The following is a 72089-nucleotide window of genomic DNA, read 5'->3' on the forward strand; positions in this document are numbered from 1 at the left end:
CTTACATATTTTAAAAGTTTAAAGAGGATAAGCTTGTTATTAAACATCCCCAGCAACCCCTAAACAAAAGACACCTTCACTTAATTTTGCTACCTGTTAGGCCAGGGGTTCTCAATGCTGACTGCGTGTTAGAATTAACTGAGGGAGTTTTAAAATACTAATACCTGGAAAGCATCCTCAGAGATTCTTGTTCAGTTGTCTAGGATATGACTTGTAAATTGGTGTTCTAAAAAGTTTCTCAGGTGATTTTTAATGTGCAAATACCAAAGGCCATTCAAATGATCAGAAGAAAATAGAATTAGGGAAACACTGACATGGTGGTCCTCAACCCTGGCTGCATATTAGGATCACCTGGAGAGGGGGAGCATCTTATAAAAAGATTGCTTCCCAAGCTGTCTTCTCATAGATCCTCATTCAGTTGGTCTGGGGTGGATATTGGGTGCTGTTAATTCTAGCTTGCAGACGGGCTAAAGAACCACTGCTCTATACAATTCATTTTCCTGTGGTTTCTCTCTAGGCTGTTCACTTGAACACAATACCATCTGATTAACAGACAGAGAATATGTTACAATGTTTGGGAATCTCAGGGAGCAAACAATGCCAACATTTGGTACACATGATGTCTCAGTAGGTGACAAGAGGCCAGTTATGGGAAGACCTAGGAGAAGAGCACACAACAAAGAAGCTGTGAGAAAGATGGTTGTATTTGATGAAGAGAAAGGACAGTGTGATTGAAGTGTGGTGAATGAGGGCAAGAAATGTTGCAATCTGGAGTTGGAAAGGAAATCAGGATCTATATTATGTGGGGCCCTGTAGGCCATTTTAAGAAGTTTGGAATACACTGCAAGGTTAATGGGAAGTAATTGAAGGATTTTAGGGGTTGCAGTGACATGATTGGTAGTTTTAAAAGATCTTTTTGTCTGCAATGTAAATAGTAGATAGACTGTAGGGGGCAAGGGCAGAAGCAGGAAGACAAGTTAGAGAGTCTTTGTAGTGGTCTGAGCAGAAATGAGAGTGGCTTGGACCAGGATGGTGGCAATGGAGATGGAGAGAAGTGAATTAATTCAAGACAGATTTTGAAAATAAAAATGACAGAACTTGAAGACATGATTGTCATGGACGCTATCAAAAGGGAAGAATTTAGGATGCTTAAGCAGTTTAGGGATTGTGGTACCATTTGATGAACTGGAGAAAACTGGCGGAAGAAAGAGTTTGGAGAAATCATGAATTTCTTTTTTTAACATGTTAAAAATTAAGACACCTACTAGATATTCATGTAGAATGTGAGGCTGGCAGTTGAACATTAATGAATCTGGAGAAAATATGTTTGGACTGAAGATATAATTTGGGCATTATCAGCATATTGGTGATATTTAAGATACTGGACTGAATGAGACTTTCTGCAGGGACAGTATAGCCAAGGAAGGTTTAGTATGATGAAGGTGCAGAAGTTCATTAAATTTTGCAGCTAGAGCAGTTATAGTGGCAGGTTAGGCACGGGGTCATTGGAGTCTGGATGAGTGAGAAACAGCAAGCATAGAAATGCCTCTAAAATTTGGCTATGAAGTGAAATAAAGAAATGCAGCAGTTGCAGAGGGGTAGCTAGAGTCAAGGGAGAAGTTTTAAAAAGGGGCGACACAAGAGCATGTTTGTGGGTTGATGGAGATGATCCTGGGTAGTATGTGAGAGATTAACAATATAGGAGAGAAAGGGGGTAATCTGAAGGAGAAAATCCTTAAGAAAGTGAAAGGGGATGGGACCTACAGCACAAGTGGAGGGACTCGATTTTTTTTTTTTAATTTTATTAGAGAAGTTGTGGGTTTACAGGACAATCCTACATAAAATGCAATGTTCCTATACCATACCCCAGCACCAACACCTTGCACCAGTATGGAACATTTGTTACAAATGCTGATAGCACATTTTGAATAGTTGTACTTTTTTAAAAAAAAATAGTAGTTACCTTTGTTACAATTGAGGAAAGATTATTAAAATAGTATTGTTAACTATTATGCATAGTTTATATTAGGTTTATATATATTTCCCATATTCTTCCCTTTTATTAACACCTTGCATTAATGTCGTACATTTGTTATAATTCATGAAAGAACGTTGTTGTACTTGTACTATTAACTATAGTCCTTTGTCTATACTATGGTTCACTGTGTTGTACAGTCCTATGTTTCATCCTTCAATTTTTTATTCTTGTAACATACACATCCTGAAGTTTTCCCTCTAGATCACATTCATTTATACAGTTCAGTGCTGTTAACTACATACAACAATGCACTTTCATCACCACCATCCATTTCCAAACCTTTACCATCAGTACAAGTTAAGCATCAACTCCCCATCCTCTAACACCAGTCTATCTCCTGGTAACCTAATATTCTAGACTCTAACTCCATGGGTTTGCCAAATATAATTAATTCATAGCAGTGAAATCATACAATATTTGTCCTTTAGTGTATGGCTTGTTTCACTCAACCTCAAGGTTCATCCATGTTGTTGCATGCATCAGGACTGCATTCTTTTTTACAGCTGAATAATATTCCAACATATGTATATACCACATTTTGTTTACCCATTCGTCAGGTGATGGACACTTGGGTTGTTTCCATCTTTTGGCAGTTGTGAAAATTGTCAATAATGCTACTATGACCATCAATGTGCTAATATCTGTTCGAGTTCCTGCTTTCAGTTCTTCTGGGTATATCCCTAGAAGCAGATTGCCAGAATATATAGTAATCTTGTACTTAGCTTCTAGAGGAACTGCTAAACTGTCTTCCACAGCAACTCCACCATTTTACATTCTCACTGGCAGTGAATGAGTGTTCCTATTTCTCTACATCCTCTCCAACACTTGTAGTTTTATGTTTTTTTTTTAAATAGTGGCCATTTTGATAGGTGTGAAATAATATCTTATTGGGTTTTGATTTGCATTTCATTTTTATGTACTTTTTAGCCATTTGTATTTTCTCTTTGGAAAAATGTCTATTCAAGTCTTTTGCCCATTAAAAAAATTTTTTTTGTCTTTTTATTGTTGAGTTGTAGGATTTCATGTTTTTGAATATTAAACCACTATTGGATATGTGATTTCCAAATGCTTTCTCCCATTGAGTTAGCTGCCTTTTCACCTCTGTAAAAAAATTCTTCGAAGTACACAAGTATTCAGTTTTAATGAGGTCCCATTTATCTACTTTTTTCTTTTATTGCTTGTGCTTTGGGTGTAAAGTCTAAGAAACTACTGCTTACCAGAAGATCTTGAAGATGCTTCCCTTTGTTTTCTTCCAGAAGTTTTATGGTCTTGGTTACTATATTTAGGTATTTGATCCATTTTGAATTAATCTTTGTATAAGGTGTGAGACAGGGATCCTCTGTCACTCTTTTGCATATGGATATCCAGTTCTCCCAGCATCATTTTTTTTTTTAATTTTATTTTGAAATAAATCCAAACTTACAGGAACAGTTGCAAAAACAATACAAAACCCATACACAGAACTCCAGCATACCCCGACCCACTCCCCTGATACCCCGATCCACCAACTTTAACATCCTGTCACACCACCATTTCTTTCTTTCCCTCCCTCCCTCCCTATCTATCATCCATCATCTATTGCTCTGTCTTCTGAACATACCAGCATCATTTTTGAAGAAACTATTCTGTCCCAGTTGAGTGGGCCTGACAACCTTACCAAATATCAATTGGCTGTAGATGTGGGGGTCTATTTCTTATTCTCAATTCAAGTCCATTGGTCCATATATCTATCCTTATGCCAGTACCATGCTGTTTTAACCATTGTAGCTTTGTAATATGCTTTAAAGTCAGAAAGTGTGAGTCCTTCAACTTTTTTCTTCCTTTTCAAGATATGTTTGGCTATTAGTGGCTGCTTCCAAAAAATTTGATAATTGGCTTTTCCATTTCTGCAAAGTTGGCTTTTAGATTTTTGTTTGGGATTATGTGAATCAGTACATTAATTTGGGTAGAATTGACATCTTAATGATATTGAGTCTTCCAATCCATGAACATAGAATGTCCTTCCATTTATTTAGGTCTTCTTTGATTTCTTTTAGCAATGTTTTGTAATTTTCTGTATATAAGTCCTTTACACACTTGGTTGTTTATTCCTAGATATTTGATTCTTTTAGTTGCTATTGTAAATGGAATTTTTTCTTGATTTTCTCCTCAGATTGCTCATTACTAGTGTAGAAACACTATTCATTTTTGCATGTTGCTCTTGTATCCTATCATTTTGTTGAATTTGTTCATAAACTCTAGTAGATTTTTGCTGAAGATTTTTTGGGACTTTGTATGTATTAGGATCATGACATCTGCAAATAGTGAAAGCTTTACCTCTTCCTTTCCAGTTTGGATGCCTTTTATTTCTTTTGCTTGCCCAACTGCTCTGGCTAGAATTTCTAGCATATTGTTGAATTACGGTGGTGAAAGTGGGCATCCTTTTCTTGTTCCACATCTTTGAGGGAAAGCTTTCAGTCTTTCACCATTGACTACAGTGTTAGCTGTGGGTTTTTTATATATGCCCTTTATCATGTTGAGGAACTTTCCATCGATTCCTATTTTTTGAAGTTGTTTTTATTAAGAAAGGATGCTGGATTTTGTCAAATGCCTCTTCTGCACCAATTGAGATGATTACGTGTTTTTTTTTCCCCTTCAGTTTGTTAATGTGGTGTATTACATTAATTGATTTTCTTATGTTGAACAACCCTTGAATACTTCGGATAAAAACCTACTTTATTATGGTATATAATTCTTTTAATGTGCTGTTGGATTTGATTTGCAAGTATTTCATTGAAGATTTTGCATCTATATTATCAGAAAAATTAGTCTGTATTTTTTATTCCTGGTAGTATTTTATCTGGCTTTGGTATTTGGTTTATTTTGGCCTCAGAGTAAGTTAGGTAGTGTTACCTCTTCTTCAATTTTTTGGAAGAGTTTGAACAGAATTGATATTAATTCTTGGAATAATTGATAGAATTCACCTGTGAAAGGTCCTGGGCTTTCCATTGTTTGTAGGTTTTTGATGACTGATTCAACCCCTTAATTGTCAGTGGTCCTGTTGAGGCCTTCTATTTCTTCTAGAGTCAGTATAGGCTGTTCATGTGTTTCTAGGAATTTGTCCATTTCATCTAAATTTTCTAATTTGTTAGCATACAGTTGTTCAGAGTATCCTCTTATGATCTTTTGTATTTCTGCGGGCTCAGTAGTATACTCTCATTTCTGATTTTATTTGCTTCTTTTCTCTTTTCATCTTTGTCAGTCTAGCTAAGGGTTTGCCAATTTTATTGATCTCAAAGAACCAACTTTTGGTTTTGTTAATTCTTTCTATTTTTTTCTATTTTCAATTTCATTTATTTCTTCTCTAATCTTTGTTATTTCTTTCCTTCTGTTGGCTTTGGGATTAGTTTGCTGTTGTTTTTCTAGTTCTTCCAGGTGTGCAGTCAGGTCTTTAATTTTAGTTCTTCTTTTTTAATGTAGGCATTTAGGGCTGTAAGCTGTCCTCTCTGCACTGCCTTCACTGCATCCCATAAATATTGGTATGTTGTGTTCTCATTTTCATTCATCTCAAGATAGTTACTACTTTCTTTTGTATTTTCTTCTTTGACCCACTGATTGAGTGTGTTGTTTAACTTCCATCTATTTGTTAATTTTCCAGTTTTCCAGCTATTATTGATTTCCAGCTTTATTTCATTATGATCAGAGAAAGTGCTTTGTATAATTTCAGTCTTTTAAAATTTATTGAGTCTTGTTTTGTGACCCAACATCTGGTCTATCCTGGAGAATGATCCATGTGTACTTGAAAAGAATGTATATCCTATTGTTTGTGGGATGCAATGTTCTGTAAAGGTCTGTTAGATCCAATTCATTTATTATATTATTAAAGTTCTCTGTGTCCTTATTGATCTTCTGTCTAGATGGTCTATCTATTGATGAGAGTGGTGTATTGAAGTCTCCAACTATTACTGTAGAGACGTCTATTTCTCCCTTCAGTTTTGTCAGTGTTTGCCTTATGTATTTAGGAGCACCCTGGTTAGACACATTACTACTTATGACTAGTATTTCTTCTTTGTGGATTGCCCCTTTTATTAATATATAGTGTCCTTTTTTGTCTCTTAACAGTTTTGCATTTAAAGTCTATTTTGTCCAAGATTAGTATAGCTTCCCCAGTTCATTTTTGGTTACCGGTTGTGTGGAATATCTTTGCCTACCTTCCACTTTAAAACTATTTGTATCTTTGGGCCTAAGGTGAGTCTCTTGTAAACAGCATGTAGTTGGATATCATATTTTTTAATCCATTCTGCCAATATTTGTCTTTTGATTGGTGGATTTACTCCATTAACATTCAATTTTTTAATGTAAAGGCAGTATTTCAGCCATTTTATCCTTGTTTTATAAATGTTCATATTTATTTATTTACCTCTTTTTACCCTTTTAATTACCCTTACTGATAATGTTCATTTTTACAGTCTCTTCCATGCCTCTCTCTCCTGTCTTTTCTTTTCAGCCTGTATAACACCCTTCAGTATTTTTTGTAGGGCAGGTATCTTGTTCACATAATCTCTCAGTTTCTATTTATCTGTGAATATTTTAAACTCTCCCTCATTTTGGAATGACAGTTTTTGCTGGATAAAGAATTTGGTGCTGACAGTTTTTCTCTTTCTGTACCATAAATATATCATTCCACTGCCTCTTGCCTTCACGGTTTCTGATCAGAAATTGGTTCTTAGTCTTATTGTGGTTCTCTTGTATGTGATGAATTGCTTTTCTTTCGCTGCTTTCAGGATTCTCTCCTTACCTTTAGCATTTGAGAGTTTGATTAGTATGTGTCTCAGAGTAGGTCTATTAGGATTTATTTTGTTTGGAGTATGTTGCGCTTCCTGAACATGTATATTTATGTCTTTCACAAGAGTTGGGAAATTTTCAGCCGTTATTTCTTCAAATATTTTTTCTGCCCCTTATCCCTTCTCTTCTCCTTCTGGGACACCCATGACACATATGTTCTGGCATTCAAATCCCTGAGACCCTGCTCAATTTTTCTGCTGTTTGTAAGATTTCAATAGTCCTTTCTTCTAGCTCACTGATTCTTTCTTCTGCCTGTTCAAATCTTCTGTTTTATGTCTCTAGTATATTTTAATCTCTTCCACTGTACTTTTCATTCCTATAAGTTCTAGTTTCTTTTTGTACTTTCAAATTCTTCTTTATGCTCAAACAGTGTCTTCTTAATATCCTTTGTCTCTTTAGTCATATTTTCCTTCATCTCCTTGAATTGACTTTAGAGATTTGTTTGACTGTCTTTGGTTAGTTCTTCCAAATTCTATGTCTCCTCTGAAGTTTTGACTTATTCCTTTGATACTTGGTTCAACTTACTCTAAACTTTTAGAATAGCCCCTGTTTAACTGATCAGATTGTTTTCAGTTCTTCTTCACCTGATTCTTGCCCTGGATATACGCTACAGTTTTTAAGAGTGCAGTTTGTGCAGTTTGTGTAGTTGTCTCACTTCCAGGAGAAAACTTCCTTTCCTCTTTTCCTTCTCTGGGAATGTTGATTTGTTTTATTTTGCTCTATTGTTTTTTGTTTGTTTTGTTTTTCTATCTCTCCTTTCATTGTCTCTACCTGCTTTTGCCAGGTGGGCAAATTATGGGAGGAAGTTCACCCTCAGGGGACTTTTCCAAGTCAGTATTTTCCACTTAAAACAGGGCCAGAGACTCACATAGGGGACATAGACCAGTTCCAAAGTGCCTTGGGGAGGAGACCAGGAAGGGCACCAAATGTCTCTTTTATGGCTCCCTGAATCTGTGCTTTCCTAACCTGCCCAGCAGATGGCACTCTTCAATAAACTGTTCTCTGCTGTCCTAAGGACTTTCTCTTTAAGTCTCAATCAACTCTGTCCTCTTTTGGGGGTGGGGTTGAAACAGAGGCTGCTGAGTGTTTTTGTCTGGTGTAGGTTCAAACTGTAGCTCAGTGCCCAGTGATCTGAATTCACTAATCAAAAGCCATGATCAGTGCTCGTCCATTTCCTTGGGGATGAGCCACCCTTTAGCAAACTGTTCCCTGCAGCCCTAAGAAGGCACTGAGTCTTTAAATCACCATTGCTTCTGTCTCTGTTGGGGGTGGGTTTGAAACAGAGGCTGCCAGATGCTTTTGCCTAGGGCCAGTTGAGACAATAGTTGCCCTCAGAGCCGGGCAACTATTACCTTAATTCGGTAATCAAAATACATGATCATTGCGTGACTGGGACCCATTTCTTCCTGCCACACTGTTCTTGGTGAGAAGGACTTTTATGTTCCTTTCTGACAACAGCAGTCAGCTAAGGACTGGATCCCAAGGCAGCCTGCTGTGAGCGTGGGTGATGGGCATTAGCCACCACTGGGTGGAGAGGGCTTTACTCACATTTCTTCACCACAGTTTCTTGCTCTCTTTCTCCTGCTCTTCCCTGGATGCTGCACAGTGTTCTTCCGGCCTCTGGACCCCCAGAATAGTTGTTTCAAACAGTTCCTGGCTGTTTACCATCTTCCCTGGAGGACAGACTGAGTCCTGGAGCTCCCTACTCTGCTGTCATTTTTCCTGGGACATGTATTTTGTCTAGTCATTTTACTTATTTCAGGAGGGAGGTAAATCTGCTCCTGGTTAGTCCATCTTGGCCAAAAGTGTAAGTCTCAGATAATGTTTTAAAGCATGTAAATTGTTCCATTTGAAAGGTTTTCCATAAAATTCAGTGTCTTATTTATCCTGATTTATATTTTTCATAGTTTATACTCTCTTACTGTTTTAGTTTCTTAGCTGCTAAAACTAATACCATACAATGGGTTGCCTTAAACAATGGGAATTTATTGGCTCATGGTTTTGAGGCTAGGGGAAGTAAGGTGATGCTTTTTCCCTGAAGACTATGGCATTCTGTGCTGGTTGACGGAGATCCTTGGTCCTTGGCTTTTCTGTACATGACAAGGTGAATGTTTTCTCCTTTCTCTTCCAGGTTCCATTGACTTCCAGCTTCTGGTTGCTCCCTGAGGCTTCTCTCTTTGTGGTCTGCTCTATAAGGCTTCCAGTAATAGGATTTAGACCCATCTTGATTTAGCTGGGCCGCACCTTATCTGACAGAACCTCATTGAAAGTTCCTATTTACAATGAGTTCACACCTAAAGGAAAGGATTAAGATTAAGCACATGTTTTTCTGGGGTACACAACTCCAAGCCACCACACTTACCAATCTTTTAATTCCATCAGAGAAGACATTATGTGGAAAGATTTTCTTTCCCTTTTCATCAGGAAAACAAAAAAATTCCCCAGGGCTCAAGGGAGACATACACAGACTATGTAAACATGTCACAGAAAAGGGATTTTGCTCATCACCATCCCTCATCATTCATGAGTTCTTTCTCTTATCTCTTCTGGTGATTTATTGACTTGAAAAACAAGGATGTAAAGGGTCAATTGAGTCATGTCTTTGTGAACAATAGATGAACTGTCCATAGGTCTGTCACGGAACAGAAAGTAAAAGTATGTGAAATCGTAAGAGTGTAGCTATCAGGCATGTGAATTGCAATGTCTCAGTTTGATAAAGGAAGTAAGTGGATTGAACTCTGCTGCTTCTAAAAAAAGGGGGGCCCTCAGATGAAAGACCCTCTGCTCTTAACTTGAAATAGACTTGTTTGGGTGGGTAATTCAATCCCTTTGGCTTATTTTATTATTACAGGATTGGGTAGTATGTTACAGTATAAGCCTTAAGGGTTTATGTATGTGATTGCACCATTATGTCATGAGTTTAGAGTCGTTTGAAGTTCACTGCTTATTTTACTAGAAAAATACCTGGGCTTTTGTGAACAAGCCAGCATTTCTCAAGCTTCATGTATAGTTGGTAATGGATGTGTTTTCATCTTTGTAAATGTATTGTTGGTAATGGATGTGTTTTCATCCTTGTAAATATAAGCAGCATAGATTTTATTGTTAGTCATGAAATTTTGAATCCAGAGAGCCCTAGATTCAGCACAGATGTCTGGTTCTTGGGAATATACCAAGTGACCCTGCATCAGTCAGTTATCATGAGCCTTTAATAACTCAATCCAAAAGGAAACTTGATACTGCAGTCTAGAAGTCTTACATCTATTGCATCTGGCACACTTGGAGTTCAGTAGGCTTTTCCTTCTCATTGCAAGGGAATTTGGCATTGAAATAGTTTCCATGCCATGCAAAACAGGAAAACACACCATTTTGGATCAAAATATCCTGCTTTTTTCATGGAGTTTTTTTTTTTTAAATCGCAAACATCTGTCAATAATATGAAACCTGAAGGACATAGAAAAACCTTTTCCTTAAAGACTGTTGTATGTGATTATTTCTCGTTGGTCTGATATAATTTTTAACCTAGGCATATTTCTGCTTTTATTTACTTTTAAATTTCAACATATTTGAAGCCACTGTGAGGAAACTACTCATATATAATGCATTTCTCAGGAAGACCATGTGGTTTCAGTGATGAATCAAACAAAGCCGTGCAACTGATGCTAATAGAGAAGAGTCCGCCTCCCAGTCTCTTTCTCTCCACTCCTTGTATCCTGAGCCAGGGAGACAGCTGTTTTCTCCCCCACACTGGAGGAGAGGATGAATACTAAACTGTCGTATCTGGCTGCCTGTCAGAACAATAGTACACTGCACACCTGTCGGCTCTTGGCAAGCAGGGATGGAAAATGACTAACGTTGTTTCCCTAGCTTTCTCTCCTTGACAAGCACACCACTGGCTACATTTCTCTCTCTCCTTCAGTTCACAAAGGCTTAGATTTCTCCCTTGAGGCACCAAGGGAATTAAATGGTTTTACTACTGCTTCTAATAAACAGCTTCCTTTAGAGAAGGTGGATTTTTCTTGCAGGACTTGGATTATTGCCACCTCTCCACCCTCTTTTCCCACACTGGCCCCTTCACCCTCCCAAGCACACTTATACAAGAGTTCTTTCTCCCTTTCTAGTTGCTCTTTTGCATCTGTAAGCATTTTTCTTCTGCAGCTACTCTGGCTTCCTAGAGGCAATCCAAAAGCCCCTTCAGCTAATGGCTCATTTAGTGATCAATTTGTCAAATAATGTTCACAGATGTTTTTCTGCTGGGGCAGCATGCAGTGCAGGTAATGACTGAGTGAGTGATCACTTGTGATAGGTGACAGAATCAAGGCACTGCCTTGCCAAGCAGCTCAAAGTTGGGGGTCACTGGTCAACATGAGAGAGGACAAGTTCCTTTTAATTTTTTTTTTAAATTAAAACATCTCCATGATTTCATTCCAATTGAGTCATGTGTTTGCAGCTTAAGGAGTTCCTTATGTAGATGCTGAATCTTACTGGTATGATACCTAGAAGGATTTAGAAGCAATGCCCCTTAATTCTGTGCTTTCTGATTTTTAAACTTTGACCATGATATTGTGACTGAGTACATAAAAATAGCACAAAAATATTACACATGTAATAACATAATAGAAAAAGGAAGATGGCCTGAAACAGTCTTAATACCTGTTTACATTTTCCAGCCTCAACACAATTCAGAACCAGCCCAAAGAAATGGTTATTTTACGAGAAATGTGGTAACCTTCATAGCTATTACTATGGAATGATCTCTCAAAGATCTACAAGAATGGAATCTGACTGAACTTTACTTCAGCCAGGACAGGGCTGCTGAGCTGAGCAGTCTTAAGATTCCCACAGCTGCACTAGCTATGATTTCCTTCATGGTCCTAAATTCTTTCCATTAGCCTGAAAAGGGTTATAAAACCTACAATCAATTTAGTTTCTGGGGCATTGTGTTTTGAATACCGTTTAATAGGGTGTGACAAAAACACATAATTTCTCCACATGTTCTTACATTGTAAGCAGATCTTACGTGGTGCTTGGCAGTGCACCAAATAATGTAAACAGTACTGGAAGCTTTGAAATTGGAAATAAAGGAAAATCAACAGAGAACTAGAATGTTCAGAGTATGAGGGGAATTTTAAATTTACTGGTTGAGCACAAAGCAATAACCGAAATCTTTATCTTCTGTGTTTAGCAGAGCTTGGTGTTAGCTAGACATAGACAAATTTAATTATTCCATACATGAAAAGTCACTTCATTTTTCAGAATGGAAAGATGAGCTTGAACACAGAAGGACCGATACATTTATTAAGAGCATCAATAAGGAGAGGTGGGTTGAATCTGATCTGCAGCTGTGGGTGACATATAGGATAAGGATTTCTGCTTCCTTTTGATGAGCAGTAATTGAACTGCTCTTCCAACTTGATGCCTCAAACTTTTTTTTTTTCCCCCAAATGAGCAGTTTCCTTTATTTTAATGAGAGTTTCTGACTAAGGAAAGAGACCAACTTAGCTCTGCAACTGCTCCAAACCCATTTAGGCACTGTCTGAATTTCTCTCTTTTATTTTTATGTTGTCTTCCAACACTGCTTTGAGTTACTAAGGAATAGGGTCTACTGATTCTTGTTAAAATTGCTAAATTTGCATGCTATTTAAATTTCATTATTTGGCATACTTTTGAAATGGGGTGTTTTAGGTGACTTTACAACATACAGGGACATAGATTGCTCAACTGTTATATACAACGTACTAAAAGAGGTGAACCAGATACTTGTCAGAATGTTCCCAGCTGCATTCTCCCCCAGCATTCTGTTTCAGAGCAGACAAGATGTACCATTTTTTTTTCTGCTTGTTTTGACTTGCTTGTAGAGGTCTTAAACCCACTGGGCAAAAAAACAGCTGAGACAGTGTCACCTTTACTTTACTCTCCTTTTTGTGTAGGATACCAAGGTATTGGAAGTTTTTAATGGACTTAACTGTGCAAGTGTTCATTTGGATATCTTTTGTATATTTAAGATCCATGAACAGCTTTTCTAGACAAATGATTTACTGTTTATTGAACTCATTTATTGAACACTGTATTAGCACTTTATAGATACTATCTAATTTGTTCCTCAAAGGTCTATGAGTTAGGTAGCATTACCCCAATTTTATAAGTGAAAATTCTGAAGATTATATAACTTGGTCACACAGCTGTGATATGAACTGAACTCTGTCCTACTCCAAAATCCATGCTGTTATAGTCTTTAATTTAAAAAATAGGTGGTAAAAACTTCAAACCATCCAAAACTTCAAACCATCCAAAACTTACAAAGAAAAGTATTCATGTACAATTCTACTAACATATGTATTCCTAACCTATAGGTCTGAAATTCCATGTAAATGAGATCCTAATAGACCTGTCTTATAACTTGCCTTTTCAAGAAACATGTTATGGATCTATTTTTCAGTAAACATCTTCACTATTTTAAAAAGCTGTCTAACATTGCAATGGATGTATCAATCCATTGGATTGGATTGGATTTAACCAATCCATGTTGATGGACATTTAAGTTGTTTCCAGGTTTCACTAATGTAAATAATGCTTTGATCAACATCTCTGTGCACAATTTCCCCCTTTTTCAGTTATGATATAATCACTTTTGATGAAATTCCTAGAATTACTGTTTTTGGATTAAAGACTGCATGCATTTAAATGTTGAGGTAGTATATAAGTATATAAGTTACAAGATCACAGGCTCTGGAATCAGACTGCTTGGATTTGAATTTCATTCCTCCATTTAATCTGTGTTATTTAGGCAAGTTTCTTAACTCCTCCTCAACTCAGTTTTGTCATTTCTAAAATGGGGATAATAATAGAACCAACTTCCTAAGTGTTATGAGAATGAAAGAAGATAATGAAGGCACCGCACTTAATGTAGTGCTCAGTCCTTGATACATAGTAAATGAAAACTGTGAGCTATTAATATTTTTAAAAAAATTTGTTTTAGTAACATATGCAGTACCCAAAATTTCTCCTTCTAACTACATTCAAATACATAATTCAGTGGTGTTAATTACATTCACAATGTTGTGCTACAACCACCCACATCCAATACCAAAAGTGTTCCATCATTCCAAAAAAACAAAATTAAACATTAACTCCACATTGCCTACTCCACCCTGGCCCCTGGTCACCTGTATTCTAGTTTCTGACCCTATGAATTTGCTTATTCTAAAAATTTGACATGAGTGGAATCATACAATATTTGTCCTTTTGTGTCTGGCTTATTTCATTTAACATGATGTCTTCAGGGTTCATCCATGTTGTCACGTGTATCAGAACTTTATTCCTTTTTATAGCTGAATAAAATTACTATATATTCATATTCCACATGTGGTAGTTTGCAGCTGCATGTATCCCAGAAAAACATGTTCTTAAATTTAATCCATTCCTGTGGGTGTAAACCCATTGTAAGTAGGATCTCTTGATGAGGTTGCTTCAGTTAAGGTATGACCAACTCAGTCAGGATGGATCTTAATTCTTTTACTGGAGTCCTTTATGACAGAATGAAATTCAGACTGAGAGAAGAGAAAGCTGTGGAAGCAAGGAACTGAAATCAATGAAACCTGGAAGGGAAAGGAGAGCAGACACTGCCATGTGCCTTGCCATGTGACAGAGGAGCCAAGGGTCACAGGCAGCCAGTTTTCAGGAAGAAAGCATTGCCTGGATGATGCCTTGATTTGAGCATTTTCCCAGCCTCAAAATCGTGAGCAAATAAATTCCCATTGTTTAACCCAACCTATTTCATGGCATTTGCTTAAGGAAGCCTAGGAAACTAAAATACCACATTTTGTGCCTGTGCCCTGCCCTCTTTCCCTCATGACCTCTAATCTCCCTCTCTTCTTGGTCTTCATTCTCTCTCCTTCCCTTCTCCCCTCTCCTCCCCCTCACACTTCCCTTTCCTCTTCTCCTTTCTCTACCCTCACTCTCCATCCTACCCTCACCTGTCCTCTCCCTTCTATTCTTTCCTCACACTCTCCAACCATTTTCCTTCTCCATTACTCCTCTCCCTCTCCCCCTTTTCTATCCTTCCCTTCTCACCTCCCCAACCCCTCACCCTTCCTTCCAGCCCTTCTCCTCTCTCTCCACACTCCTTCCTTTTCTCTCCACCTTTTCCCTGACCTCTCATTCTTTGGCTCTCTGCCACCCCTCTGCTCCCTCTGCCCTTCCCAACAGGTCCCCCTTTTCCACTATTCTCCCTTTCCTCTTCCCCCCTCAGCCTCTTTCCCTCCTCTTCGTTTTTCCACTCTTCCCTCTGCATCCTTTGCCCTCCGACTCCTCCTTGTCCTTCTCTCCTTACACACTGACAGGCCCTGACCTTTGGCCTCTTCCAGGAAACTGCCCTGATAATGCATAATGCACCTGAGGCAAGACGGTAAGGAGAGAGGGTGAAGACAATTATTTTTTTAAAAAGAGAACAAAGGAGGAAAACGATATAATTTTCTCAACAGATGCATGAAAAGCATTTGACAAAATTCAATGTCCATCCCTGATAAAATTTTAAATAAGAATAGAAAGGAGATTCCTCATGCTGATAAGGAGCATCAGCAAAAAACCTACAGCTAATACCACACTTAAGGATAAAAGACTAAATCCTTTCCTTCTACGATCAGGAATAAAGATGACCACACTCACTATTTCTGTTTAATGTTGTACTGGGTTTAATGACTATAGCAATGGGAAGAAAAAGAAATAAAATGCCTACAGATTGGAAAGAAAGAATACTATCTAAATTCAAAATAGTACAATTATGTACACAGAACATCCTAAGTAATCTACAAAAAACTGCCTAATAAGTCACTGTAGCAAAATTTCAGGATGCAAGGATATAATACAAAAGTTAAGTGTTTATGGATAATGAAATTCAAACAAACATAATTATACCTCTTACAATAGCTTTAAAAATCCAAATATCTAGAAACAAATCTAAAAAAAGATGTGAAATACCCTTACACTGAAAATTACCAAACATTGTAGAGAGAAGTAAAGAAGACCAAAATAAGTGGGAAAATGTACCAAGTTCAACAATTGCAAGACACAGTACTTGCAGTTACTCAGTTAAGATGTCTATTCTCCCAAAATTGATCCATAGACTAAATGCAATCCAAAAAAACACAAGTCTTCTAGAGGTAAATATAGGAGAAATAGCTTCACAAACTTGGGGTAGGCAAAGATTTATTAGAGAAACTATAAAGAGCATTAACAACAAAAGAAAAAGAATGTAAATTCAACTTCATCTATATTAAAACCTTCTGCTTTTTAAAAGACACCATTAAAAAACAAAAAGACAAGTCACAGAGTAGGAGAAAATATTTACAATACATATATATGACAGAAGATTTGCATCTAAAATATATAAATATCTCCTACATATAAATATTAAAAAGAAATGCCCAAGTAAAAAAATTGGATCAAGGACTTGAACACACTTCACATAAGAAATTACATGAATGGCCAATATGGACAAGAAAAGATCTTCAACATCATGAGTCATCAGGAAAATGCGAATTAAATCTAAATTAGATACCAGTACACACCTATATAAAAGCTAATAATTAAAAAACTAACAACCCAAATGTAGGTGAGCTTGTAGAACAACTGGAACTCACAATCATTGTCAGTGGGAATGTAAAATGGTACAACAACCCACTTTAAAAAACTGGTAGTTTCTTATAATATTTATCATACCTCTATTTATGATCCAACAATTTCACTTCTAGGTATTGAAGCAAAACGAAAAGATGCCCATAGGAAAAAAAAAAAACTTATGCGAAAGTCTTTAATAGTTTTATTCATAACAGCCTCCAAACTGGAAGCAATCCAAATGTCCATCAACAGGGGAATGGATTAGAGAATATATTCAGTAAATGGGATACTACTGAGTGATAAAAGAGGGAACTATTGGTACATACAATGGCGTGGATGATTATAACTATCATGTTTCATGAAAGAAGCCAAACATAAAAGAGTATATATGATAACATTTATATGAAATTCTAGTAACAGGCAAAACTATTCTTTATTTATAGAAAGTAATATCCTATGGATATTGGTGATTTTTACTCATCAAATTTTACATTTAAGATATGTTCATTTCACTGTGTATAAGTTTTACCTCAATAAAAAATACATAGCTTAATTTCTGGAGCATGAATAAACAGGCAGAGCAAAGTAATAGTACAGAAACACACAAAGTATATACTGGCATTTAGTATAAAATTAGCATTGTATTAATAGTTGAATAATTTATTCAACTATTAAAAATACAAAGATTTTTAAAGAATTAATTACAGATATAAATTTTTAAATACAAAATATACCACTGAAAGTATTAAAAGAAAATGTGGGTGAATATTATTGTAAGTTAGATATGAAAAGGCCCTTTCTAAGAATTAAATGGCATAAATAAATGATGAATGGCATAAATAAATGACAGCATACATAAATAGACAGATAGATGCAGGCTTTAGAAAAGGCTGAACAACACAAAATATGAGGAAACATATTTGCAGTGGTTAACTTTGTAAGTCAATAAGGAACCCTTCAAATTCAAATAAAGAAGTAAGAATAGTCTTTTAAAATGACCAAAAAATGCTGTTTTTTAAAGTGAACAGCAAATAATTTTAAAGATACATGTTCCAGTTTGCTAGTGCTGTCGTTATGCAAAATACCAGAAATGGATTGGCTTTTATACAGGGGTTTTATTTGGTTACAAATTTACAGTCTTCAGGCCATGAAAATGTCCAAATAAGGCATCAGCACAAGTATACCTTCACCAAAGGAAGGCCAGTGGTGTCCGGAAAACCTCTGTTAGCTAAGAAGGCATGTGACTGGCATCTGATCCTGGGTTGTGTTCCAGCTCCTCTCTCAGCTCCAGTGCATTCTTCAAAATGTTGCTCTTGGGGCGTTTTATCCTCTGTTAGCTTCTCTGGAGCAAACACTGGGCTAGCATTTCCAAAGTATCAGCAGAAATATGCTTTCAATGGCAATCTCCAAAATGTCTCTCTTAGCTGCTCTCCAATATGTCACTCTCAGCTGCTCTGAGGTCCTTCTGTTTGTGAGCTCTTTTATAGGACTCCAGTGATTAAATCAAGATGCACCCTGAATAAGCGGGGTCCATATCTCCATGGAAATAATTTACTCAAGTGTTTCACCCACAGTTGGTTGAGTCACATTTACATGAAAATAATCGATAGGTTCCAACCTAATCAACACTAATACATCTGCCCCTGCAAGATTGCATTATAGAACATGGCATTTTGGGGGACATAAAGCATCCAAACCAGCACACCATCCTAAGTAAACAATAAATGATTCCTGTTATAATCACATAGATATGCATTCACCACAATAATCTATATGAGGATATTTCTATTTCTTCCACAAAGAAAGAAGAGGAGAAAAAACTGAAGAATAAAAAAAAAAAAAAAGATAGAAAAACTAAACTAGACTAAACTAAACTAAAATACAGTGGAAATGCCAGACAAAAACAACAACATCAAGAATCCCATACCACTCCTTTATATCCCTCTCTTACAGACATTTAGCTTTGGTGTCACCTTTGTTACAATTAATGAAAGCATATTACAATATTGCTGTTAATTATGTACTCTAGTTTGCTTTGATTGTATTTTTCCCCTATACCATCCAATTTTCAGCATCTTGCAATGCTGACATTTATTTTTTCTCCCTCATGTGAAAACATTCATATTTGTACATTTAATTACCTTCGTTGACCTCTCCAGGTTTCACTACGTTATGCAATCCCAATCTTTATCTTCTGTCTTTCCTTCTGGTGTCATACATGCCCCTAGCCTTCCTCTTTCGACCATACTCACACTCATCTTTGTTCAGAGTATTTACAATATTGTGCTACCATCACACAGTATTGTGCTATCCATTTCTATACAATCAATCCTCTTAAACATTCTGTAGTCCCTCAGCATCGAATACCTGATCTCTACCCTCTTCTATCTCCTGTTAACCAGTGTTCTTGACTTTAACTCTCCAAGTTCACTCATTAATGTTAGTTCAAATTAGTGACACCATACAGTATTTGTCCTTTTGTTTCTGGCAATTTCAGAATTTCACTCAGTGTAATGTCTACTGTCTATTGTCTTTTGGATTTTACATGTCATATTTTATTTTTTCTCTCTCTTTTTACCCTTACTGATAGTGTTCATTTCTACACTCTTCTCCAAACCTCTCTCTCCTGTCTTTTCCTATCTACCTGTAGTGCTCCCTTTAGTATTTCTTATAAAGCAGATATGTTGTTCACAAACTCTCTCAGTGTCTGTCTGAAAGTATTTAAAACTCTCCCTCATTTTTAAAGGACAGTTTTGCCAGATTTAGAATTCTTGGTTGGCAGTTTTTCTTTTTCAGTATTTTAAATATATATTACCAGTGCCTTCTTGCCTCCATGGTTTCTACTGAGAAATCTGCACATGGTCTTATTGAGCTTCCTCTGTATGTTGTGGATCGCTTTTCTCTTGCTGCTTTCAGAATTCTCTCTCTTTGACATTTGATAATCTGATTATTAAGTGTCTCAGATTTGGTATATTCAGATTGGTTCTGTTTAGGATATGCTGCACTTCTTAGATCTGTATTTTTATGTCTTTCATCACAGATGGGAAATTTTCAGTGATTATTTCCTCCATTATTCTTTCTGCCCCTTTTCCCTCCTCTTCTCCTTCTGGGACACCTATGGCACATATATTCTTGCACTTCATGTTGTCATTCAGTTTCCTAAGACCCTGCTCATATTTGTCCATTCTTTCCCTATCTTTTCTTTTATGTGTAGGATTTCATGTGTTCCATCCTCTAGTTCTCTAATTCTTTCTTCTGCCTCTTCAAATCTGCTGTTGTATGTCTCCATTGTGTTTTTCATCCTTTTATTGTGCCTTTCATTCCCATAAGTTCTGCCAATTGTTTTTTAAACTTTTGAGTTCTTCCTTATGTTCACCCAATGTCTTCTTTATATCCTTCATCTGTGTTGCCATATCTTCCCTCAAGTTGATTGGATTTTTTAATTGATTCACCTTCTTTGTTTGAACAGCTTTAATTAGTTGTTTCAACTCCTATATCTCATTTGAGGTGTATATTTCTTCTTTTGACTGCACCATATCTTTGTCATTCCTAGTGTGACTCATAATTTTTTGTTGTCTAGGCATCTTGTTTCCTTGATTACCCCAATCAGATTTTCCCAGACCAGACAGACCCAGGTCTCAGGAGGAGGGTGTAATCAGTATCAAGTTTCCCTGAGGATGAGATGCAGAAAATTGTCAGACTTTCCTGTGAGGCCTCTAGATTCTGTGCTTTTCCTGTCCTGCCTATCAGGTGGTGCTTTTCAGCCTGCAGCGTCCCACTATCATAAAGAAGTGCAGTGCCTTTCTCAGCAGACCCTGTCCCTGCCAGGGAACAAGGGTGAGTCAGAAGCCAAGCTTAATCTTTTTTCTGTTTTTTTCTCCCCCCAGGCTCTGGGGTCTAAATTCTCTGAGGGAAGGCTGCCACTTGGGCTGGGCCCAGCCCCACCTCTTCATAGGGAGGATAAGCCCTTTAGGGAATTATTTCCTTCACTTGACTTCTTTCTTTGTCTCTATGTTAACTCCACCCTTGCCTGAGCCAGTGCTGAAAATCAAAAATGCCCGAGGCTTTCTCTAATGAGCTACTTAGAGAAAAAAAAGAAAAAAAAAGAAATCCCCCTTACAGTGACAGTTCCCAGCCACCCAGTTTTGCCAGTCAAGAGCTGGAGTTGGTACCCAGTTCTGTATGCCACTTTTCTTGGAACACAGTCCTTTTCCAGTATTCTGAGCTCAGCTAACTCCAAATCCTCTGTTTTTTAAATTAATTAATTAATTAATTTTCCATCAGTCCTGCCACCTCTCTGACAGGAGAGACCTCAGGTTCCATTCTTGCTTGCTTTGGGTTTATCTGTCCTCATAGCTTGTATTCAGTAGTCCAAACTTGTTGATTAAATTCACAATTGGAGCTTGGTTGTGCTACATTTCCCTGCTCCTAGTAGAGAATGCTTTTTCTCACAGGGAAGTGTTTCCAGCTCAGTCTATCATGCCAGTGGGGGAGGAGAGCTAGCCTCTGCCATTTGGGGGGCTTTACATACTGTTTTACGCTGCATTTTTGGCCTCCTTACCCATTCTAGACTGGTGTATGCTGTGTGCCTGGTCATAGATATTCCCCAAACTGTTGTTTCAGACTATTTACTAGTTGTTCATGGCTATTTACTAGTTACTCTAGAGAGGTCATCATTACTTTTTGTGCACTTGCATTTTAGAACATGCAAGAAGTAAAAAGTGGAGTTACATTACAAAAAAAAATAATACAAGGGTACTGGCATTTATAATTACCCATGGGGTCACCATTTCTGGAGGTCTTTATTTCTTTATGCCACATTGATAAACTGTGTTGTGTCCTTTCCTTTCAGTCTGAAGGTCTTCCTTTAGCATTGCTTGTAGGGCAGGTCTAGTAGTGATGAACTCCTTCAGCTTTTATTTATCTGGGAATGTCTTAATCTTTCTCTCATTTTTGAAAGGGATTGTCACTGCATATAAAATTCTTGGTTGGCAATTGTTTTCTTTCACACTTTTAATATGTCCTCCCACTGCCTTCTTCCTTCCATGATTTCTGATGAGAAATCAGTGTTTAATCTTATTGGGACTTCCTTAGAAAAAACATCTTTTTTTTTTTCTTTCTCCTTGTCCTTGGCTTTCAACAATTTGACTACTGTGTGTCTGGGTATTGTTCTCTCCTGTTTGGGATTCTTTGGACATCTTGAATATGCATATACTTGCCTTTTGTTAAATTGGGGCAGTTTTCTGACATTATTTCTTCAAATATTCCTTCTACGCATTTCTTTCTTTCTTCTCCTTCTAGGACTCCTGCAATGCATATTTGTATGCTTTGTGTTGTCCCATGTCTCTTAGGCTCTGTTTGCTTTTTTAAATTCTCTTTATTTTTTTCCTGCTCCTAAGCTTGAATCATTTCAATTGTCTTATGTTTGATATTACTGTTTGTGTCAGTTTGAATGTATTGTGTCCCCCAAATGCCGTTATATTTGATGTAATCTTGTGTGGGCAGACATTATCAGTGTTGATTAGATTTCTTTGAGTGTTCTTTGGAGATGTACCCCACCCAGCTGTGGGTGATAACTCTGATTGGATAATTTCCATGGAGGTGTTGCTCCACCCATTCAGGGTGGGTCTAAGTTGAGTCACTGGAGACATATAAATGAGCTGACAGAAGAAGGAACTCAGTGCAGCTTAGAGTGAGTGTTTGGAAGAGGAGCTACAGCCAAGAGGGATACTTTGAAGAAAGCACAGGAGCTACAAATGAGAGACAGTTTGAAGATGGCGGTTGAAAGCAGACTCTTGCTCTGGAGAAGCTAAGAGAGGACAAATACCCCCAAGTGCAACTAAGAGTGACATTTTTGAGGAACTGCAGCCTAGAGAGGAACATCCTGGGAGAAAGCCATTTTGAAACCAGTACTTTGGAGCAGATGCCAGCCATGTGTCTTCCAAGCTAACAGAAGTTTTCCAGACACCATTGGCCATCCTCCAGTGAAGGTACCCGATTGCTGATGTGTTACCTTGGACACTTTACGTTCTCAAGACTGTAACTGTGTAACCAAATAAACCCCCTTTTATAAAAGCCAATCCGTCTCTGGTGTTTTGCATCCTGGCAGCATTAGTAAACCAGAACACTGTTTCTTTCTTCTGCCAGCTCTAGACTGTTCTTGAAACCCTTCTGGGAATTTTTCATTTTAATATTTTAAAGTCTTAACTCTGAGATTTAGTTCTTGAGCTATTTGTTTCTCTCTTAGGTTTGTATCTAGTTTGTGATATGATAGAGATTTCCTTATATGCTAGGATGTAACAAAAGCAAACCTATGAAAAACATACCCTCCAGTTTTTGCAAAGTGGTTCTGCATTTGCTGGTGGTCTCCTTCAGAGTTTAGCCCTTCTGTCAAGAATTTCAGCCAGAAGCAAGTGTGAAGTGCAGGGTCCTGCATCTTGACCTAGGCTTGTGCTTGCTTGTGGCCTTAGGAATTCCCCCTTTCACAGGAATTCAAATGCCCCCCTACTCCCTATGAAAAAGATTTTCTTCCCCTCTGGTTACTCTATTGCATGACTTAAAGCAGGTAATCCTTTGCCCTGGTCCACTTTTACTTAATTGTTTCTTACACTGTTTTAGCTGCTTCTGTTTCAGGGTAAGTTCTGGGAGGGTGAGCATGGGAGGAATTTCCTGGTTCAGTGTTTCATGCTGCTGCCTGATAGATTTGCACTGACATTCAGGCACTCTCTCCTGTATGCACATATGGGTTATCCTTCTCCCTTGGAAGCAGGCCAGGGACCCATAATGGGAGTGTAGGCTAGTTCCATGCTGCCCCAGGAGGGGGTGAGGGAAGGTCAGCAAGGGTTTCATGAGCTTCTCCTACTATTATAAAGCTTTGTTTTCTTGATTCAGCACTTACCTAGTTATTGCAACCCTTTAACTATTTTCCAGAGTTTGGGGGATAATGGCTCTGCCAGTGTTTGCTAGTTGAAGATTCTGTGGGGAATGGCCCACTGAGTGTCCTCCACCACCATCTTAGTCAACTATAACTGCAATATAGTGTCTTATGTTGCTATCTTTATTAATCTTTTTTTAAAACACAAGTAAGAGATGCTCAATGTAGGAAAAGAAACAGAAAAATACAGGGCATACATAGATATATATGTCCTAATTCTTGACTTCATCACTGAGAAATAACCTTTGTTACTATCTTAGGCATATTTCTTTCCAGCCCTTATTCTTTATAACCTATATTCCTTACCTCTGTATTTTGTGCTTTCTCCAGAAAAGGAGTGATGAATTGATTGAATATAGATCAATAGGTTTCCTTGCATCCTGGAGTTTTGTGAGCTGGAGATGGATGTGGTATTGTGCTATTCTAGCTCACAGTGGTAGGAGCAAGGGAAAAATAGAAACAAGGTTCTTCATAAGGATTGGTGATTTAAAGGGACCTTGGGAAGTTTTATACCTGATACAGTGAGCTTAGAGACAAGATCTTGTTCAAAGCAAAGGGTCTGCTGTTGAGGATAGAAGAAAAAGTAATGTGGATGAATTCAAGAGGCAGAGCTGCTATGTTACAAAGGGGGGGGGGGGAGCACTTTTGAATGGTAGCTATGTCCTGATACAGAGGGAGGTAGTAAGCATTCTGAGTTGATTCAGTTGGCTAAGTCAGACTCTTTGGTCTCAGCAGAGTGGTTTTAGAGTTTTGTATATGTAATTGATGTTTTTCCGAGTGGTAACAGAAGTTGTTTCTGTTCTGGCATTCCAAGTAAATACATGCAAGTGGACTTGTAGATCAAGCCAGATTTGGGACTTTGGGTTAGTTGTGCCTATTTTTAGCTTTGTGATTCATTGTGTCTTTATCTCCAAGTATAGGGTCAGGTGCTAACAAATAATGCCATTTACTGGTTTAATGACTTAGGTTGGATTTCTTTTTCTTGATATCAATATATTTCTTTAGTGTAATAAGAGACTGTGAAAAGAACTAATGAATCAAAACAAGCAAGTATGGAATCTCTACCGATAAGTAATGACACAAGCCAATGCTAAGGGGAAATAGGGTTAATAAGTGTTTTCCATGGTATGTGAAAAAATAGAAGTAGAAGGGTAGCTGTACTGAAATGGATTTTTCATAGGCTTTGGAGTAAATAGGGCCTCAGAGTTATGAAACTTTCTACTCTGATATCAACTAGCTGTGTGACCTTCTAAAATCTCTAAATTTCTCTAAGCCCTGACTCTTCCTCAGTAATTGAGGATAGTAGTCAATCCTACGTCATAGGCTTCAGTTTCAATTTAGATAAAAATACTAAATTTTGTATAATGTAACTATTTGTTATTGAGCACCTGTTATGTATGGGCCATACCAGTTGATGCTAGAATAATGAATGAAACACAAAGCCCTGTGCTTAAGGGAAATTCATAGCCCACTGGGGGAGCTTAGAGTTCATAATTTACTAATACTTCAGGAAAGGAAAGGACATTCTTCTATTTCTGCAAATATCAAAGTAATATATATTCTTTAGAAGAAAAAGCAGTACCAAAAGTACAAAGAAAGAGAAAAAAAATTAAAACTTTACCACTCTGAAGTAACTGTTGTTATCACTCCACAAATCTCTTCATTAATACACATAACAGAGAGTTGGATATATAGATAGAGACAGATAAATAGACCCAAACAATTATGTGAAAATTAAATCATTTGTCTAAAAATCAAGTTATTGATTTAAATTTTATTTTAATCTAACTGAAAAAGTAAAATTAGAATTATAACAAAGGAATTCATGAACTTCAAGTGTGTGTGTGTGTGTGTGTGTGTGTTTATTGCAAATGATACAGGTTTCTAAAAGATCTCTCTAGGGTTAAGATGCAAGATTATGTAAGTTAGGTAATTTGAGTCACTTTTACATATTTTATGTTTCAACTGAGTCAGTAACAACTGATATTTTATTATGAAAGTTGAGAAATCAGAAAATTTCCCAGCTTTTTCCCCCTACTCCTAATTTTTGTGTTATTTCTGTTTTTACACTGCTAAGGTCAGCTTCTCTACTGCAATCATAATTTCCCCAGTTGTTCGGTCTTAGTTCAATATTTAAATTAACTTGATGCTCATCACCCGTCCTTTTACCGTTCCCATTTTCTTTGATTTTATTTGCTTCCTGGCTGACTGAATCAAGCACACAAAAAAGTCCACTTAAGAATCAGAGAGTTCCCCAGGCAGCCAGGACTTTAGGGACCAAGAAATGGAGAGAAGAGGTGTGGAAAAGGGAGACCAGCACTTGCTGCAAAGGGTAAGCAGCTAAGATGAATGACAATTTTTGGCATTCTCACTGTGCCAAGTTAAAGACAAATTGGCGATCATGACCTGACAGGGGGGAGGGGTCCTCGTACATACTCCCAGTCCTCAGTTGAGACCTCTGAAGAGTCACATCCTAAAAAGGAAGACAAATCAGAGCCGAAATCTTACAAAGGCTGTGATCCAGACTTGAGTTAGCTCAGCCCCTAATCGGATTAAAATAGAATAGCCCATTTCTGCTGCTCACCAGAAGATAGGGTGAGCCCTGTCTGTAGGAAGATATTGCTTTCCAGAGCTTGTACTATTTTTCTTACATATTTTATGTAGCTGTCACATACAGTGCTAATTCCTTAAAAAAAAAATTGCTGTGTGTGCCAAAAAACAGGACCTTGAATAAAAATGATAAAAGATGGACTCATAGATGCCCCGAATATTGGTATTATCAGGCACAGACCTGATAGTAAGTGTGATTAATATGTACTGGAAAATACATAACAAGATGGAGAATCTCACCAGAGAACTGGAATCTATTAAATGAAAGAGTCGAATGGAAATTCTAAAGCTAAAAAATATCTCAAAGAAAGGAACAATCTATAATCTTCCTTAGAATTTGCGATCTGAATCAATACTCTCCTGTCTTTAATAGAAATTCCTTTTGTTCCTCTTTAACCTATTTTCTGTTTTCTTTTTTCAGAGTTGTCATCCCTGTCATTTTCTATGGAAACAAAATAAATATTCCTCAGTATATTTCAAGATAGTCACAATTCAGTACCAAGCATATTAGGCTTGTGGAAATTCATTCTTCTATGGAAGAAAATTAAAAATTTCATATGATGCATTTGAACATATGGTTGAGAGATATTTTCTTTAAAAATCATTTTTCACATTCCTGGAGTAAAGGACATTTAGATGTCCTTCTCTCTGAAAAAAAGGGACCATCTTTCATTGTTGCAAATATATATTTGATTACTTTTAGCCTAATTTTGAATATAAACATTACTAAGGTGATGTGGCACCATACTTAGGAAACTTGCAAAGATGGTAGGAATTCTAAATTCTAGATTTATTGAAAATCATATACTTTTACTTCTGGTGCATGATATATTTTTTCTGTATAAAGAATAAGAAAAGTAATAGCTGGAGAATAACACTCTACCATGTGACTATTGATAATGTTGATATCTACTATCATCACACAAGAGCATCTTTGACTACTTATTTGTAATTCGTTCTTTCAGTCAACATTTATTGAGTATCTACTATGATACTCTCCTTGTTTTTTAAGAATTTGAAATCTAGTGGTATAGGCAGACATTTTTAATTAAAAAAATGACAACACAAGTCAGTAAGTGTGAAAAGGATGCTTTGTAAGCTTGAGCAGGAATTCCTCATCTTATTGAGGTTGGGGTGTGGAAGTAGGGAAGGAGTGTTTAAAGTCTTCACAGTAAAGGAAAGTTGAATGAGTCTTCAAAGTTGCTGAGGGGTCTACCAAGCAGAAAAGGAGGAAGACATTCCAAACATGGACAAGAGCAGGTGCAAAGAAGAGAGGAGTGTTTTTTGGTTTGTTTTAGTCTTTGTGCAAAATGCTAGACACAATAATTTCTGCCTTCTAAGAAATGACAGTTTAAGAGTCTCAGAGAGTCCACCATGAAAACAGCCTCCTCAACTCTGCCTGCATTTTTGTTTTATAAAGGTGGGTCTCAGGTCCCCATCTGTAGAACTGGCTATGCTCTGTCCTCAGTTCCTTCTCCCATCATCTGGCTCTGGATCCTGTGCTCAGACTTCTTTATTCCAAGAGTTTGCTTCCCCATGAAGCTCAACTTGGGGATGAAGACTCCTGGAAGTCAGACTCCTCCAACGCTGCATTGAATCAGGCATCCCTCATAGTTAGGAAGACACAAATGAAAAACTGCCCCTGAAACTCCAGCAGGTAGTATAAACACAGGAACAGACATTTTCAAGCTTCACTGTCCACCATAAATACCTAAAAGGCTTGTGAAAACACAGATTGCTAGGCCCCAGAGTTTTTGAGAATTTGTATGTATAACAATTTCCCAGGTGATACTGATTCTACTGGTCTAGGGACAAATCTTGAAAAAAAGTAAATCTCTCTCATCTGTAAAGAAACAAAAGCAAAACTCTTATAGTTCTTGCAGAGTAAATTCAAAGACTTGCTGATTCCTACAAATTTTATAACTATGGTTTAATTAGATAAAGAAAGTGTTAGAGAAGGTAAGCCTTGAGCAGTCTTGATAAATGATATATAATATGGCTCAGAAATTTGAATCTTTCAAATTAAAAACCTTATTAAAATCAGTGGGAAGGAGACTATAGATTACTCTATGAAGAAAAAAAAAAACAAAAACTTTGAAGTTTAACATTGTCCAATTTAGTTTTCCGCATTTGATCAATATGTTCTTAATAAAGAGTAGTTTAGTAAAAGAAACTCTGATGTTGTAATTAGTAGCAATAATGATCAGTTTTGGATGTCTCAGGTCACTAGAGTTCATTGTATTTATTCATTGTATAGAGATGGTTCTCAGCTCTGGCTGAACTCTAGAATCACCTGGGGGAACCTATATTTAATGAGTTTGTCTTGGGGTCCAGGCATTGGTATTCTTTTAAACTACCCAGCTGATTCTAATGTGTCTCATAAGTTGAGAATCACTGGAATGGTCTTTGAGCTAGGAATAACCTATATTAACTGAATCAAAACTGTACTAATTGCTTTCCTGTGGATGCCCTATCAAAGAATGTCTATATGCAAGCTTTTCATTATACATTTGCTTTAATGAAGCCAGATTCCCCCAACTTTGGTAAACAACACTTTGAAATATGCTGTGTTCCATTTATTGCCAGTTGGTACAGGAATCATATTTTTCTCTCTAATGAGTTTCATTATATATGCAGATTAGGAACAAATTTTTAAAAATTACAAGTCATAGCAATAGAAAAACTATACAGAGCATGTTCCAGCAACATGACAAAAATGATGGAAATTCTCAGAAACTTGCTGGCAGCAAATTCACAGCCAAAGAGCCACAGATCACGTTAACGCCTTGTTGGCTGTCATCCTGTTAGTTAAATTGAAGGGAGCTTTTGATTAAGGGTACATTCCAACCTAGATCAAAGTTGAAGTGACTCTTGACCCTTTTGGTTCCTTTTAAGAAAGAGCAGTTTGATTAGTCACTCATAAACTTAACTGACCACATAGGAAGACATAAATTACTCAGTGAAACAGTTTCCCCTTTAGAATCATAGGAACTACAAGAGAAATCTCACCAATTAGTGGTTTATACCAGCTGTTAAATTCCTGATTATATTCCTCAGGTCTTCAGTTTTAGCAAATACAAATACAAGATGACTGCTTAAGTGTGTATTTCAAATAATTTTCAAATCAAAGTATGTTACAAATATTGCATGGGATATACTTATTCCAAAAATTATTCATTGTTTATATAAAACTGACATTTAGTTGGGCATCCTATATTTTATCTGACAAACTTAAATCTAATTCCAACATTCAAGGGATTTTTAGCAGGGCTGAGTAACAAGAAAAGGACTCTCTTGAAGTTCCTATCTTAGAAATATTAGATATAGCCCTCACCCAGTCTCTTTTTCCCCTTGTAAGTTATTATGACAGCAAAATATGCTCCTCTGCTTTACTATTATAAAATTAAGATAATAAAAGTATAGTAGAGATAAAATGCAATCAATGAACAGAGATAAGTAAAACAACTTCTCTTCCTAATATTCCATTGTGTCTTCCATATTTATCATGCTCTTTAAGAATTTGAGTTTATAACAATTTTCTCCCCTTTCCTTCTCAGCCTGGATTCTATGATTCTTCTTTAGAACCTCATTCTCACCAACATTTTTAAATTGTTCATTCTTATACATTTATTCATGGACCCTACCCTGAAGGAAGGAAGGAGTTATAATGTTATAAAGACCTAGAGAACTTTTTCTAACTAGACACTCTACACCTACTCTCCCTTCCTGCCTTGCCTATAGGAAACCCTTAATCTAGTATTAATGGGTGTAAGAAAACCAGGGTGTTTCCTCTCAAGTCTTCATAGGGAAAAGAGATTATTGCCTATGTCTGATTTTCCTTTTTGAAGTTGTTTCCAGGTAGAAGGCACTAACAAACAGTGCTACCACTGAATAGTTTGTTCTTTAGTCGTAGCTCCTTGGCTCTAATTACTTCTATTGAAAGGTTCTTAGTTTTGCCTTCCCTTACCCCAATGGCTGCACTTGTCTCCATTCAGAGCTCCAGGGATCACGTAATGCTTCTGGTCAGTCTAGGGCTGAGCACTTTCCGTAGATGTGAAGTTACTGGATGCCTGTTGGTCTCCTCTGAACAAGTGGTAACAGGAAATGGGTTTGAAGGACCTACAATGCCTGTAAACCATTCAAATCATGGCCACAGACTGAAAACTGGAGACTCTCCAACATCACAACTGTACTCTAGAACAAGCCCCATTTATCATGGTTTTTGCTTTGATCATATATTGGAAATGAAAAAATGTATTGCAAATTGTTATTTCTAATGAGCCAGGAATTTTTTAATCCATTGAAAGTCAAAAATTTTTGTAAATATTGAAAAGCTAAGGCATTCTAAAAAGTAAGTTAGCCTTTAAAACCGTTTATTTTATTGAATATTTTGTTTTATTGACTTCTATTTATTACATGTAACTACTGTTCTTGTCTTCGTGACATGTGGAAACTCATTTACTGTTAGTTAAGCTAAAGGCAGTTTGAAGCTCAAAAGAATGACATTTGGCTGTGCTTGTCAGACAAGCTAGTTGATCATATAAAAACACTTAGTTTGAATGCAGACTTTTCTCCTGGGAGGAACAAAAGGAATGATTGAAATCGCTGTCATGCTTCGGATCGTGGAGCCGGTCAATCTGATGCAGATGAACTTATCTTGAATTCCTGAGAAGCAGTTTGCAAAGGCTCAGTGTGGAGCAGTGGTGGGATTAGCTAGTCCTTCCAAACATGAGAAGTTAGCAGAACAGTTCAGCCGAGTGCCCCCATTATGGTGGACTTGCCTTCCTTGGAAAGTGGGTTTATACCTTGTGGTGAAATTGATACTACATCAGCACTGCATTGCTGTGGCAGATTTGGGGTCATGCCCTTCAATCACTTAATTTCAGCCCCTGGTTTTCACTGAAAAATAAAATGCTCTCACTGAGTCTTCCTGAGCAGAAAAACCTTGCTGTCCTTTCCCCAGAGCCCATGGCTGCCGAGGCCCACGTGCCAAGGAAATTGTCTGTCTGCAGCTGCCTGCCAGCAGCTGAGGTGGTAATGGTGCTGGCAGCCAGAGGTCACAACTTCCCCTCCAGGTGTGTTACAGAATCCCTGACATAAACAGCAACTCAATACAAGAAGGATGCGTCCTCACATGTGAATGCTGGCTGAGGGGCCTTCAGGCAGATTTCAAGCTGTATATGAAGTTGAGCAGTGAACTTGCTGGAAGTGTGTGGAGGGAGTTATGTGAAATATGGGCTCTGTGTTCCCTGAGCAGTTTTGGAAAGCTGTAGGAGTGAAAGAGAGAGCTGCTCTAGCTTAGTGGTCCTTGTAGCAAATACGATGCAAGTGAGCACTCCTAAGGAAAGCTGAAACATTTGTGTGATTCAAAATGAGTCTTGCCAACAACTGATCTTTGAAAACTGACCTCGATCTTTGAAAAAAAAAAAGATAGTATATGAAGAGTTTTGAGTCTTATGTGCTTTAGTTGTACAGGGTTGGTAAGGACAGTAGTTTCTTTTAAAATTTACTTAATATAGCTAAAGGGAAATTTCACTTAAAAACCTATTAACTAAGGTAGCATCTCCAAAAAATCAAGTGCTTTTTGAGGATGAGTTTAAGGTGAGACTGCAAAATTCTTTATCTGCTGGGAGATATTTCTCTCTCAGTCTCTTCATTTCATACATATAATTGCATACATACACACACATATATATGCATATATATATGCACAAATATATTACCATAAGCTACATTTTCAAAAGACTTTGAAAATAAAAATGGTATATAAACAATGCTGGAAATTAAGGGATTGAGAGGGAATCTGTGTTGATGTAAAGTAAGTCATGTAAGAAAATGATTTGTTGTGAGTCAAGCGCACCAGTTTGCCACAAGAAGCCAAGAAAAGAGAACTAACTATTTAATTTATTGTTTAGTAGAGCATTCTTTAACATATATCATGTGATCTTCTGTCTTTCTGTGAAGATTTACAGTGTGGAATCATAAATTTGCATCCTAAACCTACAGATAAATGTGTGCATGTGCACAGACAGCAATGTTTTACAGAGGGGTCATGGCTTATGCCAGGGTCAAGTTCTAAAGTGAACAAGGAAAGCACAAATCATGGATTACAAACTTGTCCCTGGAAAGCTTTTAAGACACTCATAAAAACAGTATTATAATTTTGATTTTATAGTAACTCTTGGGCATGCTAAAGTTGAAGTGTGCACAGAATGAGCTAGACTGAAGGAAGGACAAATGTAAAATCTTCATGCTAATGTTCGGGTGTTTAAACCATTCCACTTGACATAGACAGCAGCCATCAAAAGCAATTCTTCAGTCCCTAGGGGAGTTACTTTCTTGCAGGGTTTACTGCATTGTGCTTTAATGTTAGGTTTCTATTCTCTTAATCAACATCATTCGCTTTTCTTCGTAATGATGAGGATTAAAAGATAGTTGTATCTCCTCTTATGGGGATTGGCATACAAAGTCTGTGCATAAGTTACAGTATAAAATGCAATTCTTTACTTTAAAGAGAAAATAAACTTCATTTGAGTTGGTTCCACCTTGAAAGTCATTTTTTACATTGTATCTATGTGCACATACTTTTCTTTTGATAAAGGGAAAGGAGATGGATTTCATTTACTTAAGTCAGTAATACAGTAGCTAAGTTGTTTTACCATATTTACCATAAAACTCATTTTTATGGTTATAGCCATATCAATCTCTCTTGCTACAATTCATCTTGTATACATGGGGTGTGTTTGTCTGTGAGTGTGTCAGGGGGTGAGTGTGTGAGTACGTCGAGTCATCTTTTACAGTCCTCTGTCGCAGGGGCCCCAGCTTGAGTGCATGGGGAAGAAAGACATGTCTGGCGTTTCCCTCACCCTGTGTGAATGGGTCCAGCAGAAGCTTCCTGGCAGGAAGATGAAGGAGGCTTGTGTGAGAATTCAACCTGAAGGAGGATGCTTGGCCCCAGTAAGAAAGCCTTGGCTGTGGTGGTGGGGAGGGCAAATCTGAGGCCAGCATGGTATTTGCCATCAGGGCTGTCTCCTTGCCCAAGCCTTCATAGAATCTTTTCTGACTCCTCCAGAGATCAGGATGGACTATTTTATTGGAAATTCACCATTGCCCCAATGGACTGCCTTGGAGACCCTCCAAAAGAGAACAACGTAAAAGAAAGGATGGGCCAGGGGCTTGACAATTCGCAGCCACGGCATCTGACACAGCAGCCAAGTGCCAGCAGGGTGGAAATCATTTATGAGTGCCCATGAGGCCCTGTCTGGGGACACCCAGAAATAGGTGAGTGCACAAAGCAGAGAAATTTGAGCTATTACTGTTAATGTGACTGCATCTGTATCCACAGACTGGTAAGGCCTGGAGAAATTCTGTCTTCACCTCTATTATTACTCATCACAGGGAATGGTAATTATTTGTTTACATATTTACTCCCCTACTAGGCTCTAAAGCCCTTCAGGCCAGAAAATATTATGTTCATCTTTGTATTTCCAGAATCTAGTCTTTGCCCCTGGTACATAGTAGGCGATCATTAAGTCTTTTTATAGATGAATGCTTTTTATGTTTGTATCTGAAGAGGATTATAGAAATAAAGATTTGAAATGTATAATTCTTGGTGAGAAGGAGGAGGAAGAGGAGTCAGTATTTTGACTTTGCTTCTGCCCTTGTAGCATCTTCCTTCCCAGGCTTTTGTCATGAATATGAATAGAGTAGCTGATAGAATACATCGAATTAGAATTTGGGGAAGGAACCCCAAATATCCCATTTGACTAAAGCAGTCGTGTTTTTGTGTGGAGGTTGGATAAAGGAGAAAAGGGAGTATTTCAGCCCAAGGCTTTTAAAGGCTGACAATGAGTGTAGCACAACAGAAGCCTCAGTTTATTGTGTCTGGATGAATGCACTGGCATTTCTAGACTGTAACCTATACATCTGCTTTACTGGGTGTGTGTGTGTGGGGAGGGGGGCGGCGAGCCAGGGAACCAGAAGAGGAGGGATTAGGGTTGTAAAAATAGAACCAGTGTGAGAGCCTGAAGAAAGGGATGTTAGCAGTGACCCGGCTCAGCCACTTATGCGGCTCTGCCACATTCCTCAGAACAAACAGCTATTAAAATCCAAGCACACAAAGCCTGTAGCAGGCTTAGTAATGACAAGCACTGTCAGCACACTATAATTAACATGGGGTGGTATAATTTCTAAGGAATGCACTATCCAGTTTAACACCAACAGAGTGGGGAATATCTGTTGTTAGTCTGCAGAATCAAAAGTAGCCTTATCCCTTGATGCAAGCATCTTTCTTTCCAAATGCTCTTCAATTTATTTTTTTAATTCACAAAAGCCTTTATTACACCAAGTTAGTTCTGTGCAAGGCAAGAGAGAGTGTTGCAGGTGACCTTTAACCCGCCTCCCCCTCCCATATTAACCAGGAAGGAAAGTCTCAGCAGACTGTCTTTACTGTATATAATTAAGCAGTTCTGAATGCTCAGTGAAACTCAAATGGGATGGCACAGAGCCTGGTAATGTGACAGTTAACGGGATGAGACTAGCACTTATTCTGCCTCTATAATAAGCAAAGGCTTTTTGCTTTCCAACTGAGGACAGGAAGAAAAGGAAGCAGTCACAAAAGGTAACAACAATGACAACACAGCGTTGTTGGACACCTCTCTCTACCTTTTATGATTGTCTCCAAAAAGGAAAATGCACCCTAACTGAAAGAGATCACCTCTTAATTATCCCTGTTCAGTGGGTGTAATAAGCAAAGACTTTTGCTTCTGCATAACTGCCAATTGGTATGAGAAGTAGTCCCAGAAAATAGCTCAGATGGGAAGGTTTATACCTCTTTACTTTTCTTTCTGCCTCCCGTAAATCTTTAAACTAGGTGAAATATTGTCTTAATCCTACTTACCTGATGATGAGGATTTAAAAAAGAAAAAAATGAAGCATTATTTTGCTTTTAGAGGATGGTCAGCATACATATTGTGTCATAAAGGACCATTTGGTAGGTCTGTGACTTTCCTCTGCTGATCTACACATGCAAAAATAACATCCTTAAAGAAAGAAACTGGGTAAAATTACCTCTGAAGCAAGGAAAATAGGGTGACAAACCAATGGTTATTTTTAGCCACATAAACTTAATTTCACAAATTAAAAATGCTCTTTGGTTTTGTCCATTGAACAACTCAGTTTAAAAAAAAAAAACTTCTTTGTGCTCTACAAACTGTGTGAATAACAGGCATAATGCAGTCATTAAATGATCCTGCAAAGGAAAAAACATATCAAACATCCATCTGAGAGGCAACTGAGCAGACCATGAATCTGTCCTTTTGTGCTACGAGACATTCTTGGGATGCAGAAATCTAAAGGAACAAAAAATCAGCACTGTTGTTCAGGAACAAGTCCAAATGACTCCTCTGAATCACTTAGAACAAAACTGTCTACAGAGAGATACCGAAAAGGGATCTCGTATTGTTAGGGTTTCAAGGGAGGAAGTGGGGAGATGACTTGATAGACTTGGCTTTGCAGAAAGATGAGATTTAGAGTTTGGGTTTATATTTTTGGTCCTGCTCCTGACCTGTTCTTTCTTTAGAAGGTGCTTTATTTCCTAAAGAGTAAACCAGGAAAATCTCTGTAAAAGTGATTTAAGGTTTTCAAATGCAAAGGAGTCGTCAGAGGCCTGTTCAGCATCCAGAATTCTGTTTCTTTGGGGATTGTGTTCTAAGATTAGAGATAACATTTGGCGCCTGAAAGTGTTTTCTCTGGATTTTCAGTTGGGAATGCAGGTGGTTTGCTTAAGAAACGGGCTGGAAACATTGAGAAACACCCTGTGTCTGAAAAGTAACAATTTTGAGAAATGAAAACCTTCTTCACCACCTTTCCATAAGGATGAACAGAAGTCCTTTCATTCACATCCATCATATTTTATTTCAGATTCAGAAACTTTTAATTTCAGTAGAAATTTCAGCATATGTTATCTTGCTCCAAAACAGCAAACGGTGGCTTGAAATATATTCATGCATTTCAAGTGCTCGCTCTCAAAACAATATATATGTATATATATATATTTCTATGTCATATGGCACATATTTCAGCAAACAATTTTGTAGGTTTTTTTTTTTTCCTTCCCATTGCTCTAAACTGTGCATGCACAAGGCACATGTAAAGAGAATTCAAGATCATTTTGTAATTCTTGAAAGGTTAATTGCACTATTTATAGACCAAACTGTAAAGCAAAACCCCTCAGCATGACCCTTCAGGGTCACTGTAGTAATAGCAACCTCAGTGGAGCCCTGACCAGTCATGAATTACTGTCTGTGATATTGAGAATGCTGACAGTTCAATCACAGCACTGTTTCAATAGAGAACTCCATATATTTAAAGTGCTGATACTGTTTTCCCTCTAAATGACAGCCTTGACAGATGGGCCAAAAGCACCGCAGACGTTTGAACAAGGAAATAGAGAGGGAGCCTGCTGGAAGCTGGGCTTCATGCAGCCAGCCGAGAATGATGAATAGAGTGTGATTGTGTCTGACAGGTAGTAATATAACTATTCATTCACCACAGAACACCTGGAGCACACTATATTAAATGGTACAAGATGGAGAGATTATGTGACAAGAATAGGAAGTGTGAATCCCAGGCTGAGTTTAGGTATAGCAATGTAAAAGATCAGAGGTCACGCAATATAAACTGCCTTAGAGAAGGCTGTAATTAAATTATTTGCTTACTAAAGTGTTTCTAATGTTTTACTAACATGTTGCCAGGATCATTACTTCAGCATGTCTGAACACTTCAAATAAAAGCAGCTTCTCCCTTTCTCTCTCTTTCATTCTCTCTCCCTCCTTGACAACTCCAGTTATTTTTTCTCATCTGAAGTCTCTCTCTGTGTCTGTCTCTCTCTGCCCTCATTGCTGCTGCCCTAACTGATAGTCCTAGGAAAGTGAAGAGAAAGGTTGATGGGTCAGAGGGGCCATTGGCCTGATAAAAGCACCTCTTCCTGACCCCAGTGTGGTTCTGCCTGGACAAAGAAGGGATGGAGGCAAGTCACTGTCAGGTCACGTAACTGGTGGAAAATAAAATCCCCCGAGACGTAAGCCCGAGAGGGAGGAACTGAGGGTCTAACCAAGGGAGAAGGGCTGTGTCTGCAGATATTTGCCTTTTGCCTCTCTTGTCAGCAAAAACACTGACATGCTGCTGACCAGTACAAGAATTGTTTACAAAGCGAAAGGGAATGGGGTGTGGGATGTCAGGAGAGTGGAGCTGTTTTTTAGAACATGTGATGGCTTCTGCAACCTTCCATGCATTTATATGGCTAAATTTATCTAGACTTGCTTTAGTATTAAATTTTAATTACCATATCTGACAGTCACATTCTGAAAGCTTAATTTCCAGAAGTATACCACAAAATGTGACTGAGCTGACTCTTTCAAAGTTGGCATTTTGACTTTTCTATATGTGAGTGATTATATAGCATGCATATAAACAGTAGTAATGTAAAATGCCAGAGTTGGGATATCATTCTATTTTATAATGTATATATGTGTGTGTATAGATATGTGTGTGAGAGAGAGAGAGAAAGAGAGAGAGAGAGAGCCTATACATATATATTCTGTGATTAAAGTCCCCCTGATAAACTGTGTTGGATCCTAGCTTGTTCCCAAGATCCTTGGGAAAGGAAACACTTGGTGGTGGCTTATACATGGGCAAATGTTCATCAACTGCAGCCTCAAATTAGTTTTGCTTGTCACTTTCTTTATTCACAGGAGCTTGTGATGGCCAAGGAAGGTTATGGTGCTGCCATCACTGTGCAATTTGGAGGTTTCCTCTGTGAGCTTAGATGCTGGTCACTTTTGTCTTTTCACATTGTATTTTCTCTTCTTTCTTTGTGGCTGATTTGGCTGGTGTGAAGATGACTCTGATGGCAGGGTCACTGGCTCTGTAGAAAGCTCTGTGCACCCGAGTTCACAATTTCAGCATTTCCTTTCTCATGAAAACACATTTTAAATAGGTGCAGTTCTCTTTTCCCAGCCTACTGCGGCGTGAGACCATGGTTTAACACTTACAGAAGGATTTTGCATGTGACCTCTCTGATTAGCTATGGAAAACAAAATCCCGTTAAAGGGTTTCTTTTTTTTCCCCACACAAACCCTATCAAACCTTGCTCCTTTTCTCCTTAGCATACAGCTTCTTTTTCCAATGGGTATTGCTCAGCTCTTTTAAAATACTTTTGGTTATTGATTTATGGGTATCTCTGTATCTATTCATCGGTACCTATCAATCTCTATATATTATCTAATGCATCTTATGAAAGAATATTTTACAGCTATTAACTATTCTGGCCTCAAAAGAATGTATTTTTGAGAATTGGGTAAATTCCCATTTGTCAAGTCTCTTAAACTCCAAATGAAACCTTATAATAAAGCTTCTCACTTTTTTTCAGCTCTCAGTAGGATTTCCCCTCACTGTTAGTCTTTATTGTGGACATTTAGTGCATATACATTTTATAAGCGTACCACCAAATGTTTTTAGTTGCTTTTCCACTTTCTTTTAAAAATGAACTTTGCTTTGTTTTTCTGAAGGAAGTACAGTCTCCATGTAGCCTTGTATCTAATGCATATCCTTTTTCACTCTAGTTGAGAGCTCGTATAGTGCTTAGTGCTGCCAATAAGGGGAAAGGGGCTGTTTTGCAAAATAAGCAAATTGGATTATCCATTGTGTAAATAGATGCTCAGTCTTTTTTCTCATGTAAATCAGGAAAAGCAATTTGCTTGTGCAGGAAAAAATCCTGCCACTGCTCACACCTCCCCAATCTTCCCTAGCATTGGGGGTTCATTATAGGTGAGGAAAAGGAATTAGTCAGCACCCATATGGGTAGAGACAGTAATTAACTAATTTGCTTCTATTTTCTGCAATTTAGACATAGGTGCTATGAAAAAAATATTCTTTTGAGTAAATGAAAATCTTTTATGTTGTACTTGTATTAAGATAATAAAATTAACAACTGGGTTTGTAGATTCTTCAAGCTCCCCATTAAAGGAAAAAAATTATACGCAAATTTGTCCAGTAATGTATAATTTGTATTTAGTGGGAGTCAGACTTGTACATCACAAAGACAAATTAAACCTTGGTTTCTTTTAGGAAATAGTTGGTCAATGTTACCATGGTGCAAATTGGGCATTATGTGAAATGAGAAGCCACATCACCTGATTTGTGCATTGGAGAATATGGCTAATTTTTATGCGCTATTTTCTTCTTATTAAAGTAAATCAGAAATGAGTCAAAATTGTTATTTGCCATTTAACAGTCGTGAATACCCTACTGTGAGAGCGCTTCTTTAATCATTGCTAAGAATGTAGAATTACAGAATAGTAAGAGTTAAAAGGAATCTTAGCAATCATTTTGCTGAGTCCAGAGTTAACAGTTATTGCTGTTTAGTGGTTGGACAGAGTGAGAAACCTGGTTTGCTATTTTTAATTTAAGGCATGCTCCTTTCACATTGCAATGAGAATGAGAGGAGACGTAAAATACCAACCTATTGCGAGGGATATTACACACAACGGATTCAGCTTATGTGATATAAATTTATAATATTTAGGAGTTTGTTTAAAGTGCATAATGAGCATATATAGATTATGATTCATACTTATTCTCACCCATTTTCTCTTTTAACTGTTTCACAGGTAGGCATATTTTTTATTTCCTTCCTATTTCCTCATTCTATTCATCCAGTTGCCAGTCCTGGGAAGTCATGCATAGAAAAATGAGAAGGAAAAATTTAAAAGCTCTATTAGGAGGAAAGCTGCCATCTCTACAAACAGGTGGTCTTCTCTCTCTGACCTGCGCACGCACACGAGTCTGGAGAGCAGAAGTACGAAAGATGAATCTTTTGTTTTCAAATATCTATTGCTATAATTAATGTAAAAGCTGTCCAGGGCAGCTGTAAGTATTCTAGATGTGAGTGCAATTCTGAATGTTCTTGGCCACCTCTTTCATTGTGCTGTTGCTCATATCTGATGTCTTGCAGTATTTGTAATCGAGGACTATTACTGGTGCATGCATTTCTTGGTAAGTGGCATTTGTCACACTCCAGGCACCAGCAGGGGCAGCAGGCTCTGAAGCAAACCGCAGTATCCCCCAGGCAGAATGAAGTCAGGACTATAAAAACAAACTGAGCAGACAGCCAATAAAAAGGCGAACTCACATCCTCCCATAGTTTTAATTTATGGGGGCAAATTGTAGGGGATAAACTATTTTTTAAAAAGCAGATTTAATGAGGCATTTTGTTTAACATTGCATTTGAAAATACAAGTGACATGATTGTAAAGGAAGAGGAAAGGGGAAAAAACTGGTAAAAGAGCATTGTTCTAAAGCCTGCAGGTAAATTTTAGGGTTGAAGATGAAAAGCCGCATTTTGGAAAAGTGTTATTGATTGGAATTTTCTCTGCAAGTAAACCATTTTAGGACACATCTATAGGATTTATTCCATACAATAGAGGCTTGCAGTCACCGTGTCAGGATCCGTCTTGCTCGGGCGTCAGACTTCAATTAGATAATGACCATGGCAGGGAGTGAATAGCAGAGAGTCATTCATCTTCCTCTGTACATGACACAGTGTAACAGGGTGTTTCTGATGATCCGTGCACATTGAATTAGGTCATTGCTGAGTTTGTTGGCCTTTGAGAGAGTCCGTGCATTTACAAGTGATGATTTCACTACCCCTTTCTCTTCCATATCCCTTCTCTCAAGCAGCATCTATTGTTCCGGGATCTGAATTTATATTGTACTGGGATCTGAATTTATGTCCATGGATTGTAAGCAAGAGACACCAACATGGTCCATAATCAGCTCATTAGCATTCTGCTCATGTGAGCCAGTGTGAGTACAATTTTCAATGGCCTAATGTGACAGGTAATCATAAATTAGTATTTGCTTTAAAACAACAGCAGAGTACACAGCCTGCATGCTTAAGGAGAATGACTCAGTAAGTAGTACAGCTCTGTAATGAAGTGGGAGCTCATTAAACAGATGCTATCTACTTCACTGAACTGCACAAGCAGCAAACAAACCAAATGGAAATGTTTCAACAGAACACTGCAGTCAACCAGGACAAGTTCAGGTTCATTAGCTGTGGCACCATCTACAGGAATTAGTCACAGTAATAATTAAATAGTTGCTTGCTAATTTATCATTTTACATTTGTTACTACATTTGCATAATGTGTTGGATTTTTTTTTTCCACGTCTCTGGTTACATTAAAATGCCCTCATCTGTGTGTGTAAAAAATGAAAACAGTGTGTGAGTTTTTTAAAAAAAGACTTATCAGAAATGGTCTGTATTTGGCAGTTGGTTGGTGATAACCTTGTTGTTTGCTTCAAACACTGAGGCTGTGTCTTTATTATAATATTGGCATTGTGTCATTTTAATAGGCAGCACTTAGGAGGCCAACCGGGGAGGAACTAAAGACCCAGACTTGTCTTTAAGCAACTAGGTGGCGGGCTGGATGAAATAGGAACTCAGCAGCCAATATTGGCTAAATTAACCTGCTGTTAGGAAAAGCTTGGCACGCAACTCTGTAATTTCAATGTCCAAAAATAACAAAGCCATGGAGTGAGACTTAATGTGGTACAGAGGTCAATAATAGCTTCTCTGTGGATTCCCCAGGGCTGCATTAAGATCATCTGTCCTTCTTGAGAAACAAAATCATAATGTCTCCTTTATGTGAATGAAGCACAATCTCTTAAAACCAATGAAAGTACCAAATTTCGCTTTAGTTAGAGAAGGATTTAGGTTTCTTAGAGAACTACACAAAATCATGGTGCTCAGCACTAAAATTTCCTTGAAGCTGTGGGATTTAGCTAGCAGGGGTGGGGATTTTATGGGGGTTGGGGTGAGGCAAGGAAAGCCAAGTTGAAACAACAGAAGAAATAGATGCTGCTTCTTATAGCTCCTTATATGTTGCGGCTGTGTTTGGGCTGGTTGATGATATGGTGCTAAATTATTCAGTGGAACAATACAGAACAAGGACAATTTTTCAGGGTTTTAATTAATTATCTTATTGTTATTGATATGAGGTCCCTTTATCATGTAAAATAAATCATTGAATGCTTTCTTTGTGTTCTCATTTTCTGTTTCTCAGGGAACTCTGGTTTCAGTAGAAGCCTAAGGAACCTGTTTTAGGAAGCAGCAGTGATCTTGAAAAGCTGGGGCTCCTTGGGCCCTGAGAGAAAGAAATGAAGAGGGAGGAGAACACCAGATGCAAATTTTGCTTATTTTCTTATGTTTGGTCACAGTAGACTTTAGCCAGAGAATATACATTTTTCTCTGCTCTTCATCTTTGTTGTGGCCATTTGGAAATCTAATGTTTTTAGCCGTGCAAAGTGATTAGGTATTCCGAGATTCTTAAATCATTATGTGAGTGTATATGGGTAAAATCCACCAATGTGCTGTGAGAGAAGGTGAAGACATTTGGAAAACATTAGTGGCCAATTAAAAATGAAGATTTGTAAACTGAGTGAAGATATAAAGGACGTTATGTTTTTGACAGATCAAGAAGCAAAGCACATTGCCATTTGTTGTGTTGGAAAAGACCATTAGAGCTTTCTCAGGAACTCAAAGCATAATGCCTCCTTGTAAAGAGTCTCAGAATATTGAGGGAAGTAGAACATGTATCTATTTATTTAAGAAATGTTAGATAATTTGCTCTAATGGTCATTCAAACATTTTATCTGCCTAGCAACATCTTTTCTTTTTCAGGATGTCCTTCCTTTGTCCAGGGAGGTGACAAAGCAAGTGGTCCTGTATGTCCTGCTCCAGAAGTGAATTACCCTGCTGGCTGCTAGAGTATTTTATTGCCTTGGCCACAGTGATTGGATCTGGTATGCGTGTATGACCCAACAGGCCAATTAGAGCCTTTCCTGAGAGATTTGCAGGAGCTTTTGGAAAGATTCAAAAAGAACTCTCCATTTCCTCAGGGACTGCTATCTATAAAGTCCTGAGCTACCATGGGCTATACTTGAGCCCATGAAGAGTGAACCCAGTGCAGAGGGGAAGAAAACAAAACAAAAAAGACACAGAGAAATAGTGAGCCAACATTTTCTCTTCTTGTGTAGGCCACTTTGTGACTGTAGAGTCCTGAATGATATGTTTACCTACACCTCCATTTTATGGTGGAAACTGGGGTATAGTTAATGAAAAAGGAGAGTGCTGACTTCTAGCCCTGTTACTTTTTCTTTTGTACTCAAGTCAATATATTTTAAATTAGTTCTGAAAGAGTTCATGTTAGTTATTGGTGATTACTTATATTAAAAAATCAATTTGGTATTATGGTAATTCTAATAGCAAACAGTAAGAATAGCAATGATAATACTAAACAAGATTTAGTAATTGAAGAAATGCTCTTGGATTCATTTTGCCCTAGGCTCAAATTTATCTTCAGTCTACTCAATACCGGCGTCTTCCCTTTTCATGCCATCTGTGTCTCCTTAACCTCTCTGCTCAGAGCTGTTTACCTCAGGAGGACTTCCCCAACTCCAGAGACTGCAGGAACCAATCCATCTATGTTCTGTTCTCATCACTTCCTTCAGTGCTTTTATCATATTTGTTGTTTTAACTTTCTCTCTCATATTTATTTCACCAGCATCTGTTTCCTCTAGCACTAGACACAGGCTCTTTGAGGGTAGTAATTTTATTTGTTTTTTCGCCATGACTGCATTCCCAGATGAGCCAGTTTGAATGTATTATGTCCCCCAAAACACCATTATCTTTGATGTAATCTTGTGTGGGCAGATGTATCAGTGTTGATTAGATTGTAATTCTTTGAGTGTTTCTGTGGAGATGAGCCCCACCCAACTGTGGGTGATGACTCTGATTGGATAATTTCCATGGAGGTGTTACCCCACCCATTCAGGGTGGGTCTAAATTAAATCACTGGAGCCATATAAATGAGCTGACAAACAGAACGAACTCAGTCCAGCCGAGGGTGACATTTGGAAGAGGAGCTACAGCCAAGAGGGACACTTTGAAGAACGCACTGGAAATGAGAGAGGAGCTCCAACTTACAGAGACAGTTTGAAGACAGCCGTTGAAAGCAGACTCTTGTTCCAGAGAAACTAAGAGAGGACAAGTGCCCCAAGAGCAACTGAGAGTGACATTTTGAAGAGGAGCTGTGGTCTAGAGAGGAATGTCCTGGGAGAAAGCCATTTTGAAACCAGAACTTGGAGCAGATGCCAGCCACGTGCCTTTCCAGCTAACAGAAGTTTTCTGGACACCATTGGCCATCCTCCAGTGAAGGTATCCGATTGTTGATGTGTTTTATTTATGGCCTTAAGTCTGTAACTGTGTAACCAAATAAACCCCTTTATAAAAGCCAGTCCATTTCTGGTGTTTTGCATTCCAGCAGCATTAGCAAACTAGAACCTCAGACCTAAATATTAATTAGGACATTCTAAGCCCCCAACATATGTGTCTGAATTATTGAATGAATAGAATCTTCATATTAAATTTCTAGATAAAATTCAGGAAGCCACGATTGATGTTTTATTAAACAAGTCTTAAATTTCTCAAAGTGATTCTGATTTGGTTAATGACTACATTGTGATAACGTTGATCTTATGAATGCCAACGATCAGTCAATCTGCAACTTGGGAGATACTGACTGAGCAATATCTGCAATATTTAACTAATGATTAGTTGCTGTGAGATGGATCAAGTACCATCTCAGAAGCCGGAAAGCCTGAACAGTGCTTCTGACTCAGCCTGGGGCTGGGTGAATATTCTAGGAAATAGAATTGGCATTGATCTGTGTGTTTTATCAGTGAGTTTTTAAAAAGGTCAGTTCAAATAATTTACCTGTGTTTCCTAAGAAAATGTATAAGGTTATTTGAATTAGAGCTAAAGAGTAACTTATTTTACTGTTTGGTTGAAAGGATAGATGAGGGGTTTAGAGGCTGGAAGCGTTTCCAACTTAGGTTTAGTTCCAGCAATGCTATAAATCTCAGTTTTCCTTTCATAAAGTGTGGATTATTATTGCCTTCCTATCATTTCCAGTAACTTCCTGGAAGTTAGGAAAATAAATAAGTTGGTTTTTAGCAATACTTTGACTTCACATTGAAGATAATCAGTGACTACAGAAAATTTTATTCTCGCTGTGTATGTCTCTGCCACCAAAGAGAACCATGCCCTAAGAGAACAAAAGCCATATAGTTCTATCTAGATTCTAAAAATGTAACTAGTGGGATGGGGGGTGTAAAATTCCTCCTCTGCCTTACTTGGAAATGTTGTGACTGAACCGTCTCCAGTGGGTTCAATATTGAATTAACACGTGGGTTAAGTCCTTTATCTTTGCCTAGTTCATGTCTCTTCAGTTATAAAATGGGACAGGACCACATCAAGGGGAATTTCAGTGCAGTTTGTGTCCTGAGTGAAGTAGTGAGTTAGTATTTGAAAAATAAATAATTAAATGTAACAAGAACTGCTTATGAAGTACAGCACCGCCTGTAATGGATAGAATCAAACATTATTTTATCTTAAAGGCCAGGGTCTCCCAGTCTCTGCCAAGTTTCCTTAGAACTAATTTAGTGCCCATTTAGGAGAGCATAAGAGAGAGCACTGGAGCAAAGGTCATGATTAATATCTTCAATTGTTGTATATGGCTGTATGGATGGAAATTCCTTCATTATTCTTGGACTGGTTATATGTTGCTTTCTGTTATAATCATCCTCAAATGCTACCTTTCATAGAATCAGTTTTTATTGGTCTCATAAAAGGTAAATAATTTGGTGACAACTACAACTTTTTGATAGATCTCAACTTTTGAAGTCATTTAATCCATAAGGGTGTGAATTCAGTCATTTTTGCCAAATATATGTCAGCAAATTAAATGAAGTCAGAGCATCATTAACTGGCCAGTTAGTAGCACTAAATCAGGGACATCATTTAATCTTCATATGTTGGGAAAAAAATGTTCTCGTTGAATAATAGTATGAATATTTTATAAACTTTTCCAGGCCAGGAATTTTGGAAGAAGACAACTAAACTTAACATCATTAAATATATTCAGTAACTGCCTAAGTATTTTACAGATCTGAAGCTGCTTCCTGTGTGGACAACTGGTTCTGTTTTTATGATAGAAACAGAAGAAAAAAAAAGAGTCTTCAGATACAGTGTGTTGGTTTATGTCTAATAGCACATTTCACAACATACACAAACCCATTGTACAAGATAAACCACTATTGATTACAATTTCTTGTCTGCATTCTGTATTATTTTCCTGATGCTACAACACAGCAATGAGCTTTGCCTACAGTTTGCCTAACACCAGATATATTTCTTACAAGTGCCAAATTTGCTTTGTAACCAGGTTGTATACGTCTCCATTTTTACATGTACTGCACTTGTTTACTACCTTGAAAAGTTTGCAGTGATGATTACTCGGAGGTGATCCATTTTATATTAATCAGATATGATGCCTATGCAAGCAGTTTGAATTCCTGATTCCCTTAATTACATTCATTATAGATTATGGATTTGCCTAATTTTACTTTGAGACTATGTTGAAAAATAACGAAACAACCAAATCTGTTTGACTCCTGCTTTACAGTGACTTATAATAGAATGATAACTGATAACTCTAAAAATATCTCAAATAACAGTGTTTATTGAAGTCATGTATTTGTCTTCACCTTAAAGAAATCACCCCTCTTGTCAGGATTGACATTTCACTCTGAATCACGTGTGTATGCTATGCATACTGATGACTAAATTATTGAACTAGCCAGCAGTATAGAACTTCTTTCCTTTGGTATCATCTTAATACTCTCTCTGTTTACTTTGGAGTGTGATTGATAAGTGAATACATTCCAGGGGAAAATTGATGTCTCCATTTCTTTCAGTCACACTTTAGTATTGGCCAAGTGTTGTAGTGTCAGTCCCTGTTCCTAAAAAAAGACACGAATTACCTGATGTCCTAAGAAAATAGATGGAGTTTTGGTCTTAAGATGTCATCTAAAAGACCCTATCCAATTAATTCTGAACTACCCAATTTATCTGCCTTTAAAGGGTGAACGACTGAGTTGAAGCTTTTGAGATTGGAATCTCTGATTCCAGGGAAGCTTGAGTATTTGACCCTGAGGTCTCTGCTACTAAGCCAGTCCTCTAGCATCTGACAGTTCATTTTTGTTGAATTCCATAACCTTGATCCTGGTCCTGTTTTCCTGTGAAATTGTGTCATCATTTTTGTTTGCTCCTGAAAAGCACAGCACATGAGACAAAATATATCTGCTTCTCAGTAGCAGTCAAGCCACAGGAATTCTGAAGCTTGTGTGACTGAAATGGCACTATAAGGAGCTGAATGTGTCTGCATTAAAAGCTTTCATGTGGGTAAATCTGTGTAATCCCACAGTATCCGCCACTGTAGCAGTTTTAGAGATTCCCATATCCACATCCACATAGATGATCTTTCCAAATACTGTGGCCACTCAGTTCCTTAACCTTGTCTCGTCCAATTATCTTAACCATTACTGTAATTCACTGCCATGGGGATAACTGAGAACTCTTTATCAATAGCAACATCTACATATTATCAATTATAAGAACCTTCCTCCCCAACTACAGTGTACTATCTTTCAACCTCATTTCTTCTAGTGCCATGATTCCAAAAAATATTTTCCAGCTTCTCTAGGATCTGTTATCCACTGTTCCTGCCACATTTTCACTATCCCTCACTACCACTTTTGTGTCCTAATTTCTAGCTCAGGTTCGGTGGTCCATCCTTATAATCACTTTTTTTGCATGTATGTTCAACTCCTTTCACTCTCTCACTTTTCATACTCATCTAATGAAGCCTCATCCTTGTTTAAATCCAACTCTTTCTAATCCAGACCTGTGTTTGGCTGGACATAAATATGTAACTGTGCTTACTGTTGTCACTTTAAATTCATGTCATCCACCTCAAGTAGGCTCTGAATGCTACTTGGCAATTCTACTACATTTTACTCTCCCACTTCCTGTGTGGCCGTTTCATACCTTCTCTTTGTTCCTCAAAGTTCCATTGCAGTCTCCCCCATTATTACTTTCAGATGTCAACTGTGCTTGCTGTTTACCTGAGAAAAAAGAAACAAGGAATTTCTGTGAGCACCCACTACTATGTCATCCACCAACCAGCATGTGTGCTCAGTGCTCTTCACTCTATGCTATTACTATGGATGAACTGTCAATACCCACCTCCCCAAGTCCTTCCATTTGTGGACAGATCCCATTCTCTGTTTCTCCTTCCAGGACATCATTTCAATATTCTCCCACTCTTTCTTTTGCATCAACATTTTTCTTTCTCTCTACTGGTTCATTTCCATCAGCACACACATATTTAGTACATTTTTCCATATGAAAAAACTTCCTTTCAATATTTTTGAGCTTTTCCCCACTTCTTTGTTCCTTTTTGTAGCAAAATTCCTCAAACATTGTCTTTACTGATTATTTCCAGTGCTTCTCCCATTTCCTCTGAAACTCACAGTATCAGGGCTTTGTCCAAGCACTCCCCCAAACTCCACTTAGCAAGGTCACTGATGACTCCACATTGTTAAATGTAATAGAAACTTTCAGTCTTCATCATACATGACCTGTCAGGAGTATCCAACATGGCTGACCACTCCTTCCTCCTTCTAGCACTTTCTTCACTTGGTTTTGAGTACAACATGTTCTTGTCAGTTAGGGTTAGGGTTAGGGTTTAATTCAGGGTGGGTCTGAATTAAATTACTGGAGCACTATATAAGATCAGACAGAAGGAGCAAGCTGCTACAGTCAAGAGGGGCACTTTGAAGAAAGCACAGGAGCTGCAGATGAGAGACAGTTTGAAGACGGCTGTTGAAAGCAGACTCTTGCTCCAGAGAAGCTAAGAGAGGACAAATACCCCAAGTGCAACTAAGAGTGACATTTTTGAGGAACTGCAGCCTAGAGAGGAACATCCTGGGAGAAAGCCATTTTGAAACCAGAACTTTGGAGCAGACTCCAGCCACGTGCCTTCTCAGCTAACGGAGGTTTTCCGGGTACCATTGGCCATCCTCCAGTGAAGGAACCCAATTGCTGATGCATTACCTTGGACACTTTATGGCTTTAAGACTGTAACTCTGTAACCAAATAAACCCCCTTTTATAAAAGCTAATCCATCTCTGGTGTTTTGCATTCTGGCAGCATTAGCAAATGAGAACACCCCTCATATAGATCCTGTGCATGTTTTGTTAGATTAATGCCTAAGTATTTCAATTTTTTGGTGCTAATATAAACAGTATTGTGTTTTTAATTTCAAATTCCAATTGTTCATTGCTGGAAAATAGGGAATCAATTGAAAATTATATATTAAGCTTTTATCCTGTGACTTTGCTATAATTGTTATTAGTTTCAAGAGTTTTTTGTTGATTCTTTAGGATTTTCTACATAGAAAATCATGTTATCTGTGAACAAAGTTTTATTTTTTTTCTTCCCAATCTGTATGGCTTTTATTTCCTTTTCTTGTCTTATTGTATTAGCTAGGATTTCCAGTTCAATGTGGAATAGGAGTGGAAAGAGGGGGCTTCCTTGCCTTGTTCCCAATCTCAGGGGAAAGCATCCAGTTTCTCACCATTGAGTATATTAGCTGTATGTTTTTTGTAGACGTTCTTTATCAAGTTGAGGATGTTCCCTCTATTCCTAGTTATTTATTATGAATGGATGTTGGATTTTGTCAAATGCTTTTTCTGCATCTATTGATGCAATCATATGATTTTTCTTCTTTAGCATGGTGAGTGACGGATTACATTAATTGATTTTCAGATGCTGACCTAGACTTCATATTGTCCTATTGTTTTTAAGACTTAAAAAACTGTCAATGTGTTGGTGACTCTCAAACATCTCCAATCTAGATTTATTCCTATATGTCGTCTCCTAACATTTCCTAAACTAAAGACAATATACTTGCTAACAAAAAATAATTCTCCTGCAGTATTTCTCATCCCGGTAAATGTAAACTCTATTTTTTTCCATTGTCTCTTCCAGAAAGGATTACAGTTCCTGGCTTTTCTACAGTGGAACCTAAGACTATAGTCACTAACACTTCTGTGCTCTTGTGACAAGCTTCCCAGGTAGAATTGGCAGTGTGGGGGAAGGCTGAGATATGGAAAAGTCAGAGGCAGCTGGGATGCCTGGACTCCAAGACTATTCTGTCATGGCATGAGCAGTCACATTGAAGAGGAACAGAGGTTTGTGGCATTACACTCTCTGAGGGAACATAAAGTTCAAAAATAGAAGTTTCAACCAGAGCCAGATTTCTGTATTATTGCGTGAATTCATCAGATCTGTTTCTGAAGCAATTTTCTGCATGAGATAACTACTGAAGGTAGCCCATGGCAGGGAGATTATAATTCAGGAGACCGTATGTCTCCTAGGGCAGTCCCAATTTATACCTGTTGTAGAAAAGTTACTTATTTATTTTCTTTGCTTCCTTTCATTCTCATAAATGTCTCAATTTGTTTGATATATTATATGGTTGCCTTACTTATGATCTATGGAACTTTAAAAAAGTTGGATAGATTCTGATGATGGAAGAATGGAATCTTCCTTATGGAAGATTCATGGGGAGGATCCAAACCATCTTTGTCCTCACATCAGGTCCTTGGGCTAGTAACCTGGAGGATGTGATGAGACCAAGTTGTGGGATACTTCCAGGTGTTGAAACCTCAGGATTATTTCAGGGGGCGCAGAGTTGCTGTAAGGGAAAGAAACAATTGATCTGTCTGATAAATTAGGGATATATACATAACTGGAATATGAGAAATTCAACCATATTGTGTAGAGCTGAATGTGGAGGAGGGCAGCTGAGAGGAGCCCCTGGGCACTGAAGGGAGTCCAGACTAAGTATCTGATGATGAATGGGAGGAATAGGTCAATGAGAAAGAATTGCTGATGCTAATGGACCAACTGGTCAATGCCCCTCTACTGAATTTTGTGGCTTCTGGCAAGCCTATCAAATATATATATATATATATAAACCAGTTTAGAATGTACAGGAGACCTAAGAGTCTGAGAGAAATAAACCTGTGGTTTGTTAATGAAGTCAAATTCTGGCTGAAAATAGATCTAATGCCCCATTTTCAAACTTGAGATTTTAGCATTGGTGTGTATACCATGGGTGAGTATTAGAAGTGTGTATATGTATGGTGTGCCCTCTTAAGTATGTCTGATAAAAACTCCCTGGAAATATCTGTGCCTGCAGTAATAGGTACGTACAACAAGACAGCTTTGAGTAGCTACATTAGGGGAATAAAATTTCAGAATTTATATTGATGGAGGTCAAGAACCAGAGTTATATTGGGAAACTGGTGGAATTAAAAAACTGATGATAGTAGCTTAGAAAAGAGATGATCCTTGTCCCTCCCAGCACTTCTACCCCTCAAAGAGGAGCTGAGGGTAGATAATGATTGGGGAAGGAAAAATGTTAATGCCTGGGAGTGGTATTCAGTGACTTCCAAACCTCCTTTGAGTGTGATGTGCCTTCAACCAGCACTCAGGGTGATCCCAGCGTCCTTCTCTGATACCTTTCCTGCAGCAGCCTCAGGGTTGGTGCCTGGGGGACCCAGAAAATGTGTCTAGGCTAAAGAAATGACTAACAGTGTCATGGAAGAAGAGGAGAGTCTTTACAAGCAGGGAGTGATCTCAGAATTTAAAATGGACAAGAAGAATTACTCTATGTAGAGGATAAATATTTGATTGGTTATCTGAGGCAAGAAGGAGCAAGTGGAGGCAGACAGGATGCATGGAAAGTTAAAAAGAGAAGCCCTGCTAAGTTGAATGCATGAGCAGAAGTTCTGTGTTCTCACATTTTTAATCCTGTCTGCTGAGTGCTGTGCTTGGAGCTCGTTCTGATTGGCAAATGCCGATTGTGTGCATCTCTTCCCAACTCTGCATTCAGTGACATCACATTGGTAGCTTGTGATTGCCCATGGTGGAAGTATTTAGCATTTATACCATGGAAATAGGCAAATGATATAAACCAGAGCTTGCTGCTGTGCCTTTTCTTGTTTTCATTATTCCAGATAACCAGTTGTTAAGTACTTACTAGCTGGTAAACAGAGATTCACATGTTGAATCATGTCTTATTTTATAATGGGCTCTTAAACATCTGTCAACTTGTTTTGTCTGCAGGGGGACTGGTATAACCTTACTCCAGAGTGACCGAAAGAGGTCTGTCTCATTGGACTACCATGGACCAGAATTTGATTCTGGGTCTGAATCAGGTATTTCTGCCCCAGGAATGTGCTCAAACTCCGGAATAGCCCTGTCATGAACTTAGTACCCTGGACATTTTATTGCTTCTGAACTGTCAGATTGTTTAAATGGGGGTGAGAAGGTTGTAGAAAAAAGAATAGTGTTGCCCTTCTTGAATTTCATTGCATGCCAGAAAGTCTGTGGTTGGTTGACAGACTGTTAGGCCAGTTGGGGGATTATTTCCGAATTTCACAACTAGTTAAAGAAACTCACAGCACTAAAATCTCAATATGGGTTTGAAGAAATGCAATTGGACTCTGATCTCAGGACCTCAAACCTAAGTATATACTGATTCAGCACACAGCTGTTAACCATGCTTTTGATGCTGTTGTTTAAATATTGAAAAATCACTGCTACTTGTAATAAAAGACTTACTGGATGGTAAAAAGAAGTGTTTAACTTTCTTAGAAAACCCAGAATAACACGAGTCTTATCACACAGCAGGAAACTACATTTGATCTAAAGAGGAAAATAGCCTTCTCTGTTTATGAGGAATGAAATCAGTTGTTGAAAAATAACTGCCTAAATTGACACTAGCAAGAAGCATTTAGCCTCGTGGTATGGCAGCAGCTAGCTGAGTGGAGACTGCTAAAGTAAATGTCATATTTTGGAGGAAAAAATAAGACAGTGGCTAGTTTACTTATGGACTGAAAATAATTTAAAATATAACAGATTGTTAAGGAGCAGACTGATGTAATTTGTTTTTAGATTTAGTCGTCAGCACACACACAATAATTGTCACTGGAGGAACCTAGAGCTTTGAGGATGGAGTACTCACATTTGACCTTGATTTTACTATCCTGTGTGTACTCGGAGTTGCCTGGGAGCAGTCCAGTTCTCTGACATTTCTACTCCCAGAGGTCTCCAGTGCTGGAGAGGGGATGGTGGTCAAAGTTGATGACTTTCAGTCATCCAAGTCTGTCATTAAGCCTTATGAAATTCTTCTAAACTCAGAGGAGATGAAGGACTATGTGATAGAAGGAAATAGAAACCAAGCACAGTAAGTACCTTCCTGCATTTATATATCCAGTCATTTATCTTCCCCACCATATATAAAAAAGTGTTTTAGGAAGTTTAAAAAGTGTATACAAGATTCATTTAAAATAGGAAGAATGAATGAGGCAATGAGAACAATAAGAGTAAGAAACATTAATGAGCCATGAGTTCATGTACTTGTTCACCAGAGATGGTGCACACAACTCTAAGCTTTCTAATAACCAACACTAAAGGGAAAACATTCTATACCTTAGAATGTCCATAAAAGTGAAACCAACCAATCACTCAGTAAAAGCAGAGCTATTCCTGCCACTAAGAAAAATTTCTCCTCTGAGTCCTCTTAAAGAGGACACTGTGTAAAATACTGAGCAGTAGCCTTAGCAGCATCCTTAGTGGAAAGGAGCTGTGTGTTTTTGTAGGGCTCTTTCTTATAGTGTTCTGTGACTTGGGGTGATGGCACCACCCTAAGTGTAATTCAGGAAACAAATACAAACGAGCAAAGACACCATGAAGACAGCAGGCACAGAGATTTCTGATCATTTCACTTAATGTACGAACCAACTTAAAAGTTTTTACAATAATAGTTAGACTGCATATTCTTTAGACAATCCTCCTTAAAGAATATTTATCGCCAATGAAATTTTGATATGTGTACTAAAATGGTACATTTTAGCATTAGCTTCCCTGACAGGTACCTGAATTATAAAAATTCTTTATATGCAGTATTGTATTTAATTTTATCCTATTAATAGCCCTTGGAGTTAGATTTTATTATTCCCATTTTACAGAAGAGTAGAGTGACCTTTGCTCAAGGTCACTCAGCTAGTAAGAGAAGGAAATGAGGTTGAATTTAGGTGCTGTTTTTTGTTTTTGTTGCTTTACTTCAGTGTTTGTGTTCCTTAACAGGTAAACTTTCTGCTTCGCAGGTATTTGGTGATTGAGGCAAAGGACAGCAAACGTAGCATAGATGGAGGTGTGAGAGTCTGCTCCCTCTTGTTTTCTCCAATCCTGGTACTAGATCCACTCAACCTCTAAAAAGGCACCTCTGACAAAGTCTGAGCTTTTGGACTTCCCCAGAGATACAATGTGTCCAGTGTATCTTAACAAGACCATACACCCAGGCATATTAAAACCAAATGTCTTACAACTTGCTCAGGATGATTTAAGGAGAACATAGAAAATAACAGAAATACCAAGTGCAAAGAACTCAGAGTGGCCTTTTTCAGGGTGATGTTAATATATAATCATCACAGATGAACAAAGGATAGCCAATTTCTTTTCTGCAGGGCTTCTCAGGGCTCTCAGAAGGCTAATGTGCTTTGTTAAATGCCATGAGCACGTATACCATGAGATGCTCCCTAAATGCATTTGACACAGAAACTTTTCTTTGCAGAAAACAGGGTCACTATGGGCCTGGTTCATTTTGGGAACCGTTAGCCTAGAAGAGTGATTTTCTTCTGGAACCACCTGAGGAACTTTTAACATACCAGTTCCTGAGCATCAAATCAGAACAATTAAATTAGAATCTTGTTGATGGGGAGAATGCCAGTATTTTAAAAACTCTCCAGATGGTTCTAATGCACAGACAAGATTGAGAACAAACAGCCCAGGGGACTGGATCTCCAGTCATTTGGACATGTATTTAGTCTTGGACCTTAAAGAAATTTTGCCTCTCGAAGGAGAATGGCCAGGTAGAATGCTGATGTCAGTATCTTATCATCTTAATCTTTCTAAACCCTACTTAATTTTATTTCTTTTTAGCTACCACTGCCTCTCACCTTCCCCTCACAGTCCCATGTGTCAAAAGCTTTGTCCATATTCCCCGTCTTGGGTACACCCCACCTACCCTAGGTTAAATGAATCCTAGGTTTTGTCTATGTCTTTCCTAAACCACTGTCAATTAGGCAACTAATGACCACCTTGTCCAGGGCAAGCCCTAGTAGTTAAAACTCTGGGATGTTATAAATCTGAGATTTATATAGCAACATTTTAACTTTCATTAATATTATATATAGCAGTTCCCCCTTGCCTTTTAACTTCCTTTGTCTTCTACTTCTGATTTGTACATTAATGTAACAAAATTCTATGAAAATTTTAAATATTTGGAGATGCATTTTATGTGTATCTATTACAGATTCAGGTTCTATTTTTTTATTCTTGATTAAATATGTTTGGTAGCTTTTTACTACCATTATGACTACCATCTTTTAGCCATTGCTTTCCACCAAGCCCCCATCAAGTTGACTGAGCAACAAATTATATTTTTAGGAGAAATTTCTTCTGTCGAATGCTGCTGATGGCTGTCCCTAATCAAAATCTGGGGCATCAAGGCACGACATGGTGGAAAACTTGTATGATAGTGTACTGTGAACAAAATGATGGGCCTTCCATAGACTTTCAACACAGGACCTAGTTTGAATCCTAGCACCATGGAAGAAAATAAAAAGATTATTGTGTTAGTTTTCTAGGGCTTCTGTAACCAAGTATCACAAACTGGGTGGCTTATGCAATAGAACTTTGTTCTCACAGTTATGGAGGCTAGAAGTCTGAAACCAAGGTGTGGTCAGGGTCATGCTTTCCCTGAAAGCTCTAGGGAAGAATCCTTCCTTGTTTCTTCCAGCTTTGGTAGCTGGTGGCATCCCTTGGCTTGTAGATGCAGCACTCCCATCCCACCTCTGTTATCACATGGCCTTCTCCCCACCTGTGTCAGTGTCTCTGTGTCCAAATTACCCCCATCTTAAAAGGATATCAGTTGTATGGGACTCAGTGTCCACCCTGACTTAGTGTAACCTCATCTTAACTAATTATATCTGCCAAGATTCTATTTCAAAATAAGGCCATTTTCTAAGGTTTCAGTAGAAGTGAATTTTAGGGAGACAATGTGATGAAGACATCTGTAAACCCCTTCTCAGCTTATTATATTCTTGAAATTCAGGTTCTGAACATTTGTGTAAACAATGGGTTATCAAACTAGCACCAGACCAAGATACCACCTTAAAAAACAAAAATATGTGTAAACTGCCTCCGTGAGATAGGCCAGAAACACTTTCGGATAGTAGAGAAACTTACAGGGAAAAAAGATCAAGCATACCATCTGGGATCTTTGACTTCATAAATAAATCCAAAAATTCAGGAGCTTTCCTAAATATGTGACTAGAAAGAAGCAGAATAGAGTGAATCATGGTGTTTGTTAGATTGACTTTGTTATAAGAGCCTGGGAAGAAATAAATTGAGTTCTTGGGGTATGTAATCATGTCAACTATGGTGGTTGGAGTGATTTTGGCTTACAATGTTTTGAAGAAACCTAGTGTCAGAGCAATGTTGAGAAGCAACAAGAAAGCAAAAGGAACATGACAGAAAAGGGGCAATGAGTAACCTGAGCTGAGAATAGAAACTCAGTGTGAGGGAGCTGTGAAGGGTAAATGTAAATCATGATCTGGCCGAGAAACCTATCAACACAAGCTCACAAGCTTTAAAAAGGAACTTATTCTGCAAAGGCTGATTAAGAGAAGGTGAGTTGTCAAATAGTCAGTTAAAAGCAAATTGGACTGAACTGAAATACACCAAAATTGCACAAAGTTATTCTGAAAAGAATCAGTAAACAGGCTGAAGTGGAGAAGTAGACTGTAGAAAATGACACATTAAGGCTAAGTAAAAGTGGTATCAAACAGTTTCTCCCAGTGTTTTAGTTTGCTCAAGTTGCCAAAATGTAGTATGCCAGAAATGGGTTGGCTTTTACAATGGGGATTTATTAACTTAACAAGCTTACAGTTCTGAAGCTGTGAAAATGTCCAAATTGGGCATCATCAGAAGTTATCTGTAGTCCTCTGTCAGATGACAAGTGTTCTGATTTGCTAATACTGCCATTATACAAAATACCAGAAATAGATTGGCTTTTATAAAGGGGGTTTATTTGGTTACAAATTTACAGTTCTGAGGCCATGAAAGTATCCAAACTAAGGCACCAACAAGAGGATGCTTTCACTAAAGAAAGGCAGATGGCATCCAGAGCACTTCTGTCAGCTGGAAAGGTATGTGGCTGGCATCTGCTGATCCTGGGTTGTGTTTCAGCTCCTCTCTCAGTTCTATGCATCCTTAGCTTAGCATCTCCAAACATCCTTCTGTCCACAACTCCAAGCATCTCTGAGTATCTCTGTTAGCTCCCAAACATCTCTCCAAAGGTCTCTCTCAGCTGCTCTGAGCTCCTTCCGTCTGTGAGCAATCTTATAGGACTCCAGTGATTTAATTAAGACTCACCCTGAATGGGCAGGATCCATATCTCCATGGAAATAATTTAATTAAAGGTCTTGCCCACAGTTGATTGAGTCACATCTCCATGGAAACACTCTATCAAAAGATTATCTACCCTCACAAGATTGCAATAAAGAACATGGCTTTGGGTGGGGGGACATAGTACATCCAAACTGGCACAGCAAGCCTCGCGGCATCTGCTGGTCTCTCTCTTATCTCCCAGGTTTCATTGCTTCCAGCTTCTGGCTTCAGAGGTTTCCTCTCTGTTTTCTGTGCCCTTTTTCTCTCAGTTTCTCTCTGAGCATCTGTGTCTTTTTCTCTCTATTTTGTGCTCTAATAAAGGGCTCCAGTAAGAGGATTAAGACCCAACTGGAGCACACCTCAACTGAAATAATCTAATCAAAAGGTCCCATCCACAATAGGTCTGCACCCACAGGAGTGGATTAGCTTAAAGATCATGATCTTTTCTGGGGTCCATAAAACTTCAAACCGTCACACCCAACCACCCCAGTTGTTCGATAAATAAGAAGAAGAATGCAAGAAATGAGAAGTGGTAGGGGAAGACATAGTATGGGAAGTCAGCCAGAGGACCAAGAGATAGAGTTTCTGGAACATTATATGTGAAAGTGGAGAGACTGGCTTTCCCGTTTATGTTGACTAACATTGGAAGTTGTCTGTTCTGGTACTCCCATGGAATCCCTTCCTGGAGCCTGTTTTTTTGGCTTTCATACCTCTCTGAGTGGGTCCGGAAGAAAAAAGGGTTATGGGAGGCTATTACTCAGGTCAGGGAGCTTGCAGGCATTGTGGGGAAGCTAGAGTCTGGGGCAGTTCAAAAAGAAGATGTTAGAATATCAGGTTGCTATTTTGGGGCAAAGACTGAAAACATTGTTTATGATGGGAATAAATCACTTAGTGGGTAAAAGACTCTTCTAGGGGAAGGGGAAGCAGGCTTACTGTAGCAAAGCTTGGAACTGGAAGCAAAGGATGAAATTTTAGGGAAAGCTACCCTACTGCAAACTGGGCTGCCTCAGAAATGTCAAATGAGCAGAGGCTGTGGGAACTTTTGTCAAGAAATGCAGTAGCTGGAGTCCTGTGGATGGATTTTTACAGAGTTTATGAGGAACCTTGATTTCATTCATTCATTCATTCATTTAATGAAAATCATAGAATATGATCATGAGATTTTAGAATTATGCACCGAAATCAAGATAAGTGATGATATGGACTGAAGAGACGGGAGAAGTCTCAAATGTGCCTTGCAGGCTGCATTCTGAAAATTTGACATTCTTTGAGATGGGACCCTAGATTTACATTCAGACACATTTTCCCCCTACAGATGTTGTTTTCCCTTAATTTCCTCCATTATCTACCCATGATACAACTGAGAGTCATGGAGTTGGCTTATGGGCAGGGAAGCTCTGTCACCCATTGTTAGGGAATTTAGTTAATTTGCCAGGACTACATACTTCTTACCATTCTGGAGAGAATCTTAGGAGTTCCCTTTGTAATTAAATCTTTGCATCTAAAACATGCTCTTTTTAAAAACATCATTTTATGGATACCCTATTGGCATGTATCCAAAGGTACCAGAGAAGCAGTATAAAGAAAAAATATTAAATTGTCAAAAAAGAAGGCCAGAATATGTTGCTCCTTAAGGTAAATGATACAATGTTACTTTTTAGCCTGGCTGCAAAAAATTAACTAAAAGGATAAAAAGGAAAGAAGTCAGTGATTGGATGATTAGCTCTAGTATGAAATATGCAAGTCTAGTTTAGGAGTCTTGATAGACCAGAATATTACATTATCAAAGATTGGAAAAAAAGAGGAAGGAAAAAAGATTAAATGGAACTCTTTCACCAGAGATGGAAAAATCAGTTAATAGGTTCAATATTAAAGAAGAAGAAAGATCTATTGAAACTAAAGAAGAAAAAAGGCCACATAGAATAAGCCAAACTTAATATTGAATTTTAATACAGTTGCCAGTCATATAGTTCCTATCTCATATAGTTTCTCTAAATTTGAAAATATTTTTCAAGAAAACGTGCATTTTTGCATAAACTTCAATAGCACGTTTTTAATACCCATACCATGAGGCAAAGCCTTAAGCAATGTAGACTTTGTTTCTGCTGTGAAAGGCAATGGGGTGAGATTAAAGGAGTTTCTAATGGCTCAGTGGTAGAAGAGAGTCACAACTTCCTGCCTAGCTACTTTCTGTTCCCATTTGATAGCCACATGGCACTCCAAATTCTCCTGTGTTGAGGAAATAAGCCCATTGGACCCTAGTAACCACATGGAGATAGAAAGGATAGGTTTTAGTGCATTATAATGGTTTAAGGCTCAGTCTTTTGATTCAGGTCAGAGTAGGTTCTAGTCCCAGCTTGTAACCTTGGGAAGTTAGTTAACCTCCATTACCCTCATCTACTATATGGGATAGTAAGTATTTCATAGGATTGTTGTAAGGATTAAATAAGATCATGTATATAAAGCACTGAAAACATAGATCCACAGATTACTGCTATTATTATTGACCATTCAGACTGAAAGGTGATTAAGCACTTATTTTAAAACTTCAAAGGAAGCATCAAATCATCTCATGATTGTGTTCTTGGTCTTTGGTCTAGGTCTTGGAACCAGAGCTTTACTTATAATTGACTTTCTCTAAAACAATGAAGAATTATTAAAGGAAGAAAAGCCAGAATAGTGGTTCTCAATTCTGGCTGCACATCAGAATCACTGAAGATGGTTTTTCAACCTTGGTACCACTGACATTATGGGTCAGATAATCTTTGTTATTGGTGGTAGTCCTGTGTATTGCAGAGTGTTTAGCGACATCCTTGGCTTCTAACTACTAGATGCCAGTCATCCCTCCTCCCCACTTGTGACAATCAAGTGTCTGCAGACATTGCCAAATGCCCCTTAGAGGGGCAAAGTCACCCTGAGTTGGAAATTACTGACCTAAGGAGGGAATTGTGATTTAAATGCTTTGAGGGCAGGTCCCAGGCACTGGTATTTTTAGAAACTCACAGGAAATTTCAATCTAGAGTCAAGATTTAGAACAATTTGCCAGGGAATCTATATTTTAATTAACTTGGCCACTGACTTCTCTGAAACTGAATCTGTTCCAATTCTTTAACAAATAAGTGTGATATTCTTAACATTCATCAAAAGTTGCTGGAGCTTCCCGCAGACTAGGACTATGTTCAGTGCTACTCCCATTTAGATAGAAAATATTCAGGACAATTAATATGAATTTAAGAATCTCTAGGACAGAGATAGTTAAATATATGACAACTACTCTTGATTTAAGGTTGGTTTTGATTAGCAAGGATTTTGTGTTTCTCACAGAACCAAATGTGGTAGGAAGAATAATGCCCCCCCCCACACACACACACGCAATATGTCCACATCCTAACCCGTGGAACCTGTGAATATGTTATGTTACCTTTCGTGGCAAAAGGGACTTTGAGGGCATGATTAAGGTAAGGATCTTGCTATAAGGAGATTATGTGGATGGGCCCAAAGTAATCACAAGTGTCTGTAAAAGTGGAAGAGGAAAGCAGGAGAGAGAGATTCAGAGAAGATGTGAAAAAGAGAGAGCCAGAAAGACAGCTGTGTGAGAAGGATTTGGGCTGACGTTGCTGACTTTGAAGAAGGAGGAAGCAATAAGGAAAAGGCAAGGACATGGATTCTCCCCTAGAAACTTCCGTGGAAACGCAGCCCTGCCAAGACTTAACTTTAGCTCAGTGAGACCATGTCAGACTTCTGACCTACAGAACTGTAAGATCATAAATTTGTGGAATATTATTCAGCCACAGAAGAATTGAAGTACCGATATGTGTTACAACATGGATGAACTTTGAAAACATTATGCTGCGTGGAAGAAGTCAGTCACAAAAGACCACATATTAAATGATTACATTCATATGAAAGTCCAGAACAGGAAAATCTATAGGACAGAAAGTTGATTAGTGGTTGCTTAGGGCAGGGGTGGGAAGAGGGGTCTTCGAGGCTGATAGCTAAAGGCTACAGGATTTTATTTTGAGGTGAAGAAAATGTTTTCACATTGACTGTGGTGAATCGACTGAGTCACGTATCTGTGAATATACTAAAATTATATACTTCAAATAGGTAAATTCTATGGTATATGAATCATATCTCAGTAAAGGTGTTTAAAAATAAAACAATAAAAAGATAATAAATTTGCATTGTTTTAAGCTGCTAAGTTTGTGGTAAGTTATTATAGCAGCAGAAAAAAAAATACTTTGCTGTCACTACTTTTATTAATCTTCAAGTAATATCTATGAATTTATCCTAAGGAAATAGTAAACTAGTGAAGGAAATAGTGAAAAAAAGTTTCTGAGGAAGGACATTTACTGCAATATAATTAATAATAGCAAATAATTGATGATAATTTGCATATCCAATAGCATGACTAAGAATAATAGAACAATGACTGAATTATGATTCATTTATTTGAAGGAATCTCTACATTCATTCAGTATCACTTTTTGAAAAATAATTACTATGTGGGAAATGTTTACAATGTAGTAAGAATAAAAAAGAGAAACATACACACTGTATTCACAGTGAGAATCTAATTGGAACTATGGACTTCCAAGAAAACCACACTTATATCCCACACAGATTTTTGAATGCTGTGCCAAGGGTTTATAAAGGTCACTGAACTCTGGGTAAAACATCCGATTTAAAAAATGGTCTGATTTATATTTAAGAAAAACTGTTCTAGATACATATATTGATATACACACATGCATGTGATTTATAGGAGAAACATGCAAATATATTACACTGATAACTAATTGAAGAATTCACTGACTGTGATTATATTTCTATAATCTAGCTTGATCATTTGATCTTTTATATTTTAACAAAAAATCCTTCTTTCATTAAATTCACTAGTGTGTATTAACAGTAATGACCTAACCGTTTACAGTTATATTTGAATTTCCTATATATTGCATTTCAAAGCAGGGAGGAGATGTCATTTTACATTTTCTTGTATTTTTCTTTATTATTTAACCATAGCTTCTTATTCAAGAACATCCTTGATTATTATTTCCTAAAGGATTGTAAATCCTCCCTTCACTGTTTTTTGAGTTCAGTAATTATCTTGTTTCTGAGGCATAACCATATGTGTGTTTGGTCCTTATCTATATTCCTTGTTGGGTGCTGTAGAAAATTGTATTTTCCAAAGATGGCTGCACCACTATACATCCCATCCCACATGGCCTTTTTTGCAATGGGATGTTGACATTCATCCATCAAGAAGTAAGGACAATGTTCTTTCCCCTTGTATCTTGGTAGGCTTGTGACTAGAGTGCAAGTGATGCAGTTCAACTTCTGAGGTAAGTCATAAAAGATAATATAGCTTCTGCCCAGTATCTTAAGACATCATGACATGAGAAACCAGTCAACCATACAGAGAAGCTACATGTATGTGTCCCAATCCTAGCCCTGGTTAAGGCCCTGGCCAAGAGCTAGCATCAATTACCAGGCATGTGAGTGAGGAATCCTTCAGATGCTTCCAGGCCCCAGCCGTTGCTATATCCCAGATGATACCAACTAGAGCTGAGATCAGCTGTCCCCACCAAGCTCTGCCAAAAGTACAGATTCGTGAGCAAAATAAATGTCATTGTTTTAAACAATTCATTAAATTTTTGTGTGGTTTGTTACACAGCAATGGAAAACTTCACATTTCTACCAAACCAAATACACATTCTTTTATTCTTCAGTACTCACTGATACCCAGTTTTAACCTACCTCCCTAATCTGATCTCTGAATTGCTCCCCCCGCCCCATTCATGCTCTGCCATACTTAAATTGAGCAATTTTTTATTTCCTTGCACCTTTTTGGCGATGGAGCCTACTAATATTGTTTTGTTTCATCTATGCTCATCTAAATTCTTTCCATTATTTCAAGGTCCACAATTAAGGCCATGCAATGTGCATCTTGTTGTCTTGCTTTTGCCATATGCAAGTCCTATTGTCTGGTGACAACAACCTAATTTTCCTTTGAGAAACCATCTTTTCTAAGCACTCGATTTATGGGTTAACTTCTAGACTCTAGGGTTGGGCAAGAGGCCCAGACTTAGCCAGTTGGCATATTCCATCTCCCTAGCCAGTGTGATTAGTTCAAGGGTGTGCACATGCCTCAAGTTGGTTTAATGAGACTGAATCCTGGACTTTTCCCAGAGCAATCTTTCTGTAGTGCTTGCTGAACCATGAAGTTGTTATCCCAGAGCTGCTGGTGACCAACACAGAGTGAAAGCCTGCTTGAGGATGAAGCCAACTGAGAGGAAAGCAGAGCCAAGTGTCAGATTTCTCACAGCATCATTGGAGCATCTGGATTCAGCCATGCCTGAAGACTGAACCTCCTTCTACCCACAACTTCTTAGTTTTGTGAGCCAAACAATTGCCTTATTGGCCAAAAGCCAGTATGAGTTGGATTTCTATCACTTGATAACTAAAGAGTTCTAAATAATACAGACCACATCTTTCTAGTCAATATGGTAACCCCTGAGCACCGATTTTAAATGTAATTCAGTTCTTGGAGTTGGGGCACAAATATCGAGTAAGATAGGGCCCAGAAGGCTCAGCCTTGGCTACCCCTCTCTCTGTCCCTGCATTGGAATTCCTTCTGATGACATTTAGTTACAGCACTTCCCACAGCCATTCTGCAGTGTAATTAGCTGTGCCCAATCCATTGTAAGCCTTGTGAAGATAGGAACCGAGTCCTATTCACAATATCTGATCATGTAAGAATACATGTATGAAAGTACCAGGCATAAAATGTGTACCCAGTAGATATTATTTCCTCTTTTTTCACTTTGCTTATAGTTTGTGAAACAACTAGTTCATAGTTGTCGAATGATATGTATATTCCTCATTGTCTCTCACTAATAGTGTATAACATTCATGGAGCAATTATTATGTGCCAAGCATAAGTATCATCTCAATTCTCACAATAAAATGAGGTATGTACTATTCTTTTCTAACAGGCGAAACAACAACAATCTCCAATGAATTGGAGAGTTTAAGAATCTTGTCCGTAGTCTCACAGCTAGTAAGTGGCAGAGTGAGGATTTCAACTCCAGTCTCTTGCACACCAAACACTTTGCTCATAGCCACTACACTATAAAATGCATCGGGGCTTACTGCTTGAAAAACATTTTAAATACCTGTTTTGATTCCAGGTAAATTGACTGGGTTGAAAAGCCTTGAAAGTGTGGGAAATCAAACCTCAAATTAGTGCAGTAGTCCTGCTCAGGCTATAGAAGCAACTTAGCAGTCTTTTGGGAGGTAGATAGGGTAGGTGGAAATTTGGAAGGCATTGCCATAAGGCAAATAGCAGGAGAAAATTGTTTGAGCTTTGTTCTTCCTACATCGGGCACAGATGTGAAGAAAGTGACAAGAGTAAAAATTGCAAGAGCCTTTGCTAAAAAGTGTTGCAAATTTAGTGGCTGCCAGCCAGGAAAATGTAGCGTCCCTGGTTGTCACAAGTGCATAACAGAACAAAGAATCTCAGGCTGCTGGGAAAGATGATCAGGCTGGAAATGAAGAGCTTATGAGGAAGCAGAAAATAAAAATCTAACCAAGGGCAAATGGGGACAAAGGAGCCTTGAAGCTTTCAGGAAGTCCTATATAGAGTTTGAATAAGTAAAGTATTGGGGAATATGCTATTTGTGGAGCTGCAAAGTAAGTTTCCCATGCACATTTTCCTGTTAATATGTCCCTCTTGTTCACTGCTGGGATCCTAATACCTGGCACAGAGTTGGTGCTGAACAAATGCAGGTTGGATTGAATCAATGCTTACGTATTGTGTAATTAGGAAATATAAAAATAAGAGCTTAGAATTAATTTAGGGATAACTGGTTTTCTCTCTACTACATTTATTCAAAAGCAATTTGTGTCAGGCAAATACTTTCCCAAGAACACTACGTTCACCCTTAAGTGACTTGCCTTTGAGATCCTGAAGATGGGTTAAAATGGCTGAATGACAGAAGCAAGGGGGCATTGGGCAGAGAATGTCCTCTCATGAATGACAGTCTCCCTAATTATTATTTCCTGTCTAGAAACATTGTCTTATTCAAAAGCACCTTAAGTAACAATTTACATGTGGTCCTTTAAGGGTGCCAAGTAGCAAGAATAAATCCCTTGAGTTTCATCCTTGTATCAGTCCCCAGAAGGAAAGAAAATGACACAGAGAATGAAATTTGTTAGGGCTTTGCTTAAAATTATTGCAATTTTGTTAACTCTCATCCTAGTCCCAGCTTGGGGTTGCCTCCTACAAAAAGCCTTCCTCAGCATGAATGATATTTAACTACATTAGAGAGGTACGACTCTAGAGGTACAAACAGTGTAGACAGATAAGAAAAGATCAGTTCTACTAACAGCAATGGTTGCACACGTGAGTGCTGTGTGTTGCTGGAGGGCACATGCTGAGGTGGGGGAGACGAGGATGCCAGGCATCTAGTCAAAGCAAAGAGCAATATCCAAGTAGAAACTTGGAGGACAGGTGAGTTGACCAGCTCCATCAAAATGAAGCCATTGTCTCTAATTCATAAATGATAACACCTCAGGTTTTTGAGAGTAAGTCACTCTCCAAAACTTATACTTTCTATTATACCAGCATTTTACAACTTTTTGGGTTTTGGTCTGACTTTCCCCTTCACAAGATTAGATACTGGTGAACTTATTAAAGATTATTTTAATAATTCTTTAATTTTTTGCATGAAATTTTTTTAAAGTTACAGATACTTTGTTATATTAGTGTGCTTTGAAAGGCTATATTATAATGTTTAGATGTAATTTTCATAATCTTTGATTACATTTATTATGTATAATAATTAAGTTTTGCTTTTGTCCATTAGAAAATGTTGCATACTGTTTAATTTACTACAAAATTGCAAAAAAATCATGATTTGACCATAAATACATTTATAAACCATATGTCATCTTTAATTTAGATTAAAATATAATAAAATATAGATTTTATTTAAAAATGGATTATGGTACCAACAATGGGCAAAAACTGCCTTTGTATGATGCTTTGGAAGTTTGGAATTTTTCACTTAAAAATCAACTAGTTCATTTCGATAATTTTCATCTTTTACTTCTAAATGACAGGATAAGCTGGAAGTTATTAGACTATATGCAATCATCCATAAATAAGACAAGTTGTTTATTACCAATTAATAAAAAGCTAAATCAGTTATAATTGTCACAGTGCTTTCTCTTTTTTAAATTCAATTTTATTGAGATATATTCACATATCATACAGTCATCCAAAGTGTACAATCAGTTGTTCAGTACCATCATATAGTTGTGCATTCATCACCCCAATCTATTTTTTGAACATTTTCCTTGCACCAGAAAAAGTGAGAATAAGAATAAAAATTAAAGTAAAAAAAAACACACACCCAAATCATCTCCCCCCCCCCACCCTATTTTTCATTGAGTTTTTTGTCCCCATTTTTCTACTCCTCCATCCATACACTGGATAGAGTATGATCCGTAAGGCTTTCACAATGACACTGTCACCCCTTGTAAGTGCTTTCTCTTTTAAGCATTTTCTTTATTAGATGTTTTGCTGTCCTATATAATAAGCATATGCATATGACCTGCAGTTCTAATAGGAAGCATCTTAAATACACTTGCAGAAGTACACAGGGGTCTCATCTAACTCTTTGGGACCTACTTTTGCCCTCCTTCTAATCAAGTGAGGGATCTTCAGGGCCAAGGGGACATGTATACTCAGAGATCACACACTCCCTTCCAGGTCTCACTGAGTGCCTAGGACCCCAGGATTTCCTGCCCAACGGTCTGTGCCTGCTTCCAGGGGATGTGAGGGCCCCACCCTCCTGAGGGTGAGCTGCACTGCCACTATGGAACCCCTCTACCTAAGGATGGCCAAAGGGTAGCAATTTGGAGTTGTAAGTGCTGAGTGGGAGTCCACAGGCAAGCATAGAAGGTGGAATCAAGGACAGAAGGGAGAGAAGAGCTGGCTGTCCCCATGCTGCAGATTCTAGCACCAAATGCCAGAAAGTCCAAGAATTTGCTACATGCAAAACTACATGCACATTCTACATGAAAACCTCCCAGGCTGTTATTAAGGTAAAGATAGGAGGATAGAATATGTTTTGTTTAACAGTTGGTTAGCCTGGTTTATAACTTTTAAGTATTTAGGCATTTGGTATGTGAGCCTCCATTTGTACTCTTGCTCTACTCCCCACAAATGTTAGGGGCAGATCTGACTATCATTTTATGCTCCTTATTAATTTATATTTAATGAATTTAATATCAGTGATTTTTTTGCATTCTCTCTTGAACAAATAGTTCATTACAGGTGTAAATTAAATTATATGGGACTAAATATCAAAATAATTTGAGTACTCATCAAGTTGAGTACTGGTTGAAATCATCTTGGTAGCTAGCAGTGTTGAACTGAATGATAAATTGATTGCCTGGGCCACAAATATGCCCAGGAGAGTTCCACCAATGGTTATGAGGATTGGTTTGATACATACTACAAGGATCCCAAATTGCTTCATTTGAAAGGAAAATATATGTTTAATACTAATTGGATTCATCAATTTAAAAATTTTCTCTTTCATACCTAATTCCCATTCTTATTCCTTGCCTCCCATTCTGTTAAAGTCTGCCCGTCTAATGTACTTGTCATATGTTCTGAAACATGCATTCTTATAAAGTATATACTATTGTTTTGCATGTGTATTTTTAAAACTTTGCACTGAAGGCATTGAACCATAAATCTCAGTATTCTTTTTGATTTATGTTCACTTAACGTTATTTTAAAAATCTGTTCACATTGATCTATGGGTAAGTTTATTGCTTCTAATTGCTGCCTAGTGTCCATTAGAATGCATATGCCACATTTTACTTATCAAGTCACCTATCAATGGACATCTGGGTGACTTCCAATGCTCTATTATCACAAATAAAACAACTATAATGAGCATTTCATATATGATCCTTGCCATCATATGTGAGAAGTTCTCTGAGGTATTACCCACGAGTGGTATTGCTGGGTTGTAGGATTGAAGCATACTTATTTCATTAAGCATTTACGAACTGCTGTTCCTATTTTAACATCTATCAGCAGTTTATACGTGTTCCCGTCTTTCAACATCTTCACCCACACTTGATATTTTCTACTTTTCAAAACTTTGCTGTTCTGATGCATGCAACTGTTGTCTCATTATTGTTTTAATTTGCATTTTTTTGCATTATCATTTATTGACATTTAAAAAAGAATTACTAAGAGTTGTCACAGAATTACACTTTTCTTTTCCATCCTCATGTTGTTTGGTTTGTTTGTTTAATATGTGTCTGATATTTTGGTATGTTCTAATCTTAATTGGGTAATTTAAACTCATTCATTCATTCAACAAATATTTTTTGTATGTGTGTCTGCTATGTGTCATGTACAAAAAATAATTTGGCATTCTTGTAAAATAGAAAGTGCCGTTCTGTTGTGTTTGCATGTTTAATTTACACAAAGAGTACTGAGCTCTAAATGTCATCCTGTTTCTTGTGTCATGGCTGTTCCTTTCTCTTCCTTCTTCTTCTTTGTCTTCATCTTCTTTTCCTTCTTTTTTTTAAAATGTTTTACTTAACACAAAGATCTATCCTTGATTGTATCTGTAAAATCACCTAAATTTATTTTTCAATTTTTACTTGAGTTTTGAAGCATCTCTTGAGCTTTTCCAATAGATTATTTGGCAGTTTAATTCCTTAGGGAAGGGTAGAGTTATTGACAATTTTCCATTAAAGAAAGAAAATATCTGTGGAAGCAGGGAGAAAAATGTGTCTAAGACCTGGTCATTCACTTCTTGTAGAATGATAAGGTCTCTGATATAAAAGCAAGATCAACATGATAGCTGACACAAACAAGAGCTTTGAGGGCCACACTATCATGCTTCTACTTTGTTTGAGATCAGAATGCCCAGCATGATTTGATTCAGAGAACTCGATGATGCAGTCAAAAGGTTCATTTATGATCAACCCTGTTTTTTCTCATAAAATGGGATGTTAATTTGGATAATGATTGTGCTGGTTTGTATATATTATGTCCCCCAGAAAAAGCCATATTCTTTAATGTAATCTTGTGGGGGTAGACATATTAGTGTGGATTAGGTTGGAACCTATTGGTTCAGTATTTCCATGGAGATGTGACCCACCCAACTGTAGGTGATGGCTCTGATTGGAGGCGGGGCCCCACCCATTCAATGTGGGCCTTGATTGGTTAACTGGGGCCTTATATGAGCTCAGACAGAAGGAGCTCACTGCCTTAGCTGAGACAAACATTTTGAAGACAGCCGTTGGAAGCTGATGCAGACATTTTGGAGAACACCATTTTGACATGCAACCAGGGAGCGAGCAGACACCAGCCACATGTCTTCCCAGCTAACAGAGGTTTTCCGGATGCCAATGGCCTTTCTCCAGTGAAGGTATGCTTTGTTGATGGACTCTTTAAGGCCTTAAGACTGTAACTTTGTAACCAAATAAACCCTCTTTTATAAAAGCCAATCCATTTCTGGTGTTTTGCATTTTGGCAGCATTAGCAAACTAGAACAATGGTATTCATTCTTTCTTCTATGCTATCTGCTGTTTACTCCTTAGCCAGCTGACTTTCAAGCTATTATTTTCCCCTAGTACCCTGGAAGAGTTCTAGGGTTGGGTAGAGAATTGGTTTCAGAATTCTGCTAGGTTGTAATCAGTCTGTGGGTGGGCGCAATTCTGAAATCTATGAATATTATGCAAGGCAGCAATATCATCTGGGCATTGTGGAGGAATTCATTTTTGAAACTTTGAAGCTGTACTGCCAGAATGAAATTTGTTTTCTGGGTGCTCACAGAACAACTCAACCTTGAGAACAAGGTTCATTAACTTGAAATTATTATCTCTATTCCTTACAACTTAAACTCTATCTTTGTGCAATTGATGAAAACATCTGTTTCACTTGTAACCTCTTTTTCGTGCCTTAAAGAGGCCTAGCTAGTAGAACTTTACTTTAGGACAGACATGGAACAGTGACTCTCATAATTGCAAAACCAAAGAGCCACACTAACACTGGTTAAAGGGATTCATGTGCTATAATTTGGAAGCTTGTCCATTCTGAGTGCGTTTCCTACATTGACTCATGAGATGGCTTATCTGCTACTTTCTTACTGCTAAATGATAGTGCTCTACTTATAAATGGACCTTTCTTTTTTGATCAGTGTGGTAACACCCAAGGGGCCAGCAAAATCTAAAAATAGAAGAGTAATTGTCTCAGGAAAACAAGAATTTTAACCAGTTAAAGATTGTCTAACTGGATTTTGCACATTGTTTTGCCCGTTTCAGGAAAAAATACTTGAATTAATGCTATTTGTTTATAAACTAGCTTGAAAAATTTAGAACTTCAGTGAAAATCTTCATGGCCTACTAATTTTCTACAGCCATACCTACTTGCTTCTTATGCCTTTTAGCTGTCCTCAACTATTATTTATCATCTTGCCTATCACTAGCTGGGAGAAAATAGGTTATCAACCTTCAGCAAATACCTGTTCTGTCAATACTTTGCTTATTAATAAACGTTTGTGGGAAAAGCTACAACAAAAAGCAGCAGAAATGATAGTATGAGGTCATCTCAAATCCATTTTTAGATCATCTGTCTGAGTTTATTTTCATGACTACTGTAAAACATTAATTTGTCTTTCTCATGATAGCTCATGATAGAATTTCTTGGGAGTCTGAATGACTTGAGCAGGGGCTTGCCCGAAATTGCCTAAAGGGGCATGATTTGGGAATGATGATCAGGCAGCTTCCTTCCTACTAATCTACCTGTGCTACCCCCATCCTGTTAGCTGCTACATGAGATTTAGCAATTACATTTAGCTGGACTTGCCAGCCATTCTTACTTTATTATGAATGTGTTTATCAGATCTCTCCGTGAGGGAGTATTTTCCAGGGTGAAATGGTGAAGGGAAGAGGGAGTGCAAAGACACTGGGCACAGCCTAGGACAAGAAAGGATGTGAGGCAAACTTCTGCCTACAGCTTGCTCTGGATCTGAACTAACACAGCTTCCTACTCCAACTGGTTTCCTTTGCTTTTTGCGAAAAGCTCATGCAGTGCTGTTGGAAAAAGAACTGGACTTCTAGTTTTACAGTTCTGGATTCAAGTTTTGGATCCCATCTGATCTGATGTTTCCTTCTTCTGCAGAATGAAAATAATGATCTTTACTTTACGGTGAGAGTCAATCTTAATAAAGAATGATGAAAAGCAATACCCGTATTATTATTACTAAGTCCACAAAATGTTTCCCTATTATTAAAGTTTTTTTCTTGGAAATGGTAATACTTTCATCACAGTGCTATGGAGAATTCCACAGTCCTCAGAGTGCATCACAAGCTTCCCCCAATCCCTGCATTAGTGTTTTGACATATCTGGTTTGCTGTTTGACAGTGTAGAAAATTCTCTTATTATTCCACCCGTGGTTGCTATTTATCATGTTT

This window comes from Choloepus didactylus, chromosome 13 (genome assembly GCF_015220235.1).
Source record: "Choloepus didactylus isolate mChoDid1 chromosome 13, mChoDid1.pri, whole genome shotgun sequence".
NCBI classification, from domain to species: domain Eukaryota; kingdom Metazoa; phylum Chordata; class Mammalia; order Pilosa; family Megalonychidae; genus Choloepus; species Choloepus didactylus.